Source organism: Thalassophryne amazonica, chromosome 11 (assembly GCF_902500255.1).
Source record: "Thalassophryne amazonica chromosome 11, fThaAma1.1, whole genome shotgun sequence".
Lineage (NCBI taxonomy): Eukaryota > Metazoa > Chordata > Actinopteri > Batrachoidiformes > Batrachoididae > Thalassophryne > Thalassophryne amazonica.
The window spans coordinates 94904500-94976588 of NC_047113.1; the positions used below are offsets into that span (position 1 = coordinate 94904500).

General features: G+C 42.7%; 1 long non-coding RNA gene across 1 annotated transcript; it reads left to right on the plus strand.

The window, feature by feature from the left end:
- The first annotated feature begins 11604 nt into the window (after positions 1–11604).
- Positions 11605–32908, plus strand: LOC117520657. The gene is made up of 3 exons (XR_004563720.1): positions 11605–11685; positions 26529–26538; positions 32898–32908. It is a non-coding gene; the product is annotated as an uncharacterized LOC117520657 (long non-coding RNA).
- The last annotated feature ends 39181 nt before the right edge of the window (positions 32909–72089 follow it).

The following is a 72089-nucleotide window of genomic DNA, read 5'->3' on the forward strand; positions in this document are numbered from 1 at the left end:
TTAAAATGTGTTTATCCTCATGTATTTACATAATGTCTAGGTCAGAATCAAGTAGACCACCCGGAAATCCAAAGCCACCTGGAAGAGCGCTCCGGCTACCGGTGGTGTGAAGAAGCCTCACCGTTACAGGCCTGGCACCATGGCACTCTGCTGCTGCCAGAAATCCACTGAGCTGCTGATCCACAAGCTATCCTTCCAGCACCTGGTGAGAGAAATTGCTCAGGACTTCAAGAAGACCTCTGCTTTCAGAGCTCCACTGTGATGCTCTGCAGGAGGCCAGTGAGGCTGACCTGGTTGGCAGCTTGTGGATCAGCAGCTTGGTGGATTTCTGGTAGCGGCGGATCTCTCTCAGCGCCTCAGTGCCGGGCCTGTAATGGTGAGGCTTCTTCACACCGCCAATAGCCGCAGCGCTCTTCCGGCTTTGGATTTACAGGCGGTCTGCTTGGTTCTGGTCATATTAAGTTTACTCTGTGAAACTGCAGGCCACTTTGTTACATAGTAATTAAATTTACTATCCGGTACAACATACGGTTCCACTGAACCAACTGTTATGGGCCTTTTGTAGTGAATACTTCAGGCCAATCCGTCAATGCATCCCAATCCGTCAAGATGCATTTTCAACACATCTGACACATGACGTCAAATGCGTCGCTTCGGAAGCGGCAAGGGGGTGGAGATTGCCATGTCACACTTTGGCTGTTTCCACAACCTGAAAAAAGTTCAGCGATTGCCATCTTGAATTTGGGTCACCTGAACCACAAAAAAGCTTTAAAAAACAGCAGTAGAACGATTCTCCCATCACCCTGCTGGGAGAAGCTTTTTTTCAGCTACTTTTCGGAGTGACGCCGACCGAGGGAGAACTGATGACTTGGTGGGATATCGATCGAACTGCGACAGCGGGCCGACCCGCACGGAGAAGCCGGCCTTCAGGCATCATCATTGGGCAGACCGAGGCAGGCAGCCGGGGTGATGGAGCAGACCCATTCAGTCCGAAATCTCCCACTTTTTGGATATATGCGAAGTCGCAGTTTGCCCATCGGAGATTAGTTCTGCAGCTTTATTGAGGTGAGAATAATGTAAAAATAAAACGTGATGTTTACTGAACTGCTGTGAAGGTTTAATGATCGGCTAATGTTAGCTTAGCCTTTTAACACAGTTGATCTGAGTGAACGCTTTAATTTCTAAATGGTTCAGTCTTTTTTATTTTTACCAAATAAAGCTACAGCTTTTTTCGAACACCACAAAAACTCAACTTATTTTTAGGGTGTTTTTTTTTCCCATTGTTTTTTTCGCGTTTTTTTTTTTTCCTTTTTTATATATAAATTGTTTAGTGTTTCTTTATATTTAAAGAAATATTTTTATTTGTCCCAATCAGGAACATTTGCTGTGCAGACAACCAAACTTCCATTGATGAGCTGAACACCACGACAGTCCAATCGAAAGAAAACATCTCTGCTCTTCAAAATAGGACAGAAGCCTCTTCAGCAACACCACCAGAGTTCAAAGCTGCAGAAGAGACCTTCATCTGGTCCCGAGAATCCAGCATAACATCACCTGCTTCTAAATAAAAGGCTCTTTGAACAGTAACTATTTTATTATTTTTTAAAAAGCTGTTTCATTTTATATTTTAACAATAAATGAATGGATCATTAAAAATGTCCACGAAATCAAAGTCACAAGACATTTGCACAGGTAGAAGCTCTCCACATATTGCGCTCAAATTCCATCCATCCATCCATCCATTTTCTTCCGCTTTATCCGGAGTCGGGTCGCGAGGGCAGCAGCCGCCCAGACTTCCCGATCCACACACACCTCCCCCAGCTCCTCCGGGGGAACCCCAAGGCATTCCCAAGGCAGCCGAGAGATGTAGTCCCTCCAGCGTGTCCTGGGTCTTCCCTGGGGCCTCCTCCCAATGGGACGTGCCCGGAACACCTCTCCAGCGAGGCGTCCAGGGGGCATTCGGAAGAGAAGCCCGAGCCACCTCAACTGACTCCTTTTGACGTGGAGGAGTGGCAATGCGCACTCCCATCAGAAGCGTCAGTTTAGCTCGGCTTTTGACGCGACGCTTCTGACACATCTAAAAAGCAATGCGTCTCATTGAAAATAATGCTTTTTAGACTGATTTTTGACGCATTTGACATATCTGACGTATTCAGTGTGAAAGGCCCATCACACATCGATCACAATAAACAGCTTTATCTCAAGGGTTTAAAGCCTCGCAATAAGCTTTCATTCTCTCTATTTTCTTTCACGCGCCAGCCACATAGTAAATAAACGATGGAGACGGGAGCAGAGTCATTATCTATCAAAGCACCCACGTTTCCTGAAAGCAACATCATGTGAGGACTGTTTGCTCTCCTGTCACTCACAATTCCACGCCCCTCTCAATCGCAGCCACGCCCTCCCACGCCAGAATGGGGCCAAAAGTTTGAAACTGAAAAAATAAAATCTGAAAGTGAAAAAAAGATCTGAAGGTGAAAAAAGAAATATGAATGAAAATAAATTATTTGATCAAAATAATTACAGAGCTGAATCAAAAATATATTTAAACTGAAAAATATATATCTTACACTTATTTTTATTTTAATAATGCTTTTTAAATTATTATAAAATTCAAGAACATACATTGAATTTTCAGTTTCAAAATGTATTTTTTCAATCTTTTTTATTTTCAGATTACAAAACTTTTGGCCTGGATTTAGCTCCATAGGAATGTGGCAGTGGTGAGGCACACTAACCACTTGGCCACCACCCCTGTGTCTAAGTAAGTAAGTAATTTCTTAATATATTTTCTGTTGAACTTGGGCTTGACCCACTATATTTACCTCTGCCAAGGAGGTTATGTTTTTGGACGAGTTTGTTTGTTTGTCTGTCTGTCTGTCTGTCAGCAGGATAACTCAAAAAGTTTTGAATGGATTTTGATTAAATTTTGTGGAGTGGTTGGAAATGACAAGAGGAACAAGTGATTAAATTTTAGTGGTGATCTGGATCACGATCCAGATCCAGGAATTTTTTAAGCGATTCTTCACCATTGCGGGATAGGGGGAATTTTGACATTCTAGTTTCTAACTCCACAAAAACAAGGCAGAAAGGCTTGAAAAAAATTAGGGTGTAACATAGTCAAATGTTCTATCAAATAACAAAGTTTGGTGATGATCGGATCTGGATTCTAGATCTGGTGATCCAGAATCGAGGGCGTAGGCAGAAATCATAAAACGGGTGGGCCCAGAAAAAATCAGACAGGCCCAACCTTTGGGGTTGTAGGTAAGGTGTAGGTATTATAATACACCATTTGAAAAAGTATGCCACGTTTGGACATCGCAAGCAACGTTATCACTTAGTCTACAGCACTGGCAAAGTCAACACACAGACGCAACACGTCAGACACAAGTACTCTTCATGGATAATGCAAGCTGCAGTGCAGCGCCACACACACACACGCACACACACACACACACACACACACACACACACACACACACACACACACACACACACACACACATTCAGTGCAAGTCTGGTAGCCTACTTGGCTGGGCCTAAACCCAAAATATCAATATGTATTTAAATAAGGCATTGTTTCAAAAATGAATTCCAAGTTTAATGATGAACACATCTCAGCCAACTGCACAGACGCTGTGTGCACAGTTACACAGACGCAAAGTGTCAGACACAAGCACCCCATGGACAATGCAAGCAGCAACGCTTAGTCATGTAAAGTCCTTTAAAATAAAAATTCAAAAATATATCCGCAACATGAAAACAGGTTGGCTCGGCGGCCAAATTATAAAATTGATAAACAATGGAAACCATGGCTCGGCGGCCAAATTAAAAACCATCAGAACGAACACCAACATGATTTGTGGCAGTTGCAATATAATATTAACAATTAGGCCTATTTAGAAGAAAAAAGTAATTAATGGTCTCACACTTACATTTGATGAATCCTTTTAATGCTACAGCAGGAGACGACGGGGTTTTTTGTTGAACTTATCACGTCATCATAGTCCAACGATTCGGTCAGTTCTCTTTCAAGGGAAAGCACAGAGAGTGCATTCAGTCTGTGAGTCAACATGGATGTTCTGGTGGACGTTTTTATCTGATTAACAGTAGAAAACAGCGAAATCCGAAGTAGTCAGCGCTATTTTTTACAATTATTATAGTTGTTTTAAGGCTGTAAAACCCCTCACTACACACTTTATACACTTTTCTCAAACAGGCATTAACATTTTCTCACTTTTCTCTCTTGTGTAAACACTCTCTTTTTCTTCTGGGCGAGAAGATTATAAACAGACACACGCAGAACGCAATGCGCATACTCTCCCTTCGCTCACTGCCTCCGGAGGTACGGATGCGGGACCCGCAAAGAATCCAAGTCCTCTCTCGTTGGTCACGGAGCTCTGCAGCTGCAGTCAACATCCACATCAAAACAGCAAGTGTAGTCTCTGGACCTGTTGCCAGATTTGGCGCAATTCCGCACAGCAGACAGGAGGGCAGTGTGAGTGGCCCGCTGCTGCGTTTATCGAGCCCGCAGAAAGCACATCGGAGGCAGTGAGAGCAATCGCGGTGATGCCGACCAGTGCCGCGACCAGCCCGCCTGATAAGGACGCAGAACACAATGCGCCGTTAAAAAAAGCATGCAAAATTGCTCTAAAAAAAATCCGCAAAACTGTGAGGCCGCGAAAGGTGAACCGCGTTATAGCGAGGGACCACTGTACTCAGAAAATGAATTAATAAAAATCACAGAAGATGAACCAGATTTTTTTGACAAAATTTATTAATTGTCGCTCAGTGCTAATGCAATACCATATCATAGGAATACAATGAGGCAACAACAGGTGACTGTCGAGTGCCTGGCTGACAAGTGGGCGGGCCCAGGCCCATCCAGGCCCACCCCTGGCTACGCGTAAGTCCAGAATATGCAAAAATATAGGGAAAATAGAAAATGTGTCAGTGTGAGGTGACAAATGAAGCTAGAGATGCACAACTAACACGAAATTGTCGCTGAATCTGTACTGGTTCAGTAAGGTGTCATCAGATTTGATGTAGCTTCAAATGTTATGGAGCTAGATCCAGAAGAAAACCGCCATTACCGAAAAATCGTTTTTATACAATAACTTTTGAACTAATAAAGACATAAAAGTGATTCCAAGTTCTAGTGATATGTTTTCATGGTCAGGGATGTCAAATATACAGGAAAGAAAAGTGTATGTGTCATAGTTTTGGTTGTAACACTGAATTGTTGAATAGACCACTGTGCCAAGGAGGGAATCTCTTTAGGGTCAGTGACCCTATGGCCTTGGCGGAGGTTTGCACTCTCTGAGTGCTTCTATTTATGTATTTATTTATTTTAATATTGTTTAGGGTGTGAGAATTTGTGTTGCTGTGAAGACCTGAGTTGTGTTCTTGCTTTCAAAATTTAAAGTAAACATTAAAAAAAAAACATTTTTTTTTTTTATTTGTTGACTTATAGAGTATTGTTGTTTTCCTTGTATTAGCATTTTTTGAATAGTTATCTTGTTTGAGGAGTTCACCTTAAGAAGTATATTTTTATAATGAGAGATTCTCATGACTGTAGCCTGTTTTGCTTGTGAAGTGTAATAGACTGTGGCATGCTTGTGCATCATCAAATGGATTAGGAATCGCTCCAACATAATTTGGCAAACTAGGGGCCCCGAAACACCATCCTGTATAGGGCCCCCCAAAAAACTTTAAATGGCACTGCCCAGTGTATATAGGGAGAAGGATGCTGAGGATGGAGCCACCCGGGAGAAGGACAAGAGGGAGGCCAACGAGTTTTATGGATGTGCTGAGGGGGACACACAGGTTTTTGGTGTGACAGAAGAAGATGCAGAAGACAGTGTGACATGGAAAGGGACGGCAATGGGCCAAACTATGTTTGAACATTTTCATCTGAGGTGTATGTAAACTTGTTGCATATCTATTTATATATATTATATAGTGAATTGTTTGTCATTGTTTTTCAAAACATTCAGTAAATGTCAAAGATTTGCAGTTCTGTATGTTAGCATATCTGTAAATACATATGTTTAAGTTTTGTCCCATTACAGCACCAGGCGTCTTTACAGCCATAAAATGTATAAAATAAAAGTATACACATTTTAGGTAGATTTTTTTTTTTTATTGTGGTATCAGGTATCAGTCCACAGCCAAGGTTCAATCCAAAAATTTTAATTTTGAATTCCCACATGATACACAGCTTGTAATGGCCACATATAATTAGTAATAAATAAGACTGAAGTTGTGCTTGAAAAGCCCTCCGGCATGACTCCAGGCTATAATGACTCGGGTGTCAGCGACTCCCTTGTGAGTAAACAAAAGAAAAATAAATGCCAGTCATGCACTCTGACCCGGGCCAGTCTGTCTGTGCAGCAGAGAAATCAAATAGTCCGTTGTTTTGGTGACTTGACATTGTCACCAAAACATCTGAGCTCAGCAAATGGGTTCACGACCCCATTCTTAGCTTCACTTGTCCTTCCATCTCTCAATCTACTCATCTCTCCATCATCTCCCCTGCTGACCTCCACGTGCTCTTCCTGCGCCTCTGCACACCTGCCTCTTCTCGTTATCTCCCTCAGCCATCTCTTTATCATTCTCTGCTCCTTTCCTCCTCCTCCTCCTTCTCCTCCTTTTCCCCACCTCTCAAGTTTTCCTTTCATAGTCCTTTCCTCTCGGTGTGCCGTTGCACCGCTCTCACACTGTCCTCTTATTTCCCGTCAGCTGAAGCCATGTTTGACCTTAGCAAATGTGGCCATAGACCACCTATTGATTTCTGCATACAGATGTAGCATGCATGTTGTTCGCCCTTCTCAATGTCACATTGTTGTTGAGTCTCTTTCACACAGTGTGTGCATGCTTGTGCATGTCTAGGCGTGTGTTTGCATGCATGCATGTGTGCACACTTTCAAGGCAGTGTGATTGAGATGGAGAGGGTGATACAGAGTTACTTGTCTGCATGCACAATCAGTCAAACCCCAAAGTGCTTTGACAGACAGCTCTTCCACCCAATCAAGACGCAGAAAGCAGGACAGGACACAGCTGAGATTAGTAGAAAAAACAATACAGATTAACTGAGTGGCCTCACGCTTTGTCATGCTGACACTGGAGGAGCTACACTTTTATCCTTGGGTGTTCAGTGGGTTTCCAAGGCTATGTCAGGGGGTTCACAGATAATTACAATTCATTTGTTGGACAATCAAATGCAATCAAAGTATCTAAATGTTGAAATTATTGAATTGTGCTATAGTTAAAAAAAATGTCTTATAATGTATTGTAGAAATTGGGATAGGGTAATATAGGTTTATACCTCTGCCTACTTCTTTTGAAACATAACAATGTGAAGATGTAAATAATGTAAATATAGTCAACTTTTTTAATGACAGAACATGTTTGAAATGAATGAATAAATAAATAAAATAAAGCAGCTAAGTATTAAGCACATAGATTAGATTTTTGTATGTAATTTGCAGTTTATTAACAATGTACAAAATGTAAGACACAATTTTTCAACAATGTCAACACCATGACACTATTTTGACAATGAAAATGCACACACACACTCACATAACTGCTCGCTCACAGTTATACGCACACACACAGTTACCCACACACAGGCTGGTGGGTTGGGTTCTGCTGACACAGACTCTCCTGCTGATGTCAGAGCTGAGTTCTGTCTTTGCCTGATCTGTGCCTGATTTGCTTCTCTTTAAAAAAGAAGTCATACGAGGTCTGTCAATAAAGTAACGGTCCTTTTTATTTTTTTCAAAAACTATATGGATTTCATTCATATGTTTTTACGTCAGACATGCTTGAACTCTCGTGCGCATGCGTGAGTTTTTCCACGCCTGTCGGTGACGTCATTCGCCTGTGAGCACTCCTTGGGAAGGAGTGGTCCCGCCCCCTCGTCAGATTTTCATTGTCTGGAAATGGCGGAATGATTTGGACTTTTTTTTCCATCAGAATGTTTTCAGAAGCTGTTAGAGACTGGCACCTGGAAACCATTCGAAAAATTTATCTGGCTTTCGGTGAAAATTTTACGGGCTTCACAGAGAATAAGGTCTGTTACTACAGTTTTAAGGACCCCTTTAAGGACGCTCGGTGCGCCGCGCTCCGAGCTGCGACGACGCGGCACAAGCCACCGGACCATTTCTAAACGGATGGCTCTGTGGATACGAGACCGTCGTGTGCTCTTTCTCTGGTTATCACAAGACCTGGACATCAGCCATTTTCCGGCAGATTTCACTTTTAACAAGAGATTTTGTCATGGAAAGCCGTGCGGAGGCTTCGCGCGTCACGACCGATTTCGTTTGGAAGCGAGACAAAGGAACACCTCCATTTCGGCGTGTCAGAGGACAGGTTTGGACATGTCTATCTCGGCTTTCAGTGCTTACCAGTCCAGTAAGTATCAGTGAAACTGTGGAGAGCTGGACATGTCCAAACCTGTCCTCTAACACGCCAAAACGGAGGTGTTCCTTTGTCTCGCTTCCAACGCGAATCGGTCGTGACGCGCAAAGCCTCCGCGCGGCTTTCCATGACAAAATCTCTTGTTAAAAGTGAAATCTGCCGGAAAATGGCTGATGTCCAGCTCTTGTGATAACCAGAGAAAGAGCACACAATGGTCTCATATCCACAGAGCCATCAGCTTAGAAATGGTCCGGTGGCTTGTGCCGCGTCGTCACAGCTCAGAGCGCGGCGCGCTGAGCATCCTTAAAGGGGTCCTTAAAGCTGTACTAACAGACCTTATTCTCTGTGAAGCCTGTAAAATTTTCACCGAAAGCCAGATAAATTTTTCGAATGGTTTCCAGGTGCCAGTCTCGAACAGCTTCTGAAAAATTCTGATGGGAAAAAAAGTCCAAATCATTCCGCCATTTCCAGACAATGAAAATCCGACGAGGGGGCGGGACCACTCCTTCCCAAGGTGTGCTCACAGGCGAATGACATCACCGACAGGCGTGGAAAAACTCACGCATGCGCACAAGGGTTCAAGCATGTCTGAAGTAAAAACATATGAATGAAATCCATATAGTTTTTGAAAAAAATTACTTTACGTACTTTATTGACAGACCTCGTATATCTTGTCCCCCTGTCTTTTCACTCTCAAATTAACTTATGAAAAAATAAGGCAGTCTTGTTACTCCAAGCATCCCGTTCCCGTTAGGGGGCGCCACAGTAGAGACATCCATTTCCATCTCACCCTGTCCTCTGTATCTTCCTCTGTCACACCAACCACCTGCATGTCCTCCCTCAGCACTTCCATAAATCTCCTCTTTGGCCTCCCTCTTCTCATCCTGGCTGGTGGCTCCATCCTCAGCATCCTTCTCCCTATGTACCCTGGGTCCCTCCTCGGCACATGTCCAAACCATCTCAATCTTGCCTCTTTGACTTTGTCTCCAAACCGTCCCACCTGAACTGTCCCTCTGAACTGTAATTCCTAATCCTGTCCATTCTTGTCTCTCCCAAAGAGAATCACACCATCTTCAGCTCTGCCACCTCCAGCCTTTTTGTTAGTGTCTAAGCCGTACAACATAGCTGGTCTCATTACTGTCTTGTAAACTTTCCCCTTCACTTTTGCAGATATTCTTCAGTCACAAATCACTCCTGCCACCTTTCTCCACCCACTCCATCCTGCCTGCACTCTCTTCTTCACCACTCCAAAACACTCTCCATTGCTTTGGACAGTTGCACAAAGTATTAAAACCAGTGGTGGGCAATCATGGGGAACCAGCACACTTCGTGAAGGATTGTCAAACTACTTCACGGATTCTCACTAAATTTTCATGACGGACAGATATTAGGCCATGGACGTTTGGAGGTGATCCAGATCCGGATCTGGATTCTAGATCAAGATTTCCCTTTATATAGGCTTTTAAGGATTACTTCAGAACTACTTTATGGATTCTTACCAAATTTGCACGGACAGATAGATATTAGGGCAAGGGAGACTCCACTACATTTGGAGGTGATCCACATTAGTGGACATCAGAACATCATCAGGCGATCTGAATGTCACATCTGACAGGACACGCGTCGGGCCATGTGGGGTGTGCTGCATGACCAGGAAAAGCCGACGGTATGATAAATACACCACTTTCAGTCATGTATCAGCAGAAATATGATGTACCAAACACTGTTTGCGTCAGTTATCACAGCGTTTTTTAAAATTTGAAAATACATTTATCTGCTTGTTGATTTTACCCATTTCACACTCCTGTTACAAGACAGTGATTGCAGCGCAGTTGCAGTTTCTGGTAATCAGAGTGTGTGGGTTCAAATCCTGTAGTGTTTTTTTTTTTTAATTTAACCAGGGTTATTAATGGTCCATCCATGACTGTATGTCTGTGACCATGGGTCATCTACAGAGGAACAGACAGATCATATTGTATTGCCCGCTTGATAAATGCATTGTTTTTATATGGTGTGTGGTTTTATTTAATTCTAAATATGTCCATCTCGTTCCTCATATCAGGCAGGTCCCCAGCAAGTTTCACAGGACTGTGATCATAGATCAGTGGTAAGTTTCTGAGTGGCAATCAGAACTTTTGGATGGCACAGGTTTGAGTCCTGTGGGTGGCATGTAATTTTTATTTTTTTTCAGCAGCTGCATGATGTGGATCCACATCGTGCAGAGGCTGACTGTGTGTTCCAGTGTGCACGAACCGTCACACTAGCCATCAGCGCAATGTTTGATGGTTCGATCATACGAGCTGTTTCGCCATGAGTCGCCCTGGAGTTGTACGTATTCCCACTATGTGTGAAGATGCCCTTACTGATACAACTTTTGTGTCATTAGGAGTCCATGGTTCGGACAGGTTCAAATTTGGCTCAAGATGAACATTTTTCTTCTTCTTCTAGTGAGGTGGATTAGAACTCTTTGAGGTACATAGCACCAACTACTGTACAGAAAGGATTTACCAGTCAATAGGTGTTACCAATTTCAAAATGCAGCTGTTCCTTTAGACCAGATGTGCAGTGGCATGGGCATGTCAGTCATCTGGGGTGTCACCTGGGTGTCCAATCAGATTTCATGGGGTTCCATTGCCACCCCGGCCTCCCTTCTAGCTCTGCTCTTGCATGTTGAATAATATAAATGTTTTATTTGAGGAAGAATAAATGATGGGATGGGACAGATAAAGAGAGGAAGTGAGATGTTACTCCTTCAAATAATGAGTCATCTGTGAAATCATTAAAAATCACAGGTAATGGCAGGAAAGAGCAGGAAGTTGGAAAGACAAATCAAGGAGTTACTGAAATGTGCTAAATTAAAGATTACACACACTGAGCAGGGGAGGAAAAAATCACGATAAGAGTATAACAGAGAGGGAGGGTTCACATTGACTGGTATCTAAAAGGTCAAAAACAGAAAGAAATCTGTAAATCACAGTGGACAGAGCAGTGAAGATGCAGGAAAAAGTTATGATCCTTGATTAGAGAATGTCACACGATTGGCACTCCTCATGGAGCACTCGTGCACCTTGCCATAATTAGTGGTCACTTGGGAATTGAATCCCCTCCTTTTGCAATTGGTTCAGGCCATGCATTTAAAGGATCATACTAGAGATGTTCAGAAGTCATTTTTTGTAGGTCCAAGCCAAGTCTCTGGCCATCTGGTTTGTTCCTAACACTGCATTGTTAAATCTTATTCAAATTCTGGATTCAAAGCTATGGGTGATTCTTTAACTACGGGCACTATTGGCCTTGTAAATGTAATTTCCACCACACCATTGTCTTACAATATAAAGTGCCTTGGGGCAACTGTTTGTTGTGATTTGGCACTATATACATGTGCTCTGATGTCACTGTTTATCTCCATAGAAACTACCCAAACAATCCTTCATACAAACTGTTTAAAGGGACATTACAGTGTTGTGGTGGAAATTACGGCAATAGTTTGGGACAACTACATTTTGTTTAAAAAAATTACAACAGTTGTATGACATTGAATACCCCAATTATGTTTTGATTATTTTACTGATATTTTATTCAGAGATATTTTAAAACATTAGAAAAAATGTTTCTTTACCATTCATTTTTATCATTGAAGATCAAAAGTCTGGGTGTGGGACAAGCACAAACGGCAATATTTGCATATAATGATGCGGAAAAAAGGTGAAAAAGTCATCATAGACTACTAGAACAAATTTCTTAACACACTTTCATTGTAAAGATAACTATAAAAGTGTGAAATTTCCCCTTTATTCTGTTTTCATACAATATGATCAAAGGACATAATAAGTGCCCGTAGTCTAAGAATCACCCCTATACAATAGTGCGTCCACCTAGGGGAGTCTGAAGGCATGCTTCGCCCCACCCCAACACCCATATGGACCTTTGCAAAAACTGAAGTGAAATGGTGTAGTCTAGTACATTCTTTTGTCACAAAACATGATCAATTATCCAGCTAGGTAAACGATCAAACATGCTCAGAGAAGACTCTCAGACCGAAGAAGTTGTGTTGTGTTTGAGTTTACAGAGGAACAAGGCCTGGCTATGAAACTGTAATACAAAAATACAGAAACAGCAATGAATGTATACTCTTCAACATAATTTTACAACCAAATTCTTATCATACAAGCTAAGGTCAGTATTTACCATGTACACAATCATCCTCACACAATACACATGAATAAATACCCCATTTTATTATCTGGCTACAATGGTACACGTGCTCTGATTGGCTGTTTTCTGGTCTGATATTTTCCCATACAGACCTCACTCTCAGTTAATAATCCTTTAATAGTGCTAAAGAAATGCTTAAGTATACATAAAATAGCAGCTTCCTGCACATTTTCCAGGCTCATGATTTAAGCTAGATGCAACACAAACAAATCTGTCTTATTTCCAGTTTTTCTTGAGATATATTAAAACATCAGCCTCTAGTAATGACAAAACAAATAAATGTAGTAAAACGTATGGCAGTGGCGACTGGTGCTAAAAATTTTAAGGGGGGGGGGGAGGCGTACCTTTGGAGGGAACAAAATGAAAAAGCACTTCATAAGGGGGCAACAAAAGACAAACTAAAGACAAATCAAAATCACAACACAACCTACTTTATTGCTGCCCAACACCATTAGAGACACTATTTGAACAGAAATTTTGCCCCCCTTTCTTTCTGGACTTCAAATTTCTCAATGACCCTGATTAAAGTCCATCATCTCCATCATGTTTCTTTTCTGCTGACAGCATGGCCAGTGCGTTCAGCCTCTGTCCTGGTTCATAGAGTTTTGATTCTTTTCAAGGTGGAGAAGCACCTCTCAGCTTCTGCTGTGGTCATGGGTGTGGTGATGAGGATCTTTACGCAGAAAACAAATGCACACAAACATGCTGAGATGCGAACAGCTTAATGCTAATGTTAACTTTGAAAATGCCATAGACATGCTAATGCATTAGCATCAGTCCCATTTTTAAGTTATAAAATACATCTATCAATTGTTTCAGAAGACCATAACAGGTCAGTTTAACATGAACTCTTTGGGGTTTTAGAGGGGAAAAATTAAAATAAAGCGAAATAAAACAAAAAACCAGTGAAGCAGCGGGTCGGCTCACTGCTTCATTGATTCATTGCTTAAAGCTTCAAAGAGGAGCTGTGCTGCAGAAACAGTTGATTACAGACCCTGCAGGGGTTCTGTAATCAATGTAGAGGCATGATCATTTTCCCAACAAACACCCCCCAAAACAACAGCCACTCTGAAGGACCGATAAGGGAATTGTTAAACAAAAAGTCTATTGATGTCGGTGGATCGAATAATTTCTTAACGATACCCGAAAAGAACCAGTTCTCGATACCCAACCCTATCTATAACGATAACAATATTAGCACTGGTGGCACACAGTGAGAAGATCACATATTTGTGTCCAACCTGTCCTTCCTGTGTGAGGTTCTCATGCTCTTCCCGTGTTTGCATCGGTTCCCTCCTCTGACTTCTACAGAGAGATGTATTAGATACTCTGGAAATGACTGCAAGTATAAATGAGAGTATAAATAGTTTCTCTGAATATATCTAATGATCAAGCTAAGCAGGTCAATGGGGACTTGGAATCCACCCTTCGGTGCATCGCATCCTCCCACCTGCCCTCTTGGAGCACTCACTTGTCATGGGTGAAGTATGCACATAACTCCCAGGAAAGCTCAGTCACTGGACTGTCTCCTTTCAAGTGCTTTCTTGAATATCAGCCCCTGCTGTTGCCGCAACAGGAACACAAACTCTCTGTACCATATTTACAAGCTCAAATACAGCGGTGTCATTGGGTTTGGAGGACGGCCCTTCCGCTTTTTTACAGACGAGAGATCGGAGGATCTGACATGCAAACTGGCACTGAAATCTGGTCCCCAGTATCAGCTGGACCAGGAGGTGTGACTCTCAACCCAGGATGTTCACCACAATACCTGAGCCCTTTTTGGATTGACAAGATTGTCAACCCTGTGTTGGTTAAGGTACCATGGGCACTTCACATTCATTCTGTTTTTCATGTCTCTCACCTCAATGCAGTTTGCATCAGCTCCTTGTGCCCCTCCAACCAATCCCCTTCCTCCCACCTTGTTCGCAGATGGACTGTGCTCCACATCCTGGATGTGCTGCACCGGGGCCTGGGTTTCCAATATCTGGAGGACTGGGAGGGTTATGGGCCTGAAGAATGTTCCTGGGTCTCGCAGGGGCTCCTCCTGAACCCCCCTCCTCTGGGACTTCTATTAGGACCACCCAGACCAACCTGGTATGTTGCCTGGGAGCTCCCATTGAGGGGTGGGGCAAATGTTGGGCTGGCGTGATTCTGCTCTGCTCCCCCTCCTTCCTGTGTCTCCAGGTGGCCGTGTCACAGAGCTGATTCAGCACACCTGTCAGCAATCACCTCCACCTGTATTTAAAACTCAGTCATTCCTCTCTACAGTCTCCAGAATCTCAGTTCTACCTGTGTGGTATCCTGGTCTCTGTTTCAAGTTTTGGTGTTCTTTGTGTTTCTTGGGATTCAAATCGTGTTCTCTTTTGCCACCAGCATCCAGCCCCACTGTCAGCTCTGTCACATCAGTGTGGTCCTGGTTCGGTGTTCATCTACCATCCAGATTTGGGAAACGCAGTCATTCCGCATTCTAGTCCAGAATGGCATCTCCCTCCACTAGTATCTTTCCCATTTGGCTCTGAACATGTATCATAAATTTTTGTATTTCACAATAAATTGTTACTTCTTTTCATTCATTGACTCCCTGCATTTGAGTCCTACCTGCCTTTTGGTCTATTTATGATATCGGATCCACCAGGACTCTTCCTAGAGCTGGCTACCAGTCTAATTTCAGCAATCGGGGGAGAAGAGTTTTAGTTCCGAAGGTGACCAAGAACCCTTTGGTCACTCTATCAGAGCTCCAGCATTCTTCTGTGGAGAGAGGAGAACTTTCCAGAAGGACAACCATCTTTTCAGTAATCTACTTCTACTAATCAGGCCTGTATTCTAGAGTGGCCAGATGGAAGCCACTCATTAGGAAAAGGCACATGGCAGCCTGGAGTTTGCCAAAAGGCACCTGAAGGACTCTCAGATGAGAAACTATATCTGGTCTGATGAGATAAAGGGGTGATTCTTAGACTACGGGCACTTATTATGTCCTTTGATCATATTGTATGAAAAACAGAATAAAGGGGAAATTTCACACTTTTATAGTTATCTTTACAATGAAAGTGTGTTAAGAAATTTGTTCTAGTAGTCTATGATGACTTTTTCACCTTTTTTCAGCATCATTATATGCAAATATTGTCGTTTTGTGTTTGTCCCACACCCAGACTTTTTATCTTCAATGATAAAAATGAATGGTAAAGAAACGTTTTTTCTAATGTTTTAAAATACTCTGAATAAAATATCAGTAAAATAATCAAAACATAATTGGGGTATTCAATGTCATACAACTGTTGCGATTTTTCAAACAAAATGTAGTTGTCCCATACTATTGCCGTAATTTCCACCACAACACTGTAATGTCCCTTTAAACAGTTTGTATGAAAGATTGTTTGGGTAGTTTCTATGGAGATAAACAGTGACATCAGAGCACATGTATATAGCGCCAAATCACAACAAACAGTTGCCCCAAGGCGCTTTATATTGTAAGGCAATGGTGTGGTGGAAATTACATTTACAAGGCCAATAGTGCACGTAGTTAAAGAATCACCCAAAGATTGAAATCCTTGGCATGAAAGCCAGGTGTCATATTTACAGGAAACCAGGCACCATCTCTACAATGATGCATGGTGGAACTGAGAGACATAGTCATGATTGATGGAAAGATGAAGCAGCAGTTTGCAGAGACATCCTGAATGAAAACCTACTCAAGAGCACACTTGACCTCAGATTGGGGCGACAGTTCATCTTTCAGCAGGAAAATGACCAATAGCACACAGTGAAGATGTCAAAGAAGTGGCTTCAGAACAAAACTGTGATTGTCCCAGAGTGGCCCAGCCAGAGCCCAGACCTGAATATAATTGAACATCTCTAGAGAGATCTGAAAATGGCTGTGCACGGACGCTCCCCATCTAACCTGATGGAGCTTGAGAGGTGTTGCAAAGAGGAATAGGTAAAACTGCCCAAAGATAGGTGTGCAAAGCATGTAGCATCATATTCAAGAAGACTTGTGGTTTTGATTGCTGTCAAAGATGCATCAACAAAGTATTGAGCAAAGGGTGTGAACACTTATGCACATGTGATTTCTCAGTTTTTATATTTTTTTAACAAATTTTCAAAAATTAAAAATAAAGGTTTTTCGTGTTGTCATTATGAGGTGTTGTGAGGAGAATTTTGAGGGGAAAAATAATTTACTCCATTTTGGAATAACGCTGTAACATAACAAAATGTGGAAAATGAAGTGCCACGATTGTCAGGACGGGCGGGAGCCCGTCACCAGGAGCGGCTGGACCCACAGTGCAAACTCCCAGACTAGGCTTTGGTGTTGGAGAAATCATGGTCTTTATTCCAGGCTTGGTTTCGGTACACATGTAATCAGTCAGCGTGGCAGAGGTACAAACAGGATCAGGCTGAGACGCAGTCACAAACGAGCAGGGTTCAGAGGCACAAGCAAACTCAGACATCCGGGATGAAGCAAAAGGCATGGTCGAGGTAAACAGAGCAAGGATACGGAACACGGCTAGACAAAAACAGGACTATGAAGGGCGCTGGAAAGTGTACTAAGACAAGAATCTGGTGGTGTGCTGTGAGACTGTAAGGACTTAAGTAACAGGTGCTGTGAACAATGTGCATGTGCAGACTAATTAGGTAACAAGGTGCAGGTGTGGAGGGAAGATTCCAGAAAGGGGGCGTGGCTAGTAGACAAAGCTCAAACATTGTGCAAGAGAGTGATGTGAGGAGCAAAGATAGTTGGGCTGGTGTAGGGAGTGTGAGTGAGGTGAAACAACACAGACAGAAACAAGGTGAGAGACATGGGGCAGGTGCAAAGAGCGTGAGTGAAAGGAAAGATACAGGTTCAGTGAACACAATCAAATATGAGTGAGGGACAAAGACATGATGGAAGGTGCAGGGGTGTGGAGTAGAAACAAATGGCAAAAAACAGAACAGAGCTAAAATGGAAGGGCAGAATATAATACAATGACAAACCAGGCATGAGCATGAGAACTGAAAGAAAATATCACCAAGACAAAACTAAACTGGAACTGACTAAGAAACCAAAGTGGCTAAACAAATTACAAATAAAACAGAGACTGTGATAACAAAACCTGACACTGAGAACAACCTATAACAGAACAGCAAAAATAAACAGATATAACTAAATGATAACCATAAAAACACAGACTGATTGAACAAAACAGAACTGAAACATGACCAAAGTATAAAAGTAACAAAAAGAAAGTAACAAAGCAAAAATAGAACACATGATGAAAGTAACAATTAATAAAACAAGGCTGGGGCAGAAGGAGCAGAACCAAATAAAGAGAGAAAATAAGGATCGAAGCCTGGAACTAGGCCGGGCATGACAATGAATACTTCCGGATTATTTTCATCCTTTCGCCTCTGAATTAAAGATTTAAACCTACACTTCAGTCAGATCTTGATTGACTAATTTCAACTGTGTTGTGGAGGTGTACAAAGGGATTCACAAAAATGTGATTATCATTTAGCCATTGCAGCCATTTTTATACAGAGCCATTCTCAGATATCAAAAATAAATGGACAAACTATACATCAATTATAAATATTACATTTTTTGTTAAAACCTGAATAAAACAAATTGACTGTCATTGACTGCCTGAAGTCCAGAATCCATGGACATCACCAAATGCTTTGTCAGACCTTTACTGCAACCTGCTTCATTTACTGCTTTTCTTTCTGGTTTGAGTTTTGTCTTCATTAACTGAAAATCATACTATGCTGAGTTGAGGTCTTAGCCTTTACGTATATGAATATTTACTGTACCGACTTGAGAAGCTCTTTGGTGGTATATTTTGGGTTGGAGTTCACAGACTTTTTCCACAATGAAATCTAGCATTCATAAGAGATGTGTTCTGCCTCTGACATTTCTCAGTGCTTGCATGGACTGAATATTGAGTAGTGAACTGCAAACTAGTGCCTTAGGTGTCTTTGTTGATGAAGAAAGGTTTACTGACCTTGACTTCTTGGACAATGACGTGAGTTTTTTATGGAATGGATGGATGCTCTGACTGCTGCACTTGATAAGCAGAGTGAGGTATGGGGAGTGCCTGGCTTTGCAACTGTGCTGTATCAGTATGAAGATCAAGGTTTTCACTGACTTGCCACGTGCCTGACTGTTTCATAACACTGGACTCAATGACTACAGACCAGTGGCACTGACTTCTGTAGTCATGAAGTCATTTGAGCATCTGGTTCTGTTCCACCTCAAATCTCTCACAGCCTCCTCTTGGACCCCTTGCAGTTTGCTTACAGAGCCAATAGGTCTGTGGATGATGCCATCAATCTGGCTTTGCACTTCATTCTGCAGCATCTGGACTCCCCGGGAACCTACGCTAGGATCCTGTTTGTGGACTTCAGCTCTGCCTTCAATACCATCCTCCCAGATCTTCTCCAAGATAAGCTTTCCCAGATGAACATGCCTGATTCTACCTGCAGGTGGATTGCCAACTTCCTGAAGGATAGGAAGCAGCATGTGAGCCTGGGGAAGAATGTCTTGGACTCCTGGACCACCAGTATCAGTACTCCTCAGGGCTGTGTCCTCTCTCCTCTGCTTTTCTCCCTGTACACCAATTGCTGCACCTCTGATCACCAGTCTGTCAAACCTATCAAGTTTGCAGATGACACCACCCTTATCGGACTCATCTCTGATGGGGATGAGTCCTCCTATAGGCTGGAGGTCCAACGACTGGTGTCCTGGTGCAGCTGTAACAACTTGGTGCTGAACACTGAGAAGACAGTGGAGATTATTGTGGACTTTAGGAAGAACACAGCCCCTCTCCCCTTCATTACCCTGGCAGACACCCCCATCACCATAGTGGACACCTTCTGTTTCCTGGAAATAACTCTGACCCAGGACCTCAGGTGGGAGTCCACCATTACTTCTGTTGTCAAGAAGGCCCAACAAAGGATGCACTTCCTGCGGCAGTTGAAGAAATTCAACCTGCCAGCAAGGATCATGGTGCAGTTTTGCACTGCCATCATCGAGTCCATCCTCACCACCTCCATCACCGTATGGTACGCTGGAGCCACCACCAATTACATACAGAGAGTACAGTGCATTGTGCACTCTGCCGAGAAAGTGATTGGCTGCAACTTTCCATCTCTTCAGGACCTGTACACCTCCAGGACACTGGGGTGTTCAGGTCGGATCAGAACCGATCCTTCTCACCCTGGATATAGACTTTTTGACCCCCTCCCCTCAGGCAGGAGGCTACGGTCCGTTCGGACCAGAACCTCCCGCCATAAGAACAGTTTTTTCCCCTCTGCTGTTAGCCCCCTTAACAAGAACCTTTACAACTCTACATTGTTGCTATCACCACCATTTATCACCATTTATTTATCTTAGCTCATACATTCTGTACATGTTGTAACAATGTGATAGTGTAAAGTTTTATTATATATTACTTGTTTTACTGCTCTATTTTTTATTTTATTTTTTTTTTTTGTTAGCACCAAGTACCGCAGCAATTTCCTAATGTTGTGAACTTGTTCACTCATATGGCAATAAAACCTTTCTGATTCTGATTCTGACTTCGTGGATTTGGGCATCAGCAACATATCTGTATGAAGGCTCTGAGTCATTTGACTTTGAGAAAAAGTACATTTGGAAATGCCAATATATTTGTAAGAAAATGAATGTCCAACTCCTTTTGCTTCCTGTCTTAATGTAATTGTGATACTTGAACCTAACATGTAACCTAAGGCAGTGTTTAAATGTCTTTGGTACCATGTCTGTTCAGAGGATCCTCATTGTCCATATGCACTGTGAAGCAGTGTCTTATAAGTTTGGCAGTGGTTGGCCGAATCTGAGCTGCTTGACAAAACAGAAAAAATCACCTGTTTTCGACTGATAAATGTGACACACGACAGAACAAAGCGCAGCTTGCGACAAGTTCTCGCTACATCTAAACACCACTTTAACTTCAAAATCTAAGAACAAACAAACAGAGGTAGGACAAAGTCACCATCAAGTCACTCTCAAGTCATGAATCAGCAAGTTCCAAGTCAAGTCTCAAGTCATAATGATGACCAATTGTTTGCAAGCTGACTTGAGACTTGACTTGGGACTTGCAGATTCATGACTTGAGAGTGACTTGACGGTGACTTTGTCCCACCTCTGCAAACAAATGTTACATAAATGTGCTTGTTGCATCTTTAAAGAAAAAAAATGCTTTTAATATGCACTGTATATAAATTAAAGGAAAATATGTGTGAAGAAGATGATAACAGGTGTCATGTGCAATGTTTTCTGCAGTTTTATGACTGGAACCAAATTCTCAGTGTGTGCACAATACCATTGCCACGGTATTGTGCACACCTGTCTGACTTTGTGTCCCTCCTGACAGCAGGTGGAATGTTCTGCGATTCCCCATTTCGTTTTTGGTTCACAGATTTTCTTCCGGTTTCTGTGGGGCCCAAACACAACTCCAGTTCTACATCGAGAAATGTGTGAAGCTCTCCCGAGTCAGGCACTAATCAGGAGCACAAATAACTGCAGTGGCTGTACACTGGCAAAGACACCTGTGCGGTATGCTACTTTTTACCAGATGGCAGATAGGGCCCTTTTCCTCTATGCCAAGGTTACTCAGAGCGCTGCAGGTCTGAGCCACTGAACAGCAATTCACACCAACTTGTGTATTTTATTACATATCCATGGGGATTGATCTCTCTTGGTCATGTGAAGTGAAAACTTTGTTACACCCCACACACAAAGTTTTGTAGGAAAACATCTGGCAATGAATTTAAATGAACCTTTATTGTACAAAAAGTAGATATCTACAGGGATGAAAATTCTTCGCAGATCTGCAAATTTGACTTTTTCTGGATTTCTGGGCCATTTATGGGATCCGTGTAAATCCATTGAGAAAAATTTGGGGGGGGCCATCCGTGCGACTTAAGCCTTTCCTCACATGCATGGGAACTGCAAGCTAAAATGTGCAAAGTTATTAGTTACGTTTTCTACAAAAATGAACTTTCAGCCAATCAGAATCTCAGTAATATCGAACATACCCTGAAGTGGACATTTTGATTTTCTGCAAGTTTTAGTTTGGCAGTCTGCCAAAATTACTGAAAAAGAGGATGAAGACCGTGTTAAAGACATTGATAGTGGTGTAAAAAATATGTTTAAGTGGACATGGTTGGAGCGAGATGTGGACGGTGTTATGTTACCTGATGCAGACTGATGATCAGCGGAACAGAAGCAGGCTACACATTAAGTAGGTTGACTCGGAGTTTTACTGAAACGTGTCAAGACCTCCATACAAGTGAACATTCTAATAACATTCTCCAACCTCCAGTGGGCAGTAACAGCTATTCCTATTAGTTACTTCCTAACACATCCCCCTTTTTAAGTTCTGAAATTAACATCTGTATTGTGAAGTTGTCTATATTAACTATCCATTAGCAAATTCCAATTACTGTAACTGTTCAAAAGATGAAATACAATCATACTATTTGTAATAAAATCATTCCTGTTTGTGTTAACGGGTAACTAAGGCTTCTCAGTAACAATAACACAAATAAGTTAACACTATAACATGAACACTTTAACATGAATTGACAGCACATCAATCACATTTCTTTCTTCTTCTTTTTTTTAAACTATGAAGGTGGGGTAGACTGCCCAATCCTTCAGCTGAGTGAGGGGTGTATTCTGCCCCTTGTGCCACTCAGACAGCCAAGGAGTACCTGCTAACTAGTAAAAAGTCCTTCAGGTACTCTGGCACTGTTCTCTCTCTTGCTGGGTATCTTCTTGGCTCAGGACTGCTAGGCTGCCCAGTGATAGGTCCAGCGGACCTGGGAACTGCTGTGGGTGGCTCTGCGGCAGTCGGGTCAGGTGGGGTCTCAGTTGAGTTTCCTGATGCTTCTGGAGCCACAGGTGTATTTGTGAGATGGTATCGATTGCGACGGAGCACCCCACTAGGGGTTTCAATCAGGTAAGAGCTTGGTGTGTTACCCGGTTTCAACACTGTTCCTCTCTCTTTGTGTCTGACACCCAGACATGATCTCCTGCGCGGAGCTGAGGCAGAGGGTTAGTATTGTGTCATCTATTGTAGCTCAGTTGTTGTTTTCTTTCTCTTCCCGTCTCAGTCGCCCCAGGTCAGTCCACTCTGGTTGAAGTGAGGATGGAAGGGTAGGAAGAGTTGTTCGGATGCGTCTGCCCATGAGTAGTTCAGCTGGGCTGTGCCCGTTGGAGCAGGGGGGTCACTCGATAAGCCATAAGGGCCAAGTATGGGTCTGGCTCTTTTTGTAGCAGTCTTTAAACTGTTCTGACTGCACGTTTAGCTTCTCTGTTGCTTTGGGGAAACCTTGGGCTTGATGTGATATGTTCAAATGTCCATTCTTTTGTAAACTGGCTGAAAAGGTCAGAGGAAAACTGCGGCCCATTGTCACTTCTTACAGTAGAAGGGATCCCATGAAGGGAGAAAATTGATTTGAGGTGGTTAATAACTGCTGCTGATGTTGTATTAGACAGTTTAGCCACTTCCACATAGCAGGAAAAATAGTCAACCACTAAGAGGTACTGATGGTTATTCCACTCGAACAGATCTGTTCCTAGGACCTCCCACAGTCTCTCTGGGAAGTCAAAGGGAATCAGTGGCTCTTTGTGGTGGCTTCTCTCTCGTGCACAAGTGTCACATGAATCCACAAGGTTCTTGACCTGAGTGCTTAGTCCTGGCCACCAGACGGTTTGTCTGGCTCTCTCGCGACACTTCATGATGCTGAAATGGCCCACATGCAATTTCTCCAGTATCTCATGTTGCAGTGTTTTGGGTATGACCAGTGTTTTAATTCTGAGTAGCAGGCCTTTTTCCACAGTTAACTCTCCAGCGAAGGGCACATACTGGTGGCATCTCCCATCCAGTGCAAACTTGTCAGGCCAACCTTCGTGACAGTATTTCTTTACCTGTCTCAGTATTTTTTCTGTCTTGATCTTTTATTTCCTGCAGCCTCTTCTCTGTGGCAGGCAAGCTATCCATCACCATGTTGACGTACAAGTTCAACTCTGTCTCAAGTTTGGTGTCATTCATTTCTTTCTGAGGTGCTCTCGACAGGAAATCTGCCGTGGCCATGTTTTTCCTGGGTACATGAGAGATTGTGTATCTGTATTGCATTAGTCTCATGCATAGTCTTTGTATTCTTGGAGGTAGTTCATTTAAGTCTTTCGACCCCAACAGGGGAACAGGTGGTTTGTGATCAGTTTCAATATGGAAGTCTATGCGTACCAGAAAGTCGGAGAAGCGTTTGCATGCCCATGTCGTAGCTAGTACCTCCTTTTCGATCTGGGCATATCTTCTTTCTATGTCGCTTAGGGCACGTGAAGCGTACGCCACTGGCTTCAGTGTGTCATCCTCTTGCTGCTGTAGTACGACAGCTCCCAGTGCATAAGAGGATGAATCTGCAGACACGACTGTATGTGTTTGTGTGTTGTACAGTGCCATAACAGGTGTGGTGCTCAACTCACTTTTAATGCTGTCAAAAGCCTGCTGCCGGCCGTGTCCCCATGTCCATGTGTTTCTCTCCCGCAGAAGATCTCGCAGTGGCTGTGTCTTCGCTGCTAACTGAGGTATGTATTTCCCAAGGTGATTTGCCTAGGAAACGTCTCACCCCGCTGACATCTCTTGGCTCCTCCATGGCAGTCACAGCATTAACCTTGTTTGGGTCTGTTCGAACTCCCTGGGTGGCAATGATTTGGCCTAGGAATTTAACTGAGTCCCAGGAGAACTCACATTTTTCTGCTTTCAATGTGACCCCATTCTCCTCAAGTCTCTTCAGCACCTTCCACAGGCGTTCATCATGGCATTCCTGTGTCTCTCCATGCACAAGAACATCATCCATCTGACATACCACAACCTCCAAGCCTTCCAGTATGCGGGACATCCTGCGCTGATAGTGTTCTGGTGCAGATGAAATGCCAAAACACAGACGGTTATAACAGTACCCCCGAATGGCGTAATGAACATGGTCAGCAGCCTGGAGTCTTCGGAGAGGGGGATCTGCCAAAATCCAGAATTGGCGTCCATCTTTGAAAAAATTTTCCTAATTTGCATCTAATTCCTTCCCTTGCTGTGTGTGCAGGATGTGGTCTCACACCTCAATTGTGCTCTCACTGTGTTTGTGCGCGCGCATAAGTATGCACAAAACCGTCTCTTCAGTATCATTCACACCTGTCCGACGTGTGCTCCTCCCGACAGCAGGTGGAATTTTTCACAGTTCCCCAATTCGATTTTTTATTTGTGGTTTTTCAGCTGGTTCCTGCTTCTTTCGCGAAAGGGCCATAATGCCACCCTGTTGCCCAATTCATCATCCCATTGCAACCTGCTGTGTGCCGCTGAACGCTGCATTATACAAAATAATTATTTCATAGCGGATTATTTTTGCTCTCCGAATTTGGAGGATGAAAACACCTCACAGAGGAATTTTCTACAGCTGCAGCTGTTCTTGTGCACATCTTGTGCACTTCATGATGTGGAGAACACATTTGAAATCATCTTAAAGGGAATTATTTGCAATATTTATTTTGTAAGTAAAGCAGCTGCATTTTCATTCCTTCTTATGAGAGTAGATATCTGTAAAATATGTTTTTGATAGATTTAACATCTCATCATAATCATTCAGATGAGCTGTGCTGTGGTGCGCAGCACTGACGCAATGACTCACACTGACACACAGTGTTTGTGAATTGTTTATGCAATGTTCATGTGTAGTTCGGAAAAAATTAATGTGTGCCAGAGATTTTTAACATTTCAAAACTGTCTTTGCACACATTTATGACTTTATTCTCTGGTACGGCAGATATATTTGCGTACCAGTGTGCGGATCAAATTTGTGCAAGTGTGAAGTTACCTTTAGTCTTGATCCAACACAATCAATAAACCAGACACACTTATTCCTCACTCAGCTTCTCAAGTGCTGCAATTAGGGCGTATCAGCCCAGTCTCATGTTTTTTTGTTTTTTTTTTGTGCTTCAGTGACGAAATGAGTCACATTTTCGTGACTGGGCTCACTCACTATTACTAACTATCACTATTACTAACCCCTACTCCTCCCCCCCACCCTAAGCACAACCTAATACTGCTCCTTCCCGCCACCCTAACCATAAACCCCCGACCCCCTCCCACCACCACCACCACCACTTTTAATTTTGTGCAGCCATCACGGAATGAATGAGAATGAATTTGTGCTGCCGTGACGAAAATGAGGCGCTTTTCGTCACAATATCACAAACCAATGGATTAATGTATATTTTGTGCTGCTGAATCACGACTTGCCGTGAGACCAGGTTGGGCATATCATGATTCTGAAAAAGTCACAGCATCCTCTACAAAGTCAAGGTCAGTAAAAAGTTATTTGCCAACAAAGGCATGTAAACCACCATTTCTGTAACAGTGAACAGTGAATGGAGGAGCTAAAAACACATTCTGAATGGATGTCAGTATTCACTGGAAAATAATTAAGTATTCTGCTCCCGTTCCCCACACCTATCACAATACCGATGTGTACAGGCTGGGTATGATATCCAGGAACTTGTGAGGATGCCACAAAATTTTTATGATGATCCTCAAGTGCAGCATGGACAACTGAATGAAATCAACATATGCTGTAAAGAAACAATGCTGATTTTGCATTCAGTGCCAGTCCCAAATAGTGGTGATGATTGTGTTCCTGATTTTATCCATGACACACCAGCATTTTCTGAAGGCACATAAGCTCATAAACAAGTAGTCCATTTTTGTCATCCTTCTTCAGTATATGTCTCAAGCCCATAAAGTAAGACGGAGTGCACGTGGACCTTGTGCTTAGTGGAGCATTGAATGTCATTTGCACTAATGATGAATGAAGTCATTGTACTAGACAAATGGGCCTTTCAGAACATGTTTTGTCACACCCTCATTACATGATCCCCTCTGTGATGTGGCTGCAACAAAGTACACAAACTACTGAACTTATATTAGCTGATGTCCATTAGTGCTGTGAAGTTAAATCGCAAATTAGATGATCTGAACTTCAGTGTTTGAGATATTACCCTTGAGTCCTGTAAGAGAACTACACTGGACAATCTGGGGTTCAAATCTGAAGTTCAGTTCACACACAAGCCACCAGTACATTAACAGAGAACCAAAATTCTCTGCTGTGGTACTGCACGCATAGTCCAGGTACTGCCATTTTCCAAAACAGGAAAGGGACAAGTTCAGAGGCTAATGATGGAACATACTGTCATGGGCCACATTTTGGTCTTCATGTAAGTATTCACTGGGCACTGGGCCGTGATTGTTGGAGAGTAGTTGGAGATGCAAAACTGCGACAAAACACACAAACCACAGACAAACCACCCCCCATTCAAAACATGGGAGTGGATGAGTGTGCAGTGTCGACACAAAGAAAATGGGGTGTCAGCGCTTGGTGGCAAGTATACTGTGGCCGAAAACACTCACTCACACACATTCATCTTCAACCACTTATTCAAGATCGAGGCTGCAGCCTATTTATTGCAGCAGTCATAGGACATGAGGCGGGGTACACCCTGGACAGGAAATCAGTCTGGCACAGGGCCACATATAGACAAACATTCACATGTGCACCTATGGACAATTTAAAGTTTCTAAACAAACTAACCTGCATGTCTTTGGATGTGGGAGGAAGCCGGAGCACCTGGAGTTCCTCCCGAGTGACCGAGCTCCTCACCTATCTCTAAGGGAGCGCCCATCCACCCTGCGGAGGAAACTCATCTCGGCCGCTTGTATTCGCGATCTCGTTCTTTCGGTCATGAGCCAAATCTCATAACCATAGGTGAGGATCGGAACGTAGATCAATCGGTATATTGAGAGCTTTGCCCCCCTACTCACTCTCTCTTCACCACGACGGTCCAATACAGCGACCGCATCACTGCAGATGCTGCACCAATCCGTCTATCGTTCTGATGCTCCATCCGTCCCTCACTCGTGAACAAGACCCCGAGATACTTAAACTCCTCCACTTGAGGCAAGGACACTCCACCGACCTGAAGAGGGCAAAGCACCTTTTTCCGGTCGAGAACCATGGCCTCGGATTTGGAGGTGCTGATTTTCATCCCGGACACTTCACACTCGGCTGCAAACCGCCCCAGTGCACACTGAAGGTCCTGATTAACCTGCATGTCTTTAGATGTGGGAGGAAGCTGCAGCACCTGGAGAGGACCCAAACAAACTCAGGGAGAACATGCAGGCTCCACACAAAAAGGTTGCAGGTGGGTGCTAACCACTAAGCCACCATGCTGCCTATTTTCTAGACATTGCATGGCAAAATTAGGAGAATGTTTTTCATGCACTATGCCTGCTGGGATAAGCTCCATATCCCCACCCCCGACTTTCACCAAAAATGAACCTCCATTTCCCATCCTGGCTTCAGGTCTGATACCTGGTACTGAATTATGTAAAAAGTGTAGAAAAGCTGTCCCCTTAAAATGTGTTTATCCTCATGTATTTACATAATGTCTAGGTCAGAATCAAGTAGACCACCCGGAAATCCAAAGCCACCTGGAAGAGCGCTCCGGCTACCGGTGGTGTGAAGAAGCCTCACCGTTACAGGCCTGGCACCATGGCACTCTGCTGCTGCCAGAAATCCACTGAGCTGCTGATCCACAAGCTATCCTTCCAGCACCTGGTGAGAGAAATTGCTCAGGACTTCAAGAAGACCTCTGCTTTCAGAGCTCCACTGTGATGCTCTGCAGGAGGCCAGTGAGGCTGACCTGGTTGGCAGCTTGTGGATCAGCAGCTTGGTGGATTTCTGGTAGCGGCGGATCTCTCTCAGCCTCAGTGCCGGGCCTGTAATGGTGAGGCTTCTTCACACCGCCAATAGCCGCAGCGCTCTTCCGGCTTTGGATTTACAGGCGGTCTGCTTGGTTCTGGTCATATTAAGTTTACTCTGTGAAACTGCAGGCCACTTTGTTACATAGTAATTAAATTTACTATCCGGTACAACATACGGTTCCACTGAACCAACTGTTATGGGCCTTTTGTAGTGAATACTTCAGGCCAATCCGTCAATGCATCCCAATCCGTCAAGATGCATTTTCAACACATCTGACACATGACGTCAAATGCGTCGCTTCGGAAGCGGCAAGGGGGTGGAGATTGCCATGTCACACTTTGGCTGTTTCCACAACCTGAAAAAAGTTCAGCGATTGCCATCTTGAATTTGGGTCACCTGAACCACAAAAAAGCTTTAAAAAACAGCAGTAGAACGATTCTCCCATCACCCTGCTGGGAGAAGCTTTTTTTCAGCTACTTTTCGGAGTGACGCCGACCGAGGGAGAACTGATGACTTGGTGGGATATCGATCGAACTGCGACAGCGGGCCGACCCGCACGGAGAAGCCGGCCTTCAGGCATCATCATTGGGCAGACCGAGGCAGGCAGCCGGGGTGATGGAGCAGACCCATTCAGTCCGAAATCTCCCACTTTTTGGATATATGCGAAGTCGCAGTTTGCCCATCGGAGATTAGTTCTGCAGCTTTATTGAGGTGAGAATAATGTAAAAATAAAACGTGATGTTTACTGAACTGCTGTGAAGGTTTAATGATCGGCTAATGTTAGCTTAGCCTTTTAACACAGTTGATCTGAGTGAACGCTTTAATTTCTAAATGGTTCAGTCTTTTTTATTTTTACCAAATAAAGCTACAGCTTTTTTCGAACACCACAAAAACTCAACTTATTTTTAGGGTGTTTTTTTTTCCCATTGTTTTTTTCGCGTTTTTTTTTTTCCTTTTTTTTATATAAATTGTTTAGTGTTTCTTTATATTTAAAGAAATATTTTATTTGTCCCAATCAGGAACATTTGCTGTGCAGACAACCAAACTTCCATTGATGAGCTGAACACCACGACAGTCCAATCGAAAGAAAACATCTCTGCTCTTCAAAATAGGACAGAAGCCTCTTCAGCAACACCACCAGAGTTCAAAGCTGCAGAAGAGACCTTCATCTGGTCCCGAGAATCCAGCATAACATCACCTGCTTCTAAATAAAAGGCTCTTTGAACAGTAACTATTTTATTATTTTTTAAAAAGCTGTTTCATTTTATATTTTAACAATAAATGAATGGATCATTAAAAATGTCCACGAAATCAAAGTCACAAGACATTTGCACAGGTAGAAGCTCTCCACATATTGCGCTCAAATTCCATCCATCCATCCATCCATCCATTTTCTTCCGCTTTATCCGGAGTCGGGTCGCGAGGGCAGCAGCCGCCCAGACTTCCCGATCCACACACACCTCCCCCAGCTCCTCCGGGGGAACCCCAAGGCGTTCCCAAGGCAGCCGAGAGATGTAGTCCCTCCAGCGTGTCCTGGGTCTTCCCTGGGGCCTCCTCCCAATGGGACGTGCCCGGAACACCTCTCCAGCGAGGCGTCCAGGGGGCATTCGGAAGAGAAGCCCGAGCCACCTCAACTGACTCCTTTTGACGTGGAGGAGTGGCAATGCGCACTCCCATCAGAAGCGTCAGTTTAGCTCGGCTTTTGACGCGACGCTTCTGACACATCTAAAAAGCAATGCGTCTCATTGAAAATAATGCTTTTTAGACTGATTTTTGACGCATTTGACATATCTGACGTATTCAGTGTGAAAGGCCCATCACACATCGATCACAATAAACAGCTTTATCTCAAGGGTTTAAAGCCTCGCAATAAGCTTTCATTCTCTCTATTTTCTTTCACGCGCCAGCCACATAGTAAATAAACGATGGAGACGGGAGCAGAGTCATTATCTATCAAAGCACCCACGTTTCCTGAAAGCAACATCATGTGAGGACTGTTTGCTCTCCTGTCACTCACAATTCCACGCCCCTCTCAATCGCAGCCACGCCCTCCCACGCCAGAATGGGGCCAAAAGTTTGAAACTGAAAAAATAAAATCTGAAAGTGAAAAAAAGATCTGAAGGTGAAAAAAGAAATATGAATGAAAATAAATTATTTGATCAAAATAATTACAGAGCTGAATCAAAATATATTTAAACTGAAAAATATATATCTTACTTATTTTTATTTTAATAATGCTTTTTAAATTATTATAAAATTCAAGAACATACATTGAATTTTCAGTTTCAAAATGTTTTTTCAATCTTTTTTATTTTCAGATTACAAAACTTTTGGCCTGGATTTAGCTCCATAGGAATGTGGCAGTGGTGAGGCACACTAACCACTTGGCCACCACCCCTGTGTCTAAGTAAGTAAGTAATTTCTTAATATATTTTCTGTTGAACTTGGGCTTGACCCACTATATTACCTCTGCCAAGGAGGTTATGTTTTTGGACGAGTTTGTTGTTTGTCTGTCTGTCTGTCTGTCAGCAGGATAACTCAAAAAGTTTTGAATGGATTTTGATTAAATTTTGTGGAGTGGTTGGAAATGACAAGAGGAACAAGTGATTAAATTTTAGTGGTGATCTGGATCACGATCCAGATCCAGGAATTTTTTAAGCGATTCTTCACCATTGCGGGATAGGGGGAATTTTGACATTCTAGTTTCTAACTCCACAAAAACAAGGCAGAAAGGCTTGAAAAAAATTAGGGTGTAACATAGTCAAATGTTCTATCAAATAACAAAGTTTGGTGATGATCGGATCTGGATTCTAGATCTGGTGATCCAGAATCGAGGGCGTAGGCAGAAATCATAAAACGGGTGGGCCCAGAAAAAATCAGACAGGCCCAACCTTTGGGGTTGTAGGTAAGGTGTAGGTATTATAATACACCATTTGAAAAAGTATGCCACGTTTGGACATCGCAAGCAACGTTATCACTTAGTCTACAGCACTGGCAAAGTCAACACACAGACGCAACACGTCAGACACAAGTACTCTTCATGGATAATGCAAGCTGCAGTGCAGCGCCACACACACACCCACCACACACACACACACACACACACACACACACACACACACACACACACACACACCACATTCAGTGCAAGTCTGGTAGCCTACTTGGCTGGGCCTAAACCCAACCTCAATAGGTATTTAAATAAGGCATTGTTTCAAAAATGAATTCCAAGTTTAATGATGAACACATCTCAGCCAACTGCACAGACGCTGTGTGCACAGTTACACAGACGCAAAGTGTCAGACACAAGCACCCCATGGACAATGCAAGCAGCAGCAACGCTTAGTCATGTAAAGTCCTTTAAAATAAAAATTCAAAATATATCCGCAACATGAAAACAGGTTGGCTCGGCGGCCAAATTATAAAATTGATAAACAATGGAAACCATGGCTCGGCGGCCAAATTAAAAACCATCAGAACGACACCAACATGATTTGTGGCAGTTGCAATATAATATTAACAATTAGGCCTATTTAGAAGAAAAAAGTAATTAATGGTCTCACACTTACATTTGATGAATCCTTTTAATGCTACAGCAGGAGACGACGGGGTTTTTTGTTGAACTTATCACGTCATCATAGTCCAACGATTCGGTCAGTTCTCTTTCAAGGGAAAGCACAGAGAGTGCATTCAGTCTGTGAGTCAACATGGATGTTCTGGTGGACGTTTTTATCGATTAACAGTAGAAAACAGCGAAATCCGAAGTAGTCAGCGCTATTTTTTGCAATTATTATAGTTGTTTTAAGGCTGTAAAACCCCTCACTACACACTTTATACACTTTTCTCAAACAGGCATTAACATTTTCTCACTTTTCTCTCTTGTGTAAACACTCTTTTTTTCTGGCGAGAATATAAACAGACACAGCAGAATGCGCTCTCCCTTCGCTCACTGCCTCCGGAGGTACGGATGCGGGACCCGCAAAGAATCCAAGTCCTCTCTGTGGCCACGGAGCTCTGCAGCTGCGTCAACATCCACATCAAAACAGCAAGTGTAGTCTCTGGACCTGTTGCCAGATTTGGCGCAATTCCGCACAGCAGACAGGAGGGCAGTGTGAGTGGCCCGCTGCTGCGTTTATCGAGCCCGCAGAAAGCGCATCGGAGGCAGTGAGAGCAATCGCGGTGATGCCGACCAGTGCCGCGACCAGCCCGCCTGATAAGGACTCAGAACACAATGCGCTTTAAAAAAAAGCATGCAAAATTGCTCTAAAAAAAATCCGCAAAACTGTGAGGCCGCGAAAGGTGAACCGCGTTATAGCGAGGGACCACTGTACTCTGAAAATGAATTAATAAAAATCACAGAAGATGAACCAGATTTTTTTGACAAAATTTATTAATTGTCGCTCAGTGCTAATGCAATACCATATCATAGGAATACAATGAGGCAACAACAGGTGACTGTCGAGTGCCTGGCTGACAAGTGGGCGGGCCCAGGCCCATCCAGGCCCACCCCTGGCTACGCGTAAGTCCAGAATATGCAAAAATATAGGGAAAATAGAAAATGTGTCAGTGTGAGGTGACAAATGAAGCTAGAGATGCACAACTAACACAAATTGTAGCTGAATCTGTACTGTTCAGTAAGGTGTCATCAGATTTGATGTAGCTTCAAATGTTATGGAGCTAGATCCAGAAGAAAACCGCCATTACCGAAAAATCGTTTTTATACAATAACTTTTGAACTAATAAAGACATAAAAGTGATTCCAAGTTCTAGGTATGTTTTCATGGTCAGGATGTCAAATATACAGGAAAGAAAAGTGTATGTGTCATAGTTTTGGTTGTAACACTGAATTGTTGAATAGACCACTGTGCCAAGGAGGGAATCTCTTTAGGGTCAGTGACCCTATGGCCTTGGCGGAGGTTTGCACTCTCTGAGTGCTTCTATTTATGTATTTATTTATTTTAATATTGTTTAGGGTGTGAGAATTTGTGTTGCTGTGAAGACCTGAGTTGTGTTCTTGCTTTCAAATTTAAAGTAAACATTAAAAAAAAACATTTTTTTTTTTTATTTGTTGACTTATAGAGTATTGTTGTTTTCCTTGTATTAGCATTTTTTGAATAGTTATCTTGTTTGAGGAGTTCACCTTAAGAAGTATATTTTTATAATGAGAGATTCTCATGACTGTAGCCTGTTTTGCTTGTGAAGTGTAATAGACTGTGGCATGCTTGTGCATCATCAAATGGATTAGGAATCGCTCCAACATAATTTGGCAAACTAGGGGCCCCGAAACACCATCCTGTATAGGGCCCCCCAAAAAACTTTAAATGGCACTGCCCAGTGATATAGGGAGAAGGATGCTGAGGATGGAGCCACCCGGGAGAAGGACAAGAGGGAGGCCCGAGTTTTATGGATGTGCTGAGGGGACACACAGGTTTTTGGTGTGACAGAAGAAGATGCAGAAGACAGTGTGACATGGAAAGGGACGGCAATGGGCCAAACTATGTTTGAACATTTTCATCTGAGGTGTATGTAAACTTGTTGCATATCTATTTATATATTATATAGTGAATTGTTTGTCATTGTTTTTCAAAACATTCAGTAAATGTCAAAGATTTGCAGTTCTGTATGTTAGCATATCTGTAAATACATATGTTTAAGTTTTGTCCCATTACAGCACCAGGCGTCTTTACAGCCATAAAATGTATATAAAAAAAGTATACACATTTTAGGTAGATTTTTTTTTTTATTGTGGTATCAGGTATCAGTCCACAGCCAAGGTTCAATCCAAAAATTTTAATTTTGAATTCCCACATGATACACAGCTTGTAATGGCCACATATAATTAGTAATAAATAAGACTGAAGTTGTGCTTGAAAAGCCCTCCGGCATGACTCCAGGCTATAATGACTCGGGTGTCAGCGACTCCCTTGTGAGTAAACAAAAGAAAAATAAATGCCAGTCATGCACTCTGACCCGGGCCAGTCTGTCTGTGCAGCAGAGAAATCAAATAGTCCGTTGTTTTGGTGACTTGACATTGTCACCAAAACATCTGAGCTCAGCAAATGGGTTCACGACCCCATTCTTAGCTTCACTTGTCCTTCCATCTCTCAATCTACTCATCTCTCCATCATCTCCCCTGCTGACCTCCACGTGCTCTTCCTGCGCCTCTGCACACCTGCCTCTTCTCGTTATCTCCCTCAGCCATCTCTTTATCATTCTCTGCTCCTTTCCTCCTCCTCCTCCTTCTCCTCCTTTCCCACCTCTCAAGTTTTCCTTTCATAGTCCTTTCCTCTCGGTGTGCCGTTGCACCGCTCTCACACTGTCTTATTTCCCGTCAGCTGAAGCCATGTTGACCTTAGCAAATGTGGCCATAGACCACCTATTGATTTCTGCATACAGATGTAGCATGCATGTTGTTCGCCCTTCTCAATGTCACATTGTTGTTGAGTCTCTTTCACACAGTGTGTGCATGCTTGTGCATGTCTAGGCGTGTGTTTGCATGCATGCATGTGTGCACACTTTCAAGGCAGTGTGATTGAGATGGAGAGGGTGATACAGAGTTACTTGTCTGCATGCACAATCAGTCAAACCCCAAAGTGCTTTGACAGACAGCTCTTCCACCAATCAAGACGCAGAAAGCAGGACAGGACACAGCTGAGATTAGTAGAAAAAACAATACAGATTAACTGAGTGGCCTCACGCTTTGTCATGCTGACACTGGAGGAGCTACACTTTTATCCTTGGGTGTTCAGTGGGTTTCCAAGGCTATGTCAGGGGGTTCACAGATAATTACAATTCATTTGTTGGACAATCAAATGCAATCAAAGTATCTAAATGTTGAAATTATTGAATTGTGCTATAGTTAAAAAAAAATGTCTTATAATGTATTGTAGAAATTGGGATAGGGTAATATAGGTTTATACCTCTGCCTACTTCTTTTGAAACATAACAATGTGAAGATGTAAATAATGTAAATATAGTCAACTTTTTTAATGACAGAACATGTTTGAAATGAATGAATAAATAAATAAAATAAAGCAGCTAAGTATTAAGCACATAGATTAGATTTTTGTATGTAATTTGCAGTTTATTAACAATGTACAAAATGTAAGACACAATTTTCAACAATGTCAACACCATGACACTATTTTGACAATGAAAATGCACACACACACTCACATAACTGCTCGCTCACAGTTATAGCGCACACACACAGTTACCCACACACAGGCTGGTGGGTTGGGTTCTGCTGACACAGACTCTCTGCTGATGTCAGAGCTGAGTTCTGTCTTTGCCTGATCTGTGCCTGATTTGCTTCTCTTTAAAAAAGAAGTCATACGAGGTCTGTCAATAAAGTAACGGTCCTTTTTATTTTTTTCAAAAACTATATGGATTTCATTCATATGTTTTTACGTCAGACATGCTTGAACTCTCGTGCGCATGCGTGAGTTTTTCCACGCCTGTCGGTGACGTCATTCGCCTGTGAGCACTCCTTGGGAAGGAGTGGTCCGCCCCCTCGTCAGATTTTCATTGTCGGAAATGGCGGAATGATTTGGACTTTTTTTCCATCAGAATGTTTTCAGAAGCTGTTAGAGACTGGCACCTGGAAACCATTCGAAAAATTTATCTGGCTTTCGGTGAAAATTTTACGGGCTTCACAGAGAATAAGGTCTGTTACTACAGTTTTAAGGACCCCTTTAAGGACGCTCGGTGCGCCGCGCTCCGAGCTGCGACGACGCGGCACAAGCCACCGGACCATTTCTAAACGGATGGCTCTGTGGATACGAGACCGTCGTGTGCTCTTTCTCTGGTTATCACAAGACCTGGACATCAGCCATTTTCCGGCAGATTTCACTTTTAACAAGAGATTTTGTCATGGAAAGCCGTGCGGAGGCTTCGCGCGTCACGACCGATTTCGTTTTGGAAGCGAGACAAAGGAACACCTCCATTTCGGCGTGTCAGAGGACAGGTTTGGACATGTCTATCTCGGCTTTCAGTGCTTACCAGTCCAGTAAGTATCAGTGAAACTGTGGAGAGCTGGACATGTCCAAACCTGTCCTCTAACACGCCAAAACGGAGGTGTTCCTTTGTCTCGCTTCCAACGCGAATCGGTCGTGACGCGCAAAGCCTCGCGCGGCTTCCATGACAAAATCTCTTGTTAAAAGTGAAATCTGCCGGAAAATGGCTGATGTCCAGCTCTTGTGATAACCAGAGAAAGAGCACACAATGGTCTCATATCCACAGAGCCATCAGCTTAGAAATGGTCCGGTGGCTTGTGCCGCGTCGTCACAGCTCAGAGCGCGGCGCGCTGAGCATCCTTAAAGGGGTCCTTAAAGCTGTACTAACAGACCTTATTCTCTGTGAAGCCTGTAAAATTTTCACCGAAAGCCAGATAAATTTTTCGAATGGTTTCCAGGTGCCAGTCTCGAACAGCTTCTGAAAAAATTCTGATGGGAAAAAAAAGTCCAAATCATTCCGCCATTTCCAGACAATGAAAATCCGACGAGGGGGCGGGACCACTCCTTCCCAAGGTGTGCTCACAGGCGAATGACATCACCGACAGGCGTGGAAAAACTCACGCATGCGCACAAGGGTTCAAGCATGTCTGAAGTAAAAACATATGAATGAAATCCATATAGTTTTTGAAAAAAATTACTTTACGTTACTTTATTGACAGACCTCGTATATCTTGTCCCCCTGTCTTTTCACTCTCAAATTAACTTATGAAAAAATAAGGCAGTCTTGTTACTCCAAGCATCCCGTTCCCGTTAGGGGGCGCCACAGTAGAGACATCCATTTCCATCTCACCCTGTCCTCTGTATCTTCCTCTGTCACACCAACCACCTGCATGTCTCCCTCAGCACTTCCATAAATCTCCTCTTTGGCCTCCCTCTTCTCATCCTGGCTGGTGGCTCCATCCTCAGCATCCTTCTCCCTATGTACCCTGGGTCCCTCCTCGGCACATGTCCAAACCATCTCAATCTCGCCTCTTTGACTTTGTCTCCAAACCGTCCCACCTGAACTGTCCCTCTGAACTGTAATTCCTAATCCTGTCCATTCTTGTCTCTCCCAAAGAGAATCACACCATCTTCAGCTCTGCCACCTCCAGCCTTTTTGTTAGTGTCTAAGCCGTACAACATAGCTGGTCTCATTACTGTCTTGTAAACTTTCCCCTTCACTTTTGCAGATATTCTTCAGTCACAAATCACTCCTGCCACCTTTCTCCACCCACTCCATCCTGCCTGCACTCTCTTCTTCACCACTCCAAAACACTCTCCATTGCTTTGGACAGTTGCACAAAGTATTAAAACCAGTGGTGGGCAATCATGGGGGAACCAGCACACTTCGTGAAGGATTGTCAAAACTACTTCACGGATTCTCACTAAATTTTCATGACGGACAGATATTAGGCCATGGACGTTTGGAGGTGATCCAGATCCGGATCTGGATTCTAGATCAAGATTTCCCTTTATATAGGCTTTTAAGGATTACTTCAGAACTACTTTATGGATTCTTACCAAATTTGCACGACAGATAGATATTAGGGCAAGGGAGACTCCACTACATTTTGGAGGTGATCCACATTAGTGGACATCAGAACATCATCAGGCGATCTGAATGTCACATCTGACAGGACACGCGTCGGGCCATGTGGGGTGTGCTGCATGACCAGGAAAAGCCGACGGTATGATAAATACACCACTTTCAGTCATGTATCAGCAGAAATATGATGTACCAAACAATGTTTGGTCAGTTATCACAGCGTTTTTTAAAATTTGAAAATACATTTATCTGCTTGTTGATTTTACCCATTTCACACTCCTGTTACAAGACAGTGATTGCAGCGCAGTTGCAGTTTCTGGTAATCAGAGTGTGTGGGTTCAAATCCTGTAGTGTTTTTTTTTTTAATTTAACCAGGGTTATTTAATGGTCCATCCATGACTGTATGTCTGTGACCATGGGTCATCTACAGAGGAACAGACAGATCATATTTGTATTGCCCGCTTGATAAATGCATTGTTTTTATATGGTGTGTGGTTTTATTTAATTCTAAATATGTCCATCTCGTTCCTCATATCAGGCAGGTCCCCAGCAAGTTTCACAGGACTGTGATCATAGATCAGTGGTAAAGTTTCTGAGTGGCAATCAGAACTTTTGGATGGCACAGGTTTGAGTCCTGTGGGTGGCATGTAATTTTTATTTTTTTTCAGCAGCTGCATGATGTGGATCCACATCGTGCAGAGGCTGACTGTGTGTTCCAGTGTGCACGAACCGTCACACTAGCCATCAGCGCAATGTTTGATGGTTCGATCATACGAGCTGTTTCGCCATGAGTCGCCCTGGAGTTGTACGTATTCCCACTATGTGTGAAGATGCCCTTACTGATACAACTTTTGTGTCATTAGGAGTCCATGGTTCGGACAGGTTCAAATTTGGCTCAAGATGAACATTTTTCTTCTTCTTCTAGTGAGGTGGATTAGAACTCTTTGAGGTACATAGCACCAACTACTGTACAGAAAGGATTTACCAGTCAATAGGTGTTACCAATTTCAAAATGCAGCTGTTCCTTTAGACCAGATGTGCAGTGGCATGGGCATGTCAGTCATCTGGGGTGTCACCTGGGGTGTCCAATCAGATTTCATGGGGTTCCATTGCCACCCCGGCCTCCCTTCTAGCTCTGCTCTTGCATGTTGAATAATATAAATGTTTTATTTGAGGAAGAATAAATGATGGGATGGGACAGATAAAGAGAGGAAGTGAGATGTTACTCCTTCAAGAATAATGAGTCATCTGTGAAATCATTAAAAATCACAGGTAATGGCAGGAAAGAGCAGGAAGTTGGAAAGACAAATCAAGGAGTTACTGAAATGTGCTAAATTAAAGATTACACACACTGAGCAGGGGAGGAAAAAATCACGATAAGAGTATAACAGAGAGGGAGGGTTCACATTGACTGGTATCTAAAAGGTCAAAAACAGAAAGAAATCTGTAAATCACAGTGGACAGAGCAGTGAAGATGCAGGAAAAAGTTATGATCCTTGATTAGAGAATGTCACACGATTGGCACTCCCTCATGGAGCACTCGTGCACCTTGCCATAATTAGTGGTCACTTGGGAATTGAATCCCCTCCTTTTGCAATTGGTTCAGGCCATGCATTTAAAGGATCATACTAGAGATGTTCAGAAGTCATTTTTTGTAGGTCCAAGCCAAGTCTCTGGCCATCTGGTTTGTTCCTAACACTGCATTGTTAAATCTTATTCAAATTCTGGATTCAAAGCTATGGGTGATTCTTTAACTACGGGCACTATTGGCCTTGTAAATGTAATTTCCACCACACCATTGTCTTACAATATAAAGTGCCTTGGGGCAACTGTTTGTTGTGATTTGGCACTATATACATGTGCTCTGATGTCACTGTTTATCTCCATAGAAACTACCCAAACAATCCTTCATACAAACTGTTTAAAGGGACATTACAGTGTTGTGGTGGAAATTACGGCAATAGTTTGGGACAACTACATTTTGTTTAAAAAAATTACAACAGTTGTATGACATTGAATACCCCAATTATGTTTTGATTATTTTACTGATATTTTATTCAGAGATATTTTAAAACATTAGAAAAAATGTTTCTTTACCATTCATTTTTATCATTGAAGATCAAAAGTCTGGGTGTGGGACAAGCACAAAACGGCAATATTTGCATATAATGATGCTGAAAAAAGGTGAAAAAGTCATCATAGACTACTAGAACAAATTTCTTAACACACTTTCATTGTAAAGATAACTATAAAAGTGTGAAATTTCCCCTTTATTCTGTTTTTCATACAATATGATCAAAGGACATAATAAGTGCCCGTAGTCTAAGAATCACCCCTATACAATAGTGCGTCCACCTAGGGGAGTCTGAAGGCATGCTTCGCCCCACCCCAACACCCATATGGACCTTTGCAAAAACTGAAGTGAAATGGTGTAGTCTAGTACATTCTTTTGTCACAAAACATGATCAATTATCCAGCTAGGTAAACGATCAAACATGCTCAGAGAAGACTCTCAGACCGAAGAAGTTGTGTTGTGTTTGAGTTTACAGAGGAACAAGGCCTGGCTATGAAACTGTAATACAAAAATACAGAAACAGCAATGAATGTATACTCTTCAACATAATTTTACAACCAAATTCTTATCATACAAGCTAAGGTCAGTATTTACCATGTACACAATCATCCTCACACAATACACATGAATAAATACCCCATTTTATTATCTGGCTACAATGGTACACGTGCTCTGATTGGCTGTTTTCTGGTCTGATATTTTCCCATACAGACCTCACTCTCAGTTAATAATCCTTTAATAGTGCTAAAGAAATGCTTAAGTATACATAAAATAGCAGCTTCCTGCACATTTTCCAGGCTCATGATTTAAGCTAGATGCAACACAACAAATCTGTCTTATTTCCAGTTTTTCTTGAGATATATTAAAACATCAGCCTCTAGTAATGACAAAACAAATAAATGTAGTAAAACGTATGGCAGTGGCGACTGGTGCTAAAAATTTTAAGGGGGGGGGGGAGGCGTACCTTTGGAGGGAACAAAATGAAAAAGCACTTCATAAGGGGGCAACAAAAGAACAAACTAAAGACAAATCAAAATCACAACACAACCTACTTTATTGCTGCCCAACACCATTCAGAGACACTATTTGAACAGAAATTTTGCCCCCCTTTCTTTCTGGACTTCAAATTTCTCAATGACCCTCTGATTAAAGTCCATCATCTCCATCATGTTTCTTTTCTGCTGACAGCATGGCCAGTGCGTTCAGCCTCTGTCCTGGTTCATAGAGTTTTGATTCTTTTCAAGGTGGAGAAGCACCTCTCAGCTTCTGCTGTGGTCATGGGTGTGGTGATGAGGATCTTTACGCAGAAAACAAATGCACACAAACATGCTGAGATGCGAACAGCTTAATGCTAATGTTAACTTTGAAAATGCCATAGACATGCTAATGCATTAGCATCAGTCCCATTTTTAAGTTATAAAATACATCTATCAATTGTTTCAGAAGACCATAACAGGTCAGTTTAACATGAACTCTTTGGGGTTTTAGAGGGGAAAAATTAAAATAAAGCGAAATAAAACAAAAAACCAGTGAAGCAGCGGGTCGGCTCACTGCTTCATTGATTCATTGCTTAAAGCTTCAAAGAGGAGCTGTGCTGCAGAAACAGTTGATTACAGACCCTGCAGGGGTTCTGTAATCAATGTAGAGGCATGATCATTTTCCCAACAAACACCCCCCAAAACAACAGCCACTCTGAAGGACCGATAAGGGAATTGTTAAACAAAAAGTCTATTGATGTCGGTGGATCGAATAATTTCTTAACGATACCCGAAAAGAACCAGTTCTCGATACCCAACCCTATCTATAACGATAACAATATTAGCACTGGTGGCACACAGTGAGAAGATCACATATTTGTGTCCAACCTGTCCTTCCTGTGTGAGGTTCTCATGCTCTTCCCGTGTTTGCATCGGTTCCCTCCTCTGACTTCTACAGAGAGATGTATTAGATACTCTGGAAATGACTGCAAGTATAAATGAGAGTATAAATATGTTTCTCTGAATATATCTAATGATCAAGCTAAGCAGGTCAATGGGGACTTGGAATCCACCCTTCGGTGCATCGCATCCTCCCACCTGCCCTCTTGGAGCACTCACTTGTCATGGGTGAAGTATGCACATAACTCCCAGGAAAGCTCAGTCACTGGACTGTCTCCTTTCAAGTGCTTTCTTGAATATCAGCCCCTGCTGTTGCCGCAACAGGAACACAAACTCTCTGTACCATATTTACAAGCTCAAATACAGCGGTGTCATTGGGTTTGGAGGACGGCCCATTCCGCTTTTTTACAGACGAGAGATCGGAGGATCTGACATGCAAACTGGCACTGAAATCTGGTCCCCAGTATCAGCTGGACCAGGAGGTGTGACTCTCAACCCAGGATGTTCACCACAATACCTGAGCCCTTTTTGGATTGACAAGATTGTCAACCCTGTGTTGGTTAAGGTACCATGGGCACTTCACATTCATTCTGTTTTTCATGTCTCTCACCTCAATGCAGTTTGCATCAGCTCCTTGTGCCCCTCCAACCAATCCCCTTCCTCCCACCTTGTTCGCAGATGGACTGTGCTCCACATCCTGGATGTGCTGCACCGGGGCCTGGGTTTCCAATATCTGGAGGACTGGGAGGGTTATGGGCCTGAAGAATGTTCCTGGGTCTCGCAGGGGCTCCTCCTGAACCCCTCCCTCCTCTGGGACTTCTATTAGGACCACCCAGACCAACCTGGTATGTTGCCTGGGAGCTCCCATTGAGGGGTGGGGCAAATGTTGGGCTGGCGTGATTCTGCTCTGCTCCCCCTCCCTTCCTGTGTCTCCAGGTGGCCGTGTCACAGAGCTGATTCAGCACACCTGTCAGCAATCACCTCCACCTGTATTTAAAACTCAGTCATTCCTCTCTACAGTCTCCAGAATCTCAGTTCTACCTGTGTGGTATCCTGGTCTCTGTTTCAAGTTTTGGTGTTCTTTGTGTTTCTTGGGATTCAAATCGTGTTCTCTTTTGCCACCAGCATCCAGCCCCACTGTCAGCTCTGTCACATCAGTGTGGTCCTGGTTCGGTGTTCATCTACCATCCAGATTTGGGAAACGCAGTCATTCCGCATTCTAGTCCAGAATGGCATCTCCCTCCACTAGTATCTTTCCCATTTGGCTCTGAACATGTATCATAAATTTTTGTATTTCACAATAAATTGTTACTTCTTTTCATTCATTGACTCCCTGCATTTGAGTCCTACCTGCCTTTTGGTCTATTTATGATATCGGATCCACCAGGACTCTTCCTAGAGCTGGCTACCAGTCTAATTTCAGCAATCGGGGGAGAAGAGTTTTAGTTCCGAAGGTGACCAAGAACCCTTTGGTCACTCTATCAGAGCTCCAGCATTCTTCTGTGGAGAGAGGAGAACTTTCCAGAAGGACAACCATCTTTTCAGTAATCTACTTCTACTAATCAGGCCTGTATTCTAGAGTGGCCAGATGGAAGCCACTCATTAGGAAAAGGCACATGGCAGCCTGGAGTTTGCCAAAAGGCACCTGAAGGACTCTCAGATGAGAAACTATATCTGGTCTGATGAGATAAAGGGGTGATTCTTAGACTACGGGCACTTATTATGTCCTTTGATCATATTGTATGAAAAACAGAATAAAGGGGAAATTTCACACTTTTATAGTTATCTTTACAATGAAAGTGTGTTAAGAAATTTGTTCTAGTAGTCTATGATGACTTTTTCACCTTTTTTCAGCATCATTATATGCAAATATTGTCGTTTTGTGTTTGTCCCACACCCAGACTTTTTATCTTCAATGATAAAAATGAATGGTAAAGAAACGTTTTTTCTAATGTTTTAAAATATCTCTGAATAAAATATCAGTAAAATAATCAAAACATAATTGGGGTATTCAATGTCATACAACTGTTGCGATTTTTCAAACAAAATGTAGTTGTCCCATACTATTGCCGTAATTTCCACCACAACACTGTAATGTCCCTTTAAACAGTTTGTATGAAAGATTGTTTGGGTAGTTTCTATGGAGATAAACAGTGACATCAGAGCACATGTATATAGCGCCAAATCACAACAAACAGTTGCCCCAAGGCGCTTTATATTGTAAGGCAATGGTGTGGTGGAAATTACATTTACAAGGCCAATAGTGCACGTAGTTAAAGAATCACCCAAAGATTGAAATCCTTGGCATGAAAGCCAGGTGTCATATTTACAGGAAACCAGGCACCATCTCTACAATGATGCATGGTGGAACTGAGAGACATAGTCATGATTGATGGAAAGATGAAGCAGCAGTTTGCAGAGACATCCTGAATGAAAACCTACTCAAGAGCACACTTGACCTCAGATTGGGGCGACAGTTCATCTTTCAGCAGGAAAATGACCAATAGCACACAGTGAAGATGTCAAAGAAGTGGCTTCAGAACAAAACTGTGATTGTCCCAGAGTGGCCCAGCCAGAGCCCAGACCTGAATATAATTGAACATCTCTAGAGAGATCTGAAAATGGCTGTGCACGGACGCTCCCCATCTAACCTGATGGAGCTTGAGAGGTGTTGCAAAGAGGAATAGGTAAAACTGCCCAAAGATAGGTGTGCAAAGCATGTAGCATCATATTCAAGAAGACTTGTGGTTTTGATTGCTGTCAAAGATGCATCAACAAAGTATTGAGCAAAGGGTGTGAACACTTATGCACATGTGATTTCTCAGTTTTATTTTTTTAACAAATTTTCAAAAATTAAAAATAAAGGTTTTTCGTGTTGTCATTATGAGGTGTTGTGAGGAGAATTTTGAGGGGAAAAATAATTTACTCCATTTTGGAATAACGCTGTAACATAACAAAATGTGGAAAATGAAGTGCCACGATTGTCAGGACGGGCGGGAGCCCGTCACCAGGAGCGGCTGGACCCACAGTGCAAACTCCCAGACTAGGCTTTGGTGTTGGAGAAATCATGGTCTTTATTCCAGGCTTGGTTTCGGTACACATGTAATCAGTCAGCGTGGCAGAGGTACAAACAGGATCAGGCTGAGACGCAGTCACAAACGAGCAGGGTTCAGAGGCACAAGCAAACTCAGACATCCGGGATGAAGCAAAAGGCATGGTCGAGGTAAACAGAGCAAGGATACGGAACACGGCTAGACAAAAACAGGACTATGAAGGGCGCTGGAAAGTGTACTAAGACAAGAATCTGGTGGTGTGCTGTGAGACTGTAAGGACTTAAGTAACAGGTGCTGTGAACAATGTGCATGTGCAGACTAATTAGGTAACAAGGTGCAGGTGTGGAGGGAAGATTCCAGAAAGGGGGCGTGGCTAGTAGACAAAGCTCAAACATTGTGCAAGAGAGTGATGTGAGGAGCAAAGATAGTTGGGCTGGTGTAGGGAGTGTGAGTGAGGTGAAACAACACAGACAGAAACAAGGTGAGAGACATGGGGCAGGTGCAAAGAGCGTGAGTGAAAGGAAAGATACAGGTTCAGTGAACACAATCAAATATGAGTGAGGGACAAAGACATGATGGAAGGTGCAGGGGTGTGGAGTAGAAACAAATGGCAAAAAACAGAACAGAGCTAAAATGGAAATCAAGGGCAGAATATAATACAATGACAAACCAGGCATGAGCATGAGAACTGAAAGAAAATATCACCAAGACAAAACTAAACTGGAACTGACTAAGAAACCAAAGTGGCTAAACAAATTACAAATAAAACAGAGACTGTGATAACAAAACCTGACACTAGAGAACAACCTATAACAGAACAGCAAAAATAAACAGATAATAACTAAATGATAACCATAAAAACACAGACTGATTGAACAAAACAGAACTGAAACATGACCAAAGTATAAAAGTAACAAAAAGAAAGTAACAAAGCAAAAATAGAACACATGATGAAAGTAACAATTAATAAAACAAGGCTGGGGCAGAAGGAGCAGAACCAAATAAAGAGAGAAAATAAGGATCGAAGCCTGGAACTAGGCCGGGCATGACAATGAATACTTCCGGATTATTTTCATCCTTTCGCCTCTGAATTAAAGATTTAAACCTACACTTCAGTCAGATCTTGATTGACTAATTTCAACTGTGTTGTGGAGGTGTACAAAGGGATTCACAAAAATGTGATTATCATTTAGCCATTGCAGCCATTTTTATACAGAGCCATTCTCAGATATCAAAAATAAATGGACAAACTATACATCAATTATAAATATTACATTTTTTGTTAAAACCTGAATAAAACAAATTGACTGTCATTGACTGCCTGAAGTCCAGAATCCATGGACATCACCAAATGCTTTGTCAGACCTTTACTGCAACCTGCTTCATTTACTGCTTTTCTTTCTGGTTTGAGTTTTGTCTTCATTAACTGAAAATCATACTATGCTGAGTTGAGGTCTTAGCCTTTACGTATATGATATTTACTGTACCGACTTGAGAAGCTCTTTGGTGGTATATTTTGGGTTGGAGTTCACAGACTTTTTCCACAATGAAATCTAGCATTCATAAGAGATGTGTTCTGCCTCTGACATTTCTCAGTGCTTGCATGGACTGAATATTGAGTAGTGAACTGCAAACTAGTGCCTTAGGTGTCTTTGTTGATGAAGAAAGGTTTACTGACCTTGACTTCTTGGACAATGACGTGAGTTTTTTATGGAATGGATGGATGCTCTGACTGCTGCACTTGATAAGCAGAGTGAGGTATGGGGAGTGCCTGGCTTTGCAACTGTGCTGTATCAGTATGAAGATCAAGGTTTTCACTGACTTGCCACGTGCCTGACTGTTTCATAACACTGGACTCAATGACTACAGACCAGTGGCACTGACTTCTGTAGTCATGAAGTCATTTGAGCATCTGGTTCTGTTCCACCTCAAATCTCTCACAGCCTCCTCTTGGACCCCTTGCAGTTTGCTTACAGAGCCAATAGGTCTGTGGATGATGCCATCAATCTGGCTTTGCACTTCATTCTGCAGCATCTGGACTCCCCGGGAACCTACGCTAGGATCCTGTTTGTGGACTTCAGCTCTGCCTTCAATACCATCCTCCCAGATCTTCTCCAAGATAAGCTTTCCCAGATGAACATGCCTGATTCTACCTGCAGGTGGATTGCCAACTTCCTGAAGGATAGGAAGCAGCATGTGAGCCTGGGGAAGAATGTCTTGGACTCCTGGACCACCAGTATCAGTACTCCTCAGGGCTGTGTCCTCTCTCCTCTGCTTTTCTCCCTGTACACCAATTGCTGCACCTCTGATCACCAGTCTGTCAAACCTATCAAGTTTGCAGATGACACCACCCTTATCGGACTCATCTCTGATGGGGATGAGTCCTCCTATAGGCTGGAGGTCCAACGACTGGTGTCCTGGTGCAGCTGTAACAACTTGGTGCTGAACACTGAGAAGACAGTGGAGATTATTGTGGACTTTAGGAAGAACACAGCCCCTCTCCCCTTCATTACCCTGGCAGACACCCCCATCACCATAGTGGACACCTTCTGTTTCCTGGAAATAACTCTGACCCAGGACCTCAGGTGGGAGTCCACCATTACTTCTGTTGTCAAGAAGGCCCAACAAAGGATGCACTTCCTGCGGCAGTTGAAGAAATTCAACCTGCCAGCAAGGATCATGGTGCAGTTTTGCACTGCCATCATCGAGTCCATCCTCACCACCTCCATCACCGTATGGTACGCTGGAGCCACCACCAATTACATACAGAGAGTACAGTGCATTGTGCACTCTGCCGAGAAAGTGATTGGCTGCAACTTTCCATCTCTTCAGGACCTGTACACCTCCAGGACACTGGGGTGTTCAGGTCGGATCAGAACCGATCCTTCTCACCCTGGATATAGACTTTTTGACCCCCTCCCCTCAGGCAGGAGGCTACGGTCCGTTCGGACCAGAACCTCCCGCCATAAGAACAGTTTTTCCCCTCTGCTGTTAGCCCCCTTAACAAGAACCTTTACAACTCTACATTGTTGCTATCACCACCATTTATCACCATTTATTTATCTTAGCTCATACATTCTGTACATGTTGTAACAATGTGATAGTGTAAAGTTTTATTATATTACTTGTTTTACTGCTCTATTTTTTATTTTATTTTTTTTTTATGTTAGCACCAAGTACCGCAGCAATTTCCTAATGTTGTGAACTTGTTCACTCATATGGCAATAAAACCTTTCTGATTCTGATTCTGACTTCGTGGATTTGGGCATCAGCAACATATCTGTATGAAGGCTCTGAGTCATTTGACTTTGAGAAAAAAGTACATTTGGAAATGCCAATATATTTGTAAGAAAATGAATGTCCAACTCCTTTTGCTTCCTGTCTTAATGTAATTGTGATACTTGAACCTAACATGTAACCTAAGGCAGTGTTTAAATGTCTTTGGTACCATGTCTGTTCAGAGGATCCTCATTGTCCATATGCACTGTGAAGCAGTGTCTTATAAGTTTGGCAGTGGTTGGCCGAATCTGAGCTGCTTGACAAAACAGAAAAAATCACCTGTTTTCGACTGATAAATGTGACACACGACAGAACAAAGCGCAGCTTGCGACAAGTTCTCGCTACATCTAAACACCACTTTAACTTCAAAATCTAAGAACAAACAAACAGAGGTAGGACAAAGTCACCATCAAGTCACTCTCAAGTCATGAATCAGCAAGTTCCAAGTCAAGTCTCAAGTCATAATGATGACCAATTGTTTGCAAGCTGACTTGAGACTTGACTTGGGACTTGCAGATTCATGACTTGAGAGTGACTTGACGGTGACTTTGTCCCACCTCTGCAAACAAATGTTACATAAATGTGCTTGTTGCATCTTTAAAGAAAAAAAATGCTTTTAATATGCACTGTATATAAATTAAAGGAAAATATGTGTGAAGAAGATGATAACAGGTGTCATGTGCAATGTTTTCTGCAGTTTTATGACTGGAACCAAATTCTCAGTGTGTGCACAATACCATTGCCACGGTATTGTGCACACCTGTCTGACTTTGTGTCCCTCCTGACAGCAGGTGGAATGTTCTGCGATTCCCCATTTCGTTTTTGGTTCACAGATTTTCTTCCGGTTTCTGTGGGGCCCAAACACAACTCCAGTTCTACATCGAGAAATGTGTGAAGCTCTCCCGAGTCAGGCACTAATCAGGAGCACAAATAACTGCAGTGGCTGTACACTGGCAAAGACACCTGTGCGGTATGCTACTTTTTACCAGATGGCAGATAGGGCCCTTTTCCTCTATGCCAAGGTTACTCAGAGCGCTGCAGGTCTGAGCCACTGAACAGCAATTCACACCAACTTGTGTATTTTATTACATATCCATGGGGATTGATCTCTCTTGGTCATGTGAAGTGAAAACTTTGTTACACCCCACACACAAAGTTTTGTAGGAAAACATCTGGCAATGAATTTAAATGAACCTTTATTGTACAAAAAGTAGATATCTACAGGGATGAAAATTCTTCGCAGATCTGCAAATTTGACTTTTTCTGGATTTCTGGGCCATTTATGGGATCCGTGTAAATCCATTGAGAAAAAATTTGGGGGGGGGCCATCCGTGCGACTTAAGCCTTTCCTCACATGCATGGGAACTGCAAGCTAAAATGTGCAAAGTTATTAGTTACGTTTTCTACAAAAATGAACTTTCAGCCAATCAGAATCTCAGTAATATCGAACATACCCTGAAGTGGACATTTTGATTTTCTGCAAGTTTTAGTTTGGCAGTCTGCCAAAATTACTGAAAAAGAGGATGAAGACCGTGTTAAAGACATTGATAGTGGTGTAAAAAATATGTTTAAGTGGACATGGTTGGAGCGAGATGTGGACGGTGTTATGTTACCTGATGCAGACTGATGATCAGCGGAACAGAAGCAGGCTACACATTAAGTAGGTTGACTCGGAGTTTTACTGAAACGTGTCAAGACCTCCATACAAGTGAACATTCTAATAACATTCTCCAACCTCCAGTGGGCAGTAACAGCTATTCCTATTAGTTACTTCCTAACACATCCCCCTTTTTAAGTTCTGAAATTAACATCTGTATTGTGAAGTTGTCTATATTAACTATCCATTAGCAAATTCCAATTACTGTAACTGTTCAAAAGATGAAATACAATCATACTATTTGTAATAAAATCATTCCTGTTTGTGTTAACGGGTAACTAAGGCTTCTCAGTAACAATAACACAAATAAGTTAACACTATAACATGAACACTTTAACATGAATTGACAGCACATCAATCACATTTCTTTCTTCTTCTTTTTTTTAAACTATGAAGGTGGGGTAGACTGCCCAATCCTTCAGCTGAGTGAGGGGTGTATTCTGCCCCTTGTGCCACTCAGACAGCCAAGGAGTACCTGCTAACTAGTAAAAAAGTCCTTCAGGTACTCTGGCACTGTTCTCTCTCTTGCTGGGTATCTTCTTGGCTCAGGACTGCTAGGCTGCCCAGTGATAGGTCCAGCGGACCTGGGAACTGCTGTGGGTGGCTCTGCGGCAGTCGGGTCAGGTGGGGTCTCAGTTGAGTTTCCTGATGCTTCTGGAGCCACAGGTGTATTTGTGAGATGGTATCGATTGCGACGGAGCACCCCACTAGGGGTTTCAATCAGGTAAGAGCTTGGTGTGTTACCCGGTTTCAACACTGTTCCTCTCTCTTTTGTGTCTGACACCCAGACATGATCTCCTGCGCGGAGCTGAGGCAGAGGGTTAGTATTGTGTCATCTATTGTAGCTCAGTTGTTGTTTTCTTTCTCTTCCCGTCTCAGTCGCCCCAGGTCAGTCCACTCTGGTTGAAGTGAGGATGGAAGGGTAGGAAGAGTTGTTCGGATGCGTCTGCCCATGAGTAGTTCAGCTGGGCTGTGCCCGTTGGAGCAGGGGGGGTCACTCGATAAGCCATAAGGGCCAAGTATGGGTCTGGCTCTTTTTGTAGCAGTCTTTAAACTGTTCTGACTGCACGTTTAGCTTCTCTGTTGCTTTGGGGAAACCTTGGGCTTGATGTGATATGTTCAAATGTCCATTCTTTTGTAAACTGGCTGAAAAGGTCAGAGGAAAACTGCGGCCCATTGTCACTTCTTACAGTAGAAGGGATCCCATGAAGGGAGAAAATTGATTTGAGGTGGTTAATAACTGCTGCTGATGTTGTATTAGACAGTTTAGCCACTTCCACATAGCAGGAAAAATAGTCAACCACTAAGAGGTACTGATGGTTATTCCACTCGAACAGATCTGTTCCTAGGACCTCCCACAGTCTCTCTGGGAAGTCAAAGGGAATCAGTGGCTCTTTGTGGTGGCTTCTCTCTCGTGCACAAGTGTCACATGAATCCACAAGGTTCTTGACCTGAGTGCTTAGTCCTGGCCACCAGACGGTTGTCTGGCTCTCTCGCGACACTTCATGATGCTGAAATGGCCCACATGCATTTCTCCAGTATCTCATGTTGCAGTGTTTTGGGTATGACCAGTTTTTAATTCTGAGTAGCAGGCCTTTTTCCACAGTTAACTCTCCAGCGAAGGGCACATACTGGTGGCATCTCCCATCCAGTGCAAACTTGTCAGGCCAACCTTCGTGACAGTATTTCTTTACCTGTCTCATTTTATTTCTGTCTTGATCTTTTATTTCCTGCAGCCTCTTCTCTGTGGCAGGCAAGCTATCCATCACCATGTTGACGTACAAGTTCAACTCTGTCTCAAGTTTGGTGTCATTCATTTCTTTCTGAGGTGCTCTCGACAGGAAATCTGCCGTGGCCATGTTTTTCCTGGGTACATGAGAGATTGTGTATCTGTATTGCATTAGTCTCATGCATAGTCTTTGTATTCTTGGAGGTAGTTCATTTAAGTCTTTCGACCCCAACAGGGGAACAGGTGGTTTGTGATCAGTTTCAATATGGAAGTCTATGCTACCAGAAAGTCGGAGAAGCGTTTGCATGCCCATGTCGTAGCTAGTACCTCCTTTTCGATCTGGGCATATCTTCTTTCTATGTCGCTTAGGGCACGTGAAGCGTACGCCACTGGCTTCAGTGTGTCATCCTCTTGCTGCTGTAGTACGACAGCTCCCAGTGCATAAGAGGATGAATCTGCAGACACGACTGTATGTGTTTGTGTGTTGTACAGTGCCATAACAGGTGTGGTGCTCAACTCACTTTTAATGCTGTCAAAAGCCTGCTGCCGGCCGTGTCCCCATGTCCATGTGTTTCTCTCCCGCAGAAGATCTCGCAGTGGCTGTGTCTTCGCTGCTAACTGAGGTATGTATTTCCCAAGGTGATTTGCCTAGGAAACGTCTCACCCCGCTGACATCTCTTGGCTCCTCCATGGCAGTCACAGCATTAACCTTGTTTGGGTCTGTTCGAACTCCCTGGGTGGCAATGATTTGGCCTAGGAATTTAACTGAGTCCCAGGAGAACTCACATTTTTCTGCTTTCAATGTGACCCCATTCTCCTCAAGTCTCTTCAGCACCTTCCACAGGCGTTCATCATGGCATTCCTGTGTCTCTCCATGCACAAGAACATCATCCATCTGACATACCACAACCTCCAAGCCTTCCAGTATGCGGGACATCCTGCGCTGATAGTGTTCTGGTGCAGATGAAATGCCAAAACACAGACGGTTATAACAGTACCGCCCGAATGGCGTAATGAACATGGTCAGCAGCCTGGAGTCTTCGGAGAGGGGGATCTGCCAAAATCCAGAATTGGCGTCCATCTTTGAAAAAATTTTGGCTCCCTCTAACTGATCTAAGGTGTGTTCTACTGAGGGTAGCATGTGTTTTTCTCTCTGCACGGACTGGTTCAGCTTCGTCAGGTCTGCATATATGCGGACCTCATTGTTTGCCCTTGGGACTGGAACCATACCTGCACACCAGTCAGTAGGTTGTTCCACTCTGGAAATGACGCCTAAGTCTTCCATGCGCTTCAACTCTTTTTTTGACTTTAGACATGAGTGGTAGTGGTATGCGTCTTGGTGTTGAGAGGGAGTATGGCTTTGCGTCTGGTTTGAGCTCAATTTTGTATTCCCCCTCCATTCTTCCCAGACCGCTGAACAACTGTGGGAACTGTTCAGTAACAGTTTTTGGGAAGAATGTGGCGTCAATTCTGACTACAAGTCCCAGTGCTACACTTGCAGTGCGGCCCAGTAACCCCGACTTCAATCCTGACACAACATACACATCTTGCAGGCTAATGTTGTTCTGATGGCTACCTGTCAGTGTGGCGGTGAATTTCCCCTTAACTGAGAGACGGTTCATACCTGCTCCATATAACACTTTGTCAGCCCTCTGTAATGGTGGAAAGGCTTTATATGCGGTGTACTCTGCTTCTGGAATGACTGTGACATCTGCTCCCATGTCTGTTTTTAGCGCTGTGCTATGATCATTGATCATTACTTCTGTAATCCATTAATTTTCTGAGTTTTCTGAGTTGACTAAGCCCAAATATGTTGTGTCCTCTTCGTTAGTTGCATGGTCAGGCACTGTTTCTATTTCACTGCTCTGCTCTCACACCCTTGCGAAGTGCCCTCTCTTGTGACAATTGTTGCAATTTTCTTCACACGCTGGACACTGTTGTTTGCTATGGGCAGGTACTCTCCCGCATCGGTAGCATGCATTGTTCTCCATTGCAAGATGTTGCTTTGGAGGAATGGTTTTGTTTTTAAACTGCATGCGCAGTCTGTCTTGGTTTTTCAGGTATGATTTCTGGTAGAACCGGACACTGTCTATGTTTGCACCATCTTCAGCTTTGAAGTTCGATTTCATGAGCTCCTGCTGTTTCTGACTTGCTCACTTTTCCGAGCATGCGTCACTGCTCTTTCTAGCATTAGCTCAGCGTCTATTTGAAGTTGCTCGGATAGCTTTTTGTCTCGCAGCCCCACAACGAGTCTGTCCCGTATCATCTCATCGTGTAAGGCACCATAGCCACAGTGTTCTGCTAAACAGTAAAGTGCAGTGATAAAATTATCTACTGTCTCTCCGCTTTCTTGGTGTCTTTGGTTGAACTTTGCATGTTCAAATATCACATTCCTTCTCACAAAGTGTTGTTCAAGTTGGTTAATCACCTCAGCATAATCTTCCTGCTCTTCCTCTGTTAGAGCTAGGGACGTTATGACATCCTCGATGTCCTCTCCCATAGTGTAAATTAAGGTATTTACCTGGTTCTCCTCCGGCTGTTCATCGAGCCGTGATGCTATCCTGTATCTTTCGAACCTTTTCCTCCACTTTGGCCATTCCTCTGGCTTCGATTCATTGAATGTTGGTGGCGGGGGGGATCTGTAGCCGTTCCATGTTTGCTTCTCTCCTCCACCGCTAACAGGCTGGTTGGTTCTTCTCAGGCTAGTTCGCACGCTGCTCCGGCGCTTCTTTCTCCTCACAATCTTTTTAAAAGTTGACTGAATTGTCACTGTCCACCTCTAACACACTTCTGACACCATGTTATGTTACCTGATGCAGACTGATGATCAGCGGAACAGAAGCAGGCTACACATTAAGTAGGTTGATTCGGCGCTTTACTGAAGCGTGTCAAGACCTCCATACAAGTGAACATTCTAATAACATTCTCCACCCTCCAGGGGGGGCAGTAACAACTATTCCTATTAGTTACTTCCTAACACAACAGATGGGACAAAGGCAAGACTTGGTGACTTTGTCAACAAGGTTGAGCTTTCTTCAACAAAACTTTGGAAGAACACTGCAAGATGAAGAATCATGTCACCAAAGTCAATGTTAAATGGACTAATCTGCCCGGGTCTAGACGAGTGTGGAAGAGGCACAGCAAGCCCCAAAGCCCACAGCACTTGTACAGGTCAGTGACTGAACATCCAGTGCTCAGGTGTCTGTCCAATAATTCGATTCATGCAATTAAAATGTTTTTAGAATCACTGAAATTTTATGTGTGGTGCAGTATTTGTCAGTATGGTTGACTTAGGCAACTATAGGGGCTTCTATGAAGCTGTAAAAGCACTGTATGGCCCCATCCATCGGGTTCAGAGTCCCCTACTTACTTCAGATAGACAGGACCTCCTCACTGAAAAGTCATCCATCCTTGCCCTCTGGTCCTAGCATTTTCACACCCTCTTCAGCGCAAACCACACCGTCCAAGATACTGCCCTTTTTTGAATTCCTCAACTACCACTCAAAGAGGAGCTTGACGAACCACCCACCATAGAAGAGGCAACAGAAGCTATTGAACAGCTCAAGATTTGCAAAGCAGCTGGTGTCGATGGCATTCCACCTGAAATCTGGACACACGGAGGATCTGTTCTTCACAGCAACCTACATAAGCTTTTTGTGTGCTGCTGGGAGCAGGGCAAGCCTCCACAAGATCGTTGTGACGCCGTTATCATTATCCTGTACAAGAACAAGGGTGACAAGTCTGACTGCCAAGGAATCACCGTATATTCCATCGCTGGCAAAGTATTTGCCAGAATCTTGCTAAACAGGCTTGTACCATCCATTGCTGAAGAAAACCTCCCAGAGAGCCAGTGTGGCTTGAGCTAACAGCGGCACAACATTGTTTGTTCCCCTGTCAACTCCAGGAGAAGTGCCCTGAGCAAAAAAGGGACTCTATTTTTCGTTGTCAACCTCACAAAAGACACAGTGAGCAGGACAGGGTTGTGGCGTATCCTGGAATGTCTTGGTTGCCCCCCCCCCCCTAAATTTCTACAGATGATGATCCAGCTGCATAAAAGCCAGTGTGGCTAGATTTGATTCAACGGATACCTATCTGAGCCTTTCCCCATCTCCAATGGCGTGAAACAGGGTTGTGTCTTGGCATCGACTCTCTTCAGCATTTTCTTCAGTATGATGCAAGCAAGCTACAAAAGACCTGGACGATAAGGATGGGATGTATGTCAGGTACCATCTGGATGGCAGCCTCTTCAACCTTCGGTGTCTCCAAACCCACTCTAAGACACAGGAAAGACTGATCCAGGACCTCTTCTTCGTGGACATCGCTGCCCTATTCACCCACACAGAACAAGCTCTGCAGCGCATTACGTCCTGCTTTGCAGATGCCTCACGGCTCTTTGGCCTTGAGATCTGTCCTCAGAAGATGGGATTCTCATCCAGCCCACCACGCAGGACAATTACACAGCCCAATATAACTATTGGCACTACAGAGCTGATACTCAACTCAGTATTCACTTACCTGGGCTCCACCATCTCATCTGATGCAAAGATCGATAAAAGAAATTGACAACAGACTCTCTAAAGCCAACAGCTCCTTGGCAAGACTGTACACAGAGTTCTAGAACAACAAAAACCTGAGGAGCAAGACGAAGAATCTGCATCACTGGACTGTTGTTCTCACCACCCTTCTCTATGGCTCAGAGACCTGGGTGACTATTGTAGTCAATCCGTCTCCTCGAAAAAAAGAGAAAAAAAAAAAAAAAAAAAATATTATATATATATATACATATATATATCTTGTTCATGGTATTGACAAATGTTAGGAAAATGCTGGTTAAACATATCCACGTGTGACTTACAAGGATGTATGTAAACAATATAATACATGGAGAACTAGAAGCACTCAGAGAGTGCAAACCTCCGTCATATCAAATCAAATCAAATCAATTTTATTTATATATCGCCAAATCACAACAAACAGTTGCCCCAAGGCGCTTTATATTGTAAGGCAAAGCCATACAATAATTACGGAAAACCCCCAACGGTCAAAACGACCTCCTGTGAGCAAGCACTTGGCGACAGTGAGAAGGAAAAACTCCCTTTTAACAGGAAGAAACCTCCAGCAGAACCAGGCTCAGGGAGGGGCAGTCTTCTGCTGGGACTGGTTGGGGCTGAGAGAGAGAACCAGGAAAAAGACATGCTGTGGAGGGGAGCAGAGATCAATCACTAACGATTAAATGCAGAGTGGTGCATACAGAGCAAAAAGAGAAAGAAACACTCAGTGCATCATGGGAACCCCCCAGCAGTCTAAGTCTATAGCAGCATTACTAAGGGATGGTTCAGGGTCACCTGATCCAGCCCTAACTATAAGCTTTAGCAAAAAGGAAAGTTTTAAGCCTAATCTTAAAAGTAGAGAGGGTGTCTGTCTCCCTGATCCGAATTGGGAGCTGGTTCCACAGGAGAGGAGCCTGAAAGCTGAAGGCTCTGCCTCCCATTCTACTCTTGCAAACCCTAGGAACTACAAGTAAGCCTGCAGTCTGAGAGCGAAGCGCTCTATTGGGGTGATATGGTACTATGAGGTCCCTAAGATGGGACCTGATTATTCAAAACCTTATAAGTAAGAAGAAGAATTTTAAATTCTATTCTAGAATTAACAGGAAGCCAATGAAGAGAGGCCAATATGGGTGAGAATATGCTCTCTCCTTCTAGTCCCCCTTAGTACTCTAGCTGCAGCATTTTGAATTAACTGAAGGCTTTTCAGGGAACTTTTAGGACAACCTGATAATAATGAATTACAATAGTCCAGCCTAGAGGAAATAAATGCATGAATTAGTTTTCAGCATCACTCTGAGACAAAACCTTTGTAATTTTAGAGATATTGCGCAAATGCAAAAAAGCAGTCCTACATATTTGTTTAATATGCGCATTGAATGACATATCCTGATCAAAAATGACTCCAAGATTTCTCACAGTATTACTAGAGGTCAGGGTAATGCCATCCAGAGTAAGGATCTGGTTAGACACCATGTTTCTAAGATTTGTGGGGCCAAGTACAATAACTTCAGTTTTATCTGAGTTTAAAAGCAGGAAATTAGAGGTCATCCATGTCTTTATGTCTGTAAGACAATCCTGCAGTTTAGATAATTGGTGTGTGTCCTCTGGCTTCATGGATAGATAAAGCTGGGTATCATCTGCGTAACAATGAAAATTTAAGCAATGCTGTCTAATAATACTGCCTAAGGGAAACATGTATAAAGTGAATAAAATTGGTCCTAGCACAGAACCTTGTGGAACTCCATAATTAACCTTAGTCTGTGAGGAAGATTCCCCATTTACATGAACAAACTGTAATCTATTAGATAAATATGATTCAAACCACTGCAGCGCAGTGCCTTTAATACCTATGGCATGCTCTAATCTCTGTAATAAAATTTTATGGTCAACAGTATCAAAAGCAGCACTGAGGTCTAACAGAACAAGCACAGAGATGAGTCCACTGTCTGAGGCCATAAGAAGATCATTTGTAACCTTCACTAATGCTGTTTCTGTACTATGATGAATTCTAAAACCTGACTGAAACTCTTCAAATAGACCATTCCTCTGCAGATGATCAGTTAGCTGTTTTACAACTACCCTTTCAAGAATTTTTGAGAGAAAAGGAAGGTTGGAGATTGGCCTATAATTAGCTAAGATAGCTGGGTCAAGTGATGGCTTTTTAAGTAATGGTTTAATTACTGCCACCTTAAAAGCCTGTGGTACATAGCCAACTAATAAAGACAGATTGATCATATTTAAGATCAAAGCATTAATTAATGGTAGGGCTTCCTTGAGCAGCCTGGTAGGAATGGGGTCTAATAGACATGTTGATGGTTTGGAGGAAGTAACTAATGAAAATAACTCAGACAGAACAATCGGACAGAAAGAGTCTAACAAAATACCGGCATCACTGAAAGCAGCCAAAGAGAACGATATGTCTATGGGATGGTTATGAGTAATTTTTTTCTCTAATAGTTAAAATTTTATTAGCAAAGAATGTCATGAAGTCATACTAGTTAAACTTAAAGGAATACTCGGCTCAATAGAGCTCTGACTCTTTGTCAGCCTGGCTACAGTGCTGAAAAGAAACCTGGAGTTGTTCTTATTTTTGTCAGTTAGTGACTAGTGAGTAGTAAGATGTCCTAGCTTTACGGAGGGCTTTTTTATAGAGCAACAGAGTCTTTTTCCAGGCTAAGTGAAGATCTTCTAAATTAGTGAGATGCCAGTTCCTCTCCAACTTACGGGTTATCTGCTTTAAGTTGCGAGTTTGTGAGTTATACCAGGGAGTCAGGCACTTCTGATTTAAGGGTCTCTTTTTCAGAGGAGCTACAGCATCCAAAGTTGTCCTCAATGAGGATATAAAACTATTGATGAGATAATCTATCTCACTCACAGAGTTTAGGTAGCTACTCTGCCCTGTGTTGGTATATGGCATTGGAGAACATAAAGAAGGAATCATATCCTTAAACCTAGTTACAGCGCTTTCTGAAAGACTTCTAATGTAATGAAACTTATTCCCCACTGCTGGGTAGTCCATCAGAGTAAATGTAAATGTTATCAAGAAATGATCAGACAGAAGGGGGTTTTCAGGGAATACTGTTAAGTCTTCAATTTCCATACCATAAGTCAGAACAAGATCTAAGGTATGATTAAAGTGGTGGGTGGACTCATTTACATTTTGAGCAAAGCCAGTCGAGTCTAACAATAGATTAAATGCAGTGTTGAGGCTGTCATTCTCAGCATCTGTGTGGATGTTAAAATCGCCCACTATAATTATCTTATCTGAGCTAAGCACTAAGTCAGAGAAAAGGTCCGAAAATTCACAGAGAAACTCACAGTAACGACCAGGTGGACGATAGATAACAACAAATAAAACTGGTTTTTGGAACTTCCAATTTGGATGGACAAGACTAAGAAACAAGCTTTCAAATGAATTAAAGCTCTGTCTGGGTTTTTGATTAATTAATAAGTTGGAGTGGAAGATTGCTGCTAATCCTCCGCCTTGGCCCGTGTTACGAGCGTTCTGGCAGTTAGTGTGACTCGGGGGTGTTGACTCATTTAAACTAACATATTCATCCTGCTGTAACCAGGTTTCTGTAAGGCAGAATAAATCAATATGTTGATCAATTATTATATCATTTACTGACAGGGACTTACAAGAGAGAGATCTAATGTTTAATAGACCACATTTAACTGTTTTAGTCTGTGGTGCAGTTGAAGGTGCTATATTATTTTTTCTTTTTGAATTTTTATGCTTAAATAGATTTTTGCTGGTTATTGGTGGTCTGGGAGCAGGCACCGTCTCTACGGGGATGGGGTAATGAGGGGATGGCAGGGGGAGAGAAGCTGCAGAGAGGTGTGTAAGACTACAACTCTGCTTCCTGGTCCCAACCCTGGATAGTCACGGTTTGGAGGATTTAAGAAAATTGGCCAGATTTCTAGAAATGAGAGCTGCTCCATCCAAAGTGGGATGGATGACGTCTCTCCTAACAAGACCAGGTTTTCCCCAGAAGCTTTGCCAATTATCTATGAAGCCCACCTCATTTTTTGGACACCACTCAGACAGCCAGCAATTCAAGGAGAACATGCGGCTAAACATGTCACTCCCAGTTTGATTGGGGAGTGGCCCAGAGAAAACTACAGAGTCCGACATTGTTTTTGCAAAGTTACACACCGATTCAATGTTAATTTTAGTGACCTCCGATTGGCGTAACCGGGTGTCATTACTGCTGACGTGAATTACAATCTTACCAAATTTACGCTTAGCCTTAGCCAGCAGTTTCAAATTTCCTTCAAAGTCACCTGCTCTGGCCCCCGGAAGACAATTGACTATGGTTGCTGGTGTCGCTAACTTCACATTTCTCAAAACAGAGTCGCCAATAACCAGAGTTTGTTCCTCGGTGAGTGTGTCGCCGAGTGAGGAAAAACGGTTAGAGATGTGAACGGGTTGGCGGTGTACACGGGGCTTCTGTTTAGGACTACGCTTCCTCCTCACAGTCACCCAGTCGGCCTGCTTTCCCGGCTGCTCGGGATCTGCCGGAGGGGAACTAACGGCGGCTAAGCTACCTTGGTCCGCACTGACTACAGGGGCCTGGCTAGCTGTAGGATTTTCCAAGGTGCGGAGCCGAGTCTCCAATTCGCCCAGCCTGGCCTCCAAAGCTACGAATAAGCTACACTTATTACAAGTACCATTACTGCTAAAGGAGGCCAAGGAATAACTAAACATTTCACACCCAGAGCAGAAAAGTGCGGGAGAGACAGGAGAAGCCGCCATGCTAAACCGGCTAAGAGCTAGTAGCTGCGCTAAGCTAGCGGATTCCTAAAAACACACAAAGTGAATAATGTGTAAATAATTTAGAGGTAATTCAGCAGAGGGAGTGCTTCAGTTAAGGCACGTGAAGGTTACACTGTGAAACAAATCGTTATCTAGTTAACTAGATCAATCTAACTGCGCAGATTAAACAGCTAACAGATACAGCAAAATACCGCTGTTCTCCGGAACAGGAAGTGATACAATACCGCAGTGACAACAAATGACGCTTACGTGCACTGACACCCGACACTCCCCACATGGGTCCAACCAGATGCAGTGTTGGGCACAGTTCAGCTAATCCGATAGCAGATAATTATTGAAGCTAATGTTTTTGCTATAAGATTAGCTTTTCAGATAAGTTTTAAAACCATCATCGGACCAATTTTCTTCAGATAAATTTAGTTCCGATAACTTTCACTCCGATAACATTTTTTTGCTGGAAACGTTTAACGGTCAAAAACGTTTGTAAACCCTAAAATGAAAATTTTAGTCCCTTTGTTGTGTGTTTGTAGCAGACTGGCTGCCTGTTGCTTGCTGATGATGTCATCATTAAGCGCAAAAGGTGATTGGCCGCCTACGCAGGGAGCATTGTGGGTAGTGTAGTTCAGGTTCACTTTGGATGTTACAGTGACTCATCCACTCGACAAAAAAACAAAACAGACTAATTTTAACATTATTTTATTTCTGTAATTTAATTGCCAAAACTCTGTGGGGGAGGGGCTCTCACGGCACAGCTGTGTGTACAAAGGGCGGGACTTTTCTTCATGTTTAGACACTGTTTTAGATTAAAAAAGGATGCTTGATGTGGATTATTTATTCAGATGGATCCCACTGAAACTGACAGGTAAGAAATTATATTTACTACGTGCATTTTACTCTGCCAGTCAATGCATTAATGGACGTATTTCGTTAAGCCGCAGGGTTCAAAGTGTATGAAAAAAGCAGCAGCTTTTAGTTCGTAAAAGATGGTGTATCTAATACCAAGATAAACTGACTTCTAATACTGTGTTTTACTGCTTTTGAAAGATGATGACAGTGTTTGGGGTTTTATTTTTTATTTATTCATTTTTTGTGTGTTCTGTGTTTGTGATCCTTGAATTTACCCAGCAGCCCCCGCGGGACTTAAAGTGAAACTGATTTATCAGAAGCCGACAGTGTAATCTGATGTGGCCACATCCAAATCAATACTAATAGTTATCAGTTATCTGTAATAAAGATACATTTTTTTTAGCAGTTTATTGGTTTATTATCATAAAAAAAAACTCTTCAGTTATCTGATTAATGGTTATTGAAGCTAACTTTTTGGTTAGCAGTGCCCATCACTGTCCAGATGTGACTCAAATTGAAAAGAGAAAATAACTGCCTCCAAGCACCCAATACTGCCTCCGAATGGAGACAAGAGGAAGTGTCAGGTCTGTGACATGTCAAACACAAGTCAGAAAAGTCTTGATTGGAACAAGATTTTTTTTTTTTTTTTGAGTGGCACAAATATCATTTGTTTGGCATCTTATTGTTTTGTAAATAGATGTAAAATACACCTGAAGCATTTCATGCATTTTTAATGTAAATAGATTTATATGTGTGTTGTTTCCTACATTTTAACATATGTTTTTGAAATTGACAATTTATATTTGCATTCTAAATTTTTTAAATGTTTGGTTAAACATGTTTGTGGATTTCACAGTAAAATAATAAAACTGATAAGAAATAAGGAATAACTAATAAGAAAACTATAAAGTCACATAGGAGAGTTTGTGTTGAAAACAATGATACCAAACAAGGTAAAGATGATAAAGTATGAAGGTTAAACCAAAAGTAGTCAAAAACAACCAATTATACCCTGGACTCCAGAAGGTTCATTTCCCTTCTTTAGGCAGTAGAAATGGATGATGAAGACCTGGAAGAAGAGGAGGATGACGACCAATGTGTTTTTACTGCATAACTATAACATTGTGGTCACTGAATACATCCTGACAGGTTGAGGATGCATTCTGTGTTTCCATTTTTCTTCTTATTCTATCAAATTTTTATTATTTTATGTATATATGATAGCCAAGTGGCGAGAGAGTTTAATAATCTCACAGCCTGGTGGATAAAGCTCTTTGTGAGTCTGGTTGTGCGGGACCGGAGGGTAATGTACCTCTTCCCAGAGGGCAGAGTGTTGAACAGGTTGTGTGCGAGGTGGCTTGCATCGCCCACAGTTGTGGTCGCTTTGCCGGTTAGGCGGGTGGTGTATACGAGGCCTGTTAGAAAAGTATCGTACCTTTTTATTTTTTCAAAAACTATATGGATTTGATTCATATGTTTTTACGTCAGCCAAGCTTGAACCTTCGTGCGCATGCGTGAGTTTTTCCATGCCTGTCGGTTGCATCATTCGCCTGTGGGCAGGCTTTGAGTGAGCACTGCTCCACCCCTCTCATCGTTGTTTCATTGCGAGGAAATGGCGGAATGATTTGGGCTTTTTTTCCATCAGAATATTTTCAGAAACTGTTAGACACTGGCAGCTGGAAACCATTCGAAAAATTTATCTGGCTTTCGGTGAAAATTTTTACGGGCTTCATAGAGAATAAGGAGTGTTACTACAGCTTTAAGGACGACCCACAATGACGCACGGCGCGCCGTGCTCCGAGCTGCCGCGCTCTGAGCTGCCATCGAGAGGCAGAAACCACCCCATCATTTCTAAACGTATCACTGTGTGGAGCCGGGACTGCCGTGTGCATTTTCTCTGGTTATCACAAGAGCTGGACATTAGCAATTTTCCGGCAAATTTCACTTTTAACAAGAGATTTTGTCTTGGAAAGCCACGCGGAGGCTTCGCGCGTCACGACCGATTCGCTGATGAAGCGAGACAAAGGAACACCTCCGTTTCGGAGTGTTAGTCACTATTGCCACTATTGTGAACACCCCAATAGTGAATAGCCCAATTTCATGGCCTTAAGGGTGTGCATATCATGAATGCTTGTTCTTGTTGGATTTGTGAGAATCTGCTGAATCTACTGGCACCTTGTTTCCCATGTAACAATAAGAAATATACTCAAAACCTAGATTAATCTTTTTAGTCACATAGCACTACTATTATTCTGAACACTACTGTATAACACATATCTGTTTTATAATTTTAAAATAATGCACTAATTCTGAATATCTGAACATTAACACACAGATCCTCAAAGGGGATTATGGGTAACTAAGCCTCTGCTCATACTGATTGGTTGATTCATTCATTGTATGTAAAAACCAACACAAGTGAATGAATGTAACATGTTGGTGTTTACAAATAAATGTGCTTTTATAAAATATGTCAATTTTTTCATTTGTATAAAAAAGAAAGAAATTTTCAAGATCCCACTAGACAGTGCCTAAGCACACGCGTGATGACATCACAACTCTCTATGGTTAGGTGAGACAAGGTTTCTTTCAATAACAAGAACTGTCAAAAACTTTCTCATGTGTGGTTGGAATTGTGTGGTGATAGGAATTGCCTTTTGAATGCTTGAATAATGATGTCAGTCGCACAAAGAAATCAAATAATAGTGAAAACATGTTCATTGCGCCAAGAATGTTGGTATTTTGGTCGTTGAACTTTGCGGTGCGGTGTCAATAACGCATCGATCAGTCGCTCTGTGTGGTGTCATAACATCCCATTGGTTAGCGGCTCCATGTGGTGTTATAACATTGAATCAATCAATCAGTCACTCCATGAGACGTTATAACATCAAGTCTGGTTCACATGGCAAGATAATTAGGCTGATATCGGACCCGAGCTTCCCCTTCCGGCAAACTTAAGGATGCCCCGACAATAGTGATGACGCTAAATATAATCTTATCAGATATTCCTGCTGGGTGTGGTGTATTAAGAAGGACGTGAGGAGGTAAATGTGACATGCAGCCAATCAGAAAGCGAGGTGTCTGACCTGGGAATGTTCGTGTATGAAATCTGTTTGTGTGTGTTAAATGTAAATGGACTGCATTTACATAGCGCTTTTCCATCTGCATCAGATGCTCAAAGCGCTTTACAATTATGCCTCACATTCACCCCGATGTCAGGGTGCTGCCATACAAAGCGCTCATTACACACCGGGAGCAATAGGGGATTAAAGGCCTTGCCCAAGGGCCCTTAGTGATTTTCCAGTCAGGCGCGGATTTGAACCCATGATCTTCTGGACTCAAGCCCAACACCTTAACCACTAGACCATCACCTCCCCTGTGTGTGTTGTTTTTACTGTGTGGCTAACACATCACAATGTACAACTAAACCTGTCAGATCTATGATTTATTTTTATCTCCACGTGTGGTGTCTCTCAGGTTTTGGAATCCTACAGATAATTTTAAAATCCTGCGGTCGGCAACACTGTGATATAACCGATTGCCAGCAGATGGCAGTGTTCTATACATTTCGACGCCGGTTATATCACAGCCTGAATCACAATTTCGACTTTTGGAAAAGCAACCTGGGCTTCTTCTGGCATTTTTACATAAAACAAACACATTAACAATGTCTATAAACCCAGAAAATATATGCACGGGAGTTTTAGGTACAAATTACAAAGAGTTTAATGGTGTTGTCCGTGTGGAGCCTGATCAAAGCATCTCAAATGCATTTCTCCTGTCATGAACTTTTACTCATAATGCACTGCACATACACCTTGGCCACACTAAAACCTTCAAAATTAGTGCATTACTTTAAAACTAAAACATATATCTGATATTTTCACTTTATAAAACTTCAGATGTGACGTTATTTTAAATAACTTGTCTGAAATTAATTTGGTTAAAATTCTAACCATAAGTTAAAACTCTATGCCTCTGGATGACTTGGGTGCTATTGCTAGCATATTAGCATGGGGTCAAAAGAAATTAGTTTTTTTTTCTTTTTTCTTTTCTATGACGAGTTCTCCTTTGCCTGCAGAGGATAGAGCAGTTTATTCTGGAACCAGCTCTTCTCTGTTTGTAGAGATAGAACTGTGCATCTACTACAAAGAACTACATCTGCAAAAATGCTAGTGGTCTAAAACTTATTGGACCAAAACTTATCGAAAGATAATTGGTCTGATGATGGTTTTCAAAGTTATCTGAAAAGCTAATCTGATAATGAAAACGTTATCTTCGATAATTAGCGGTAAGCGGGTTAGCGGAACTGTGTCCACCACTGGCTGCAGGGCTTTCCTGTTGGAGTCAGTGCAGCTTCTGCCCCACAAATTGATGCAACTGGAAAGGATGCTCTCAATGGTGCCACGGTAGAAAGTGCTCATGATGGTTGGTGGAGCAATGGCTTGCTCCAGGGAAGTGTTAAAGATGTCTGTGAAAACATCCTTAAGTTCCTCTGTGCAGTCCTTCAGCACGCGACCAGGGATGTTGTCCGGAGCTGTTGCTTTGCGGGTGTTGATGGCCACCAGTATCTTCTTCACGCTGGTGGCAGAGAGGCACAGCGTCTGGTTGTGGGGAGGGGGTGGGGTCTTCTGTGGCTGTGTGGTGTTCAGTGCTTCAAAGCGTGTAAAGAAGTGGTTCAGGTTGTTGAGCAGAGAGGTGTTGGTTTCACAGCTCTGTGGTGCTGGCTTGTAGTCAGTGATGGCCTGAATGCCTCGCCATAGACTGTGTGCATCCTTGCTATCTTTGAAGTGGGATGTTATCTTTTGTGTGTCATCCTTTTTTGCCTTCCTGATGCCACAGGACAGGTTGGCTCTTGCTGTTCTCAAGCCAGATTCATCCCCGGCTCTGAAGGCATTGTCTCTGGCTCTCAGCAGCTTGTGGATATCAGCTGTCAGCCATGGTTTCCAGTTCGCCCAGGTGATGATGGTTTTTTTGATGGTGGGTCACATCATCAATGCACTTTGTGATGTAGGAGGTCACAGTGTCTGTATACTCCTCGATGTCAGTGTTGCTGTTGTAGGTTGCTGTGTGTTTGAACATTTCCCAATCCGTTGTGTCGAAGCAGTCCTGGAGAGCAGAGGTGTCCCCCTCTGGCCACACTCTTACCTGCTTCTTAACAGATTTGATGACTTTCACAGTCTGTCTGTATGCTGGCATTAGCATAACAGTGATGTGGTCAGATAGTCCGATGTGGGGGAGGGGGGTGGCTTTGTATGCTCCTTTGTGTGTGGTGTAAGCCAAGTCCAAAGTATATTTTTCCCCTTGATGGGAAATCAACATGCTGGTGAAATTTTGGAAGGACAGTTTTGAGATCAGCATGATTAAATCTCCAGCAAGGATGATAAAACCGTCTGGGTGTGCAGTTTGTTGTTCACGGATAGCCTGGTACAGTTCACCGAGTGCTGCATTTCTATCACTACTGCTGTTGGTGGGTGGGATGTAGACTGCAACCAGCAAAATCATAGTAAACTCCCTGGGCAGATAGAAGGGATGGCACTTAATGATCATATACTCTGCTAGTGTTGTGCAGTGTTTGCACACCACCACAGCATCCCGGCACCACTCATTCTGAATGTAGATGCACAGACCCCTGCTGCAAGTCTTTCCTCTGTTTATGAGGGCCCGGTCAGCTCGATAGCATGCTAGCTGCTCCAGTTGCACAGTTGTCCAATGATCGTACAATTGCCAAGAGGATCGATGGTATGGCTGGGCAAGTTGGCCTAGCTCGGATACCTCCACGCTTGCCCCTCTTCTGTTTCCTTGCGCACCTTTTCCGGTGCTTCCTCTCCCGGTGAGGAGATGCAGGTGAGTATGGTATTGTTGTTGGCCACCGGAATAATCCAAGCTCCTTTAGCGTCTCTGTTGCGAAGTCCAAAACACTGCAAATCTTGCTTTTGGATATGTCTAGCAGACTCTGTCGGCTGTATTTGTATTCCAACTTTGACAGACGAGACGAAAAAGACGTAAAACTACCGGACAAACACTTATCTGACGAACATATCACTGCAGAGTTGGGAGATCGAGGGGCCGCGGTGTCTGTACGCACCGCGATCTTATTGGCTAACATTTTGGAGTCAAATGCCTTTCCAGCAGAAGGGAGCAAATCTTTGTTTTTTTGTTTGTTTTTTTTTAAGCATGAGTGTAAGTGCATATAATTGTAAATACATTAAAAATACATGGATGACACAAGAAAGTGAAAACACATTTCCATTGTGGTCCATTAAAAAATCAAATAACAATTTAGAATAGTTAAAGCTGGGGTAGGTAACTGTTCTGAAACACTTTTTGTTGTATTGGGTCAAATGGTCCATCTACCCTGACAGTAGTCAATATATTATGTACGAGGTCTATTAGATAATAAACCGACCCTTTTATTTTTATTTTTTTTAACTATATGGATTGGAATGATGTGCGATTACACCAATCATGCTTGAACCCTCGTGCGCATGCGTGAGTTTTTTCACACGTGTCGGTGACGTAATTTCCCTGTGGGCAGGCCTTGAGTGAGATGTGGTCCCGCACTCTCGGCTGAATTCCTTTGTTTCACACGCTGCTCGAGACATTGTTTTATCAAAATTTTTTCTGGACCTGTGAGGAATATCCGAGTGGACACTATTCGAGAAATTAAGCTGGTTTTCGGTGAAAAGTTTAACGGCTGATGAGAGATTATCGGGTGTTTCTGTCGCTGTAAGGACTTCCCACAGAGCGGGACGTCGTGCAGCACTTCCAGGCGCCGTCGTCAGCCTGTTTCGACCTGAAAACATCCTAATTTAAGGCTTAATTCACCCAGGACGTCATGAGAGAACAGAGAAGATTCAGAAGAGGCCGGCATGAGGACTTTATGCTGACATTCCACTGTTTAAGGACATTTTTTAATGAAAGGCGTGCGCAAATTTGCCAAGTCGTTTCCGTGACGACTCGGCAAATCTGTGTGCGCCGCGACAGGAAAAACACCTCCGTGTTGAAAACCATTTGTAAAATTCAGGCGGCTTTTGATGGCTTTCAACAAGTGAGTAACTGAGAAATTGTTTAACAGCTTGGGCATGTTCCAACTTGCCCGTTAAAGTTTCCAATGGAGGTGTTTTTCCTGTCGCGACCCCCCGCGGTCGGGTCCGGCCTGACATGCGACTCTGCCCCCACATTCTTTCATTACAAAATGTCCGTTAACAATGGATTGTCCGAATAAACTCCTCATGCCGACTTCTTCTGAAAGTTCTCTGTTCTCTGACGACTTACTGGGTCAACAGAGCCTGAAATGTGGAAGTTTTCAACTTGAAACGGCGAGACGCTGCCGCCTCGAAGCGCAGATCACCATCAGGTGCCGTGGGCCGTCCTTAAAGCGACACTTACAGACTAAAATCTCTCATCAGCCGTTAAAATTTTCAACGTAAACCAGCTGAATTCATCGAATGGTGTCCACTCAGTTGTGCCTTACAGTTTTGAAAAAATTTTGATCAAACAAAGCAGCAGTCTCTGAGCCATTCCTAAACAATGAAAAAATCGATGAGAGGGTGGGCGACTCCTCACTCAAAGACTGCCCACAGGCGAATGACGTAACCGACAGGTGTGAAAAAACTCTCGCATGCCCACAAGGGTTCAAGCATGTCTGATGTAATCACACGTGATTCAAATCCATATGGTTTTTGAAAAAAATAATAAGGTCGGATACTTTTCTAATAGACCTCGTATTCAGAAAATGGAACGAAAAAAAATCAGATGTCTGTAGCAGCTGTAGGATCAATAAAACTCCGACCAATATAAGCCTCAAAAAGGTCTACTCTCAAAAAAACAATCAGATGCCTTCATGTCTAGTTCTTCCTGCTCGCATCACCAGGCACAATGCCCCCCCTCTGTCCCTCCCTCCTCTATGCATGCACACTCATCTCGTTTCGCCAAAGAAGTTTGGTACAATGGCAGAGGGAACACAGCCGAATCTACCACTTTTACCGGATTATGCCATGTCGGATTAATCATTTTCTCTGCAAATTGGCCACTGAAAACAGCTGTAACAACTTCCTGAATCACACAGGACCACCCCAGCTTCAGCCATTTGTGCCCGCACATGCATGTGCCTAATGAACTACAGGAAGCATTTTGACCCGTCTAAAAAGGTAATTATTTGTCATGTTTACATTATCATGGCTTGGTAAAACAGTTCTTGTGTGAAGCTGTTAATGTATGTTTATAACAACATTTTAATTTGTTGTTATAATGTACAGACCAGCTGTGCTCTGATGTGATCCGCTGATGTTACCACTCACCACTTGCCTGCAGCCAGCCAGTTTTTTCTTTTAATTTTTCACATGTGCGTGCGCGAATGAATCATCTGTGAGTGGACTGGAGATGTCCGGACATTTTACTGGATGTGGACATGTCCTGTCTCTGGCAATCAGTCTGTGAGCAGGACTTTTATGGACTTTATTTAAACACAGTTTTGAGAGAATTTAAGAACAAGTAGCTGCAGCTAGGATAGTCCTACAGTCAGATGCATGTTCAACTTTGTGGGGGTGTGGCTTTGGATGGAGCATTGATGGGGTGGGGGGGGGGGAACCTAGAGGAGGTGCTACTTTCAAAGCTTCATAGCTCTCTTGCTAGCTCTCCAAGACTACCAACTCTAGCTTTAAGTAAAAATAATAATAATAATTAAAAAAAATAATAATAATAATAGTGTGTATATGATAACAACAACCTAAACAATTTCTAAATACATTAAGAAGGCAAATTTATATAAAAAACTAGAAGCACTCAGAGAGTGCAAACCTCCGCCAAGACCATGGGTTCACTGATGCCATAACATCTACACACCGTGGAATTATTGAACCTAAAAAAGTCTAACAATGATGTTTGGTCAGTAGTAAAAAAAGTTTCATCTGCTGTGACTGGATAGGATGTATCCTTAGCGCTTGGCATCACAGTTTATTGCAACTTATACCTTTCCCAGAAGCTACTGTCATCTGAGCACTGATACTGATATTGATATTGCATGTGCTAATAGACAAAAACAAATAAGAGACAAAATTCAATTTATTATTCAACTAAACTGCAAATATATGAATTTTTTTTAACATTTATGAAAAACTTCTCTGAATAAATAACAGTAAATTCTGAAATAGAACTATTTTTTAAGTGTTGCATGTGCTACAAAATGAAGTGCACCTTCTATATATTCAGTGAAGTGCACCGAAGCAGAATATATGTGACAGTAAGGTGCTGATGTCAGCCTCTGGGTTTTCTGGATCCTAGGCGTGATTCATCATCACCTGGGAGTGGGTTTTGCACCTTGTGTACTTTGTTCACTGATGTGCACTGAACCAGAACTTAACCACTGCTGAGTATACTGCTGACTCATCACTTTGCTTTTGCTAAGTGAAGTCATCTGGATAGTGATATTCATTGCCACTAAAATATAATAATGCCAAATGATAGTCCTTCATCTAATAAATTCATTGTGCTCCCCAGCCCTGTATAATTTGTCATGAGGGATTTCCTCTTTGCAATGTGTTGTATTTGACATTGTTTATTAACAAGGCCATCTATTCAACAATTCAGTGTTACAACCAAAACTATGATACATACACTTTTCTTTCCTTTATATTTGACATCCCTGACCATGAAAACATACCACTAGAACTTGGAATCACTTTTATGTCTTTATTATTTCAAAAGTTATTGTATAAAAACGATTTTTTGGTAATGGCGGTTTTCTTCTGGATCTAGCTCCATAACATTTGAAGCTACATCAAATCTGATGGCACCTTACTGAATCAGTACAGATTCAGCTACAATTTGGTGTTAGTTGTGCATCTCTAGCTTCATTTGTCACCTCACACTGACACATTTTCTATTTTCCCTATATTTTTGCATATTCTGGATCACCAGATTCGGAATCCGGATCCAATCATCACCAAACTTTGTTGCTTGATAGAACATTTGACTATGTTACACCCTAATTTTTTTCAAGCCTTTCTGCCTTGTTTTTGTGGAGTTAGAAACTAGAATGTCAAAATTCCCCCTACCTCGCAATGGTGAAGAATCGTTTAAAAAATTCTTGGATCCGGATTGTGATCCAGATCACCACTAAAATTGAATCACTTGTTCCTCTTGTCATTTCCAACCACTCTACAAAATTTCATCAAAATCCGTTCAAAACTTTCTGAGTTATCCTGCTGACAAACAGACAGACAAACAAACAAACTTGACCAACAACATAACCTCCTTG